At 35.3% G+C, this 54,218-nt stretch overlaps 3 protein-coding genes and 1 long non-coding RNA gene across 5 annotated transcripts; 2 read left to right on the top strand and 2 right to left on the bottom strand.

The window, feature by feature from the left end:
• Positions 1–10,324: 10,324 nt before the first annotated feature.
• Positions 10,325–12,795, top strand: LOC115987001 (polyubiquitin). Of its 2 annotated transcripts, none has more exons than XM_031110439.1 (2): positions 10,325–10,399; positions 11,387–12,795. In XM_031110439.1, exon 2 carries the CDS (start codon positions 11,387–11,389, stop codon positions 12,530–12,532), a length of 1,146 nt encoding a protein of 381 aa, XP_030966299.1. In that variant the 5' UTR covers positions 10,325–10,399; the 3' UTR covers positions 12,533–12,795. The 2 variants fall into 2 exon arrangements, with proteins under 2 accessions (XP_030966299.1, XP_030966300.1); XM_031110440.1 differs by lacking the exon at positions 10,325–10,399 and adding an exon at positions 10,513–10,533.
• Positions 12,796–14,641: 1,846 nt separating this feature from the next.
• Positions 14,642–17,233, bottom strand: LOC115984270 (peptide-N4-(N-acetyl-beta-glucosaminyl)asparagine amidase A-like). The gene has a single exon (XM_031107233.1). The coding sequence runs from the start codon at positions 16,739–16,741 to the stop codon at positions 14,963–14,965; it is 1,779 nt and encodes a 592-aa protein (XP_030963093.1). The 5' UTR covers positions 16,742–17,233; the 3' UTR covers positions 14,642–14,962.
• A 605-nt stretch (positions 17,234–17,838) lies between these two features.
• On the bottom strand, positions 17,839–19,795 carry LOC115983667 (peptide-N4-(N-acetyl-beta-glucosaminyl)asparagine amidase A-like). The gene has a single exon (XM_031106400.1). It carries the CDS (start codon positions 19,694–19,696, stop codon positions 17,891–17,893), a length of 1,806 nt encoding a protein of 601 aa, XP_030962260.1. The 5' UTR covers positions 19,697–19,795; the 3' UTR covers positions 17,839–17,890.
• A 28,069-nt stretch (positions 19,796–47,864) lies between these two features.
• Positions 47,865–48,511, top strand: LOC115984285. Its single transcript, XR_004090467.1, has 2 exons — positions 47,865–47,916; positions 48,465–48,511. It is a non-coding gene; the product is annotated as an uncharacterized LOC115984285 (long non-coding RNA).
• The last annotated feature ends 5,707 nt before the right edge of the window (positions 48,512–54,218 follow it).

Here is a 54,218-nt window from a genome sequence, read left to right as displayed (position 1 = left end):
GGCTTGAGTCCGAGGACCATGCAATGTCTTGGTTCTGTCCAAAACTCAGTTTTCTCATCCAAGTAGTTGGTTTCCCCATAGGCTTGAGTCCGAGGACCATGCAATGCCTTGGTTCTGTCCAAAACTTAGTTTTTTCATCCAAGTAGTTGGTTTCCCCATAGGCTTGAGTTCGAGGACCATGCAATGCCTTGGTTCTGTCTAAAACTTAGTTTTCCACATCCAGGTAGTTGTTTCCCTTGAAGGCTTGGGTGTGGACATGCAATGCCTTGGTTCTGTCAAAACTAGTTTTCCACATCCAGGTAGTTGGTTTTCCCTGAGGCTTGGGTCCGAGACATGCAATGCTTGGTTTGTCAAAACTAGTTTTCCACATCAGGTAGTTGGTTTCACTGAGGCTTGGTCCGAGGACATGCAATGCTTGGTTCTGTCATAACCTAAGTTTTTCCACATCCAGGTAGTTGTTCCCTGAGGTTGGTCCGGTGGACTATGCAATGCCTTGGTTCTGTCCAAAACCAAGTTTTCCTCATCCAGGTAGTTGGTTTCCCCAGAGGCTTGAGTCCGAGGACTATGCAATGCCTTGGTTCTGTCAAAACCTAGTTTTCCACATCCAGATAGTTGGTTTCCCCAGAGGCTTGAGTCCGTGGACTATGCAATGCCTTGGTTCTGTCCAAAACCCAGTTTTCCTCATCCAGGTATTTGGTTTCCCCAGAGGCTTGAGTCCGTGGACTATGCAATGCCTTGGTTCTGTCCAAAAACCTAGTTTTCCTCGTCCAGGTAGTTGGTTTCCCCAGAGGCTTGAGTCCGAGGACTATGCAATGCCTTGGTTCTGTCCAAAAACCTAGTTTTCCTCATCCAGGTAGTTGGTTTCCCCAGAGGCTTGAGTCCGAGGACCATGCAAAGCCTTGGTTACTGTCCAAAACCTTTCCACATCCAGGTAGTTGGTTTCCCCTGAGGCTTGGGTCCGTGGACCATGCAATGCCTTGGTTCTGTCCAAAACCTAGTTTTCCACATCCAGGTAGTTGGTTTCCCCTGAGGCTTGGGTCCGAGAACCATGCAATGCCTTGGTTCTATCCAAAACCTAGTTTTCCACATCCAGGTAGTTGGTTTCCCCTGAGGCTTGGGTCCGTGGACCATGCGATGCCTTGGTTCTGTCCAAAACCTAGTTTTCTCTTTGTGTGGGATCTTGGCTTTAGGGGAGTTAGCTCCTCGGCCAAGCCCCTAGAGTTTATCCATACGGTTAACGTTACCAGGTGCCTAGTTTACTCTTTACAGGGGACCTTGGCTTTAAGGGAGTTAGTTCCTCAACCCAGCCCCTAGTCAAGAAACATAGTCCCTAACAGAACTTTATACTAGAACTCTATAATCGACGGTTAGATATAACGAAGAAACTCTATCGACCCACTTCCTATACCAACACACAAGCCTTCCCCACAGACGGCGCCAATTGTAAGGACGCGATTCGTGACGGACCGTAACAGTGTCGGGTTCGCACGTGAAAAGGCCCCTAACAATATCATTTGTAGAGCGTGGGTTTGAAAGGCTAGGCCTTGTTCGATAGGCGGTGGGTTTTTCGCGGTGTTCGTATGAACTTAAGCTTTCCTACACCCCTGGAGTCTTTCTCCTGGAGGTGGGCTGGGAGGCTCTGGTTTCTGGCCATTTTTCCCAACCCCCTCTATAGATTACTTACTCTTCCTTTTCTACTAGCTCGCGTCCACTGTCCTTCGTCCACGCGTAGGGTTAAACTTTCCAAGATTGATACTTGTCCCATCAGTCCATACTCAAAGTCATTAGGGATGGTTGTAAAAGCCAAAGAATGCGGCTCTGTCGGGTTCAGAACATTAAATGGCAATAACAGCAGCTTTCCCTGGATATTTTAGATCTTTCTTCCATGTTCCAGTCCTATACTGTTTTTACCCTTCCCTTTGGAGGTACTGTGGGTCTGCCGAGGACTGAACTACCCTCGGCGGTACCCAAAGGCTATTTCGTTGAACTTGGGCCATAATCCTCCTCGGCCTGGGCCTTTGGACTCTCCCTGGGTAGAGGGGCCTGGCCCATAAATCATTTGCGCCCCACAAAATCCATTATAAAATATTGATGTCAACAACCAATAATCATGTAATAAGAAATTAAAAAATACAAATATATTGCTTGCTATATTGACTTCTAAAAAAAACACTAAAAGGTGTGATCAAACATAGAATTTCAGCCTATCTATAAAACTTGTTGGTAAAAATCATATAATATATAATATAAAGGCAACAAATACATAAAATCTATTCAATTTGATGAAAGAACAAAAAAAAATTACCTGCAAGGTTGTAGGTAGGGTAGAGAGAAGAAAGGAAGAATATAGCAAATAATTGTAAAGTACGTAGTAGAAATAATGAAACACCAAAAAACTGTATGTATATATAGTGAGAATTTTAGGTTGTGAAGAAGATAATATGAACAAAAAGAAGTAGTTTAGGTGAAACTCAAATACTTTTTTTTTTTTTTTAACTTAATTATCAGGAAAAATATGGCATAAGATGCAAATTTATCCACCCAAAAAAAAAAAAAAAAAACGTAGGAAAAAAAAATGCAAGTTCTATCTTCTTCTTCTTTTTTTTTCTTTTCTATTTTTTTTTTTTAAAGAAACATATGCAAAATTGTATGTATGATTTCTGTGGGGCCAGGGAACTTATGATCCGACCCACGCCCTATTAGGGCTCGGGGCCCGTGCCGAGGAGGGTATGTGCCGAGGACGAATGGGGAAAGTCCGAAGTGTCGAGGGGAATAGCCGAGGACGACCCTGTCCTCAGCACTCCAGGACCTTAAGGGGAAGAGAAACGTCTTGATGAAGGATACCCCCCAAAAAAAAGCCCCCTGAAAGAGATGCGAGTAGAATGGGACCCACATGGGGGTACGGTGCAAAACTGGTTCAGGGTAAACACGTCCCCTTCGCATTAAATGCACTAGCTAGCATCCTGACCATGTTAATGAGAAAAGACGCCTGAGCAGGGCGACTTCGATCATCGTAACTAACAGAAAGTAAGAAGGGACAGCTGATGGGACGGGTACAGAAGTAGGCACCTGCCTGACCAACAAGTGGAGGGTTAAAATCAACCAAGAAGGGCTATGTAATGTAAAGGTTAATGCACCAAGAGGGGGCTAGGAAAAATGGCCAAAAACCAGAGCCTCCCAACCCGCCTCCAGGAGAAAGACTCCTAGGGCGAACACGATTTTAATTACGTATGACCACCACGAAAAACCAGCGTCTGGTGACCAAGGCCTAACCTTTTAAACCCACGCTCTATAAATGATATTGTTTGGGCCTTTTTACGTGCGAACCCAACACTATTACGGGTCGTTACAAATCGTGTCCTCACAATTTCAATATACAACAGAAGCTCACAACGGAAGCTCTTTTTCCAATTGTGGGAGTTTCAATTTCTAAGTGGATATATTAGACCTCTTTTATGCAAATTTGTATATATGTTTCAATATACAATGGAAGCTCTTTTTCCAATAGTGGAATTTTCAATTTCTAAGTGGACGTACCTCTTTTTTTTTTTTTTTAGGTAGTTTTATCTCTCTTTTTTATTTAAATTCTATCCTTAGATAATTCTATTCTATTGATTTTAGGTTTTGTTGATAAAATTTTAGATAGACACAACTGTTATAGTTGTAAATTAAATACTACTTTCTTTCATTATTTGATTTATCATATTTATCCAAAAAATATGTATATATCTATTCTTAAAATCTAAAAATTTATTAAAATTTCTGTAATTTGGTGAAGCCACGTGATGCAATTATGGCGTCTAAGCCCAACTTTTATTTTATATAATATGATTTATTAAAATTTCTGCAATTTGGTGAAGCCACGTGGCGCAATTACGGCGTCTAAGCCCAACTTTTATTATATATAATATGATATAATATGATTTATGGGTTCCACTGCACTTTTTGATACTATTCATGGGTCCTACTGTACTATTCAGCTTATTTTTTTAACATTTTTTCTACACTTTCAGCAAAAAAAAAAAAAAATTAGTTTCAGCTAAATAAGTTGTTCCAAATGGATCCTAAGTTTTGAAATTTAAATTCTACTCCAACTAATAGTTTATTATCAAAATTTTCAGAACATATATATATATATATATATATATATGTATGTATGTATGTATGTATTAATTCATGAATTTTTGATATAATCACTCATAACCAATAAAGTCATCCATAAAATTAAATTCCACATATTACACCCCATGTTTTTGTATTTTTTTCACTTGTTTTTCCCAAGTTGCAACTTACGCTTATTGTTCATAATGCTTATTGTTTTAATTTAATAAATCCATCTTACTTATTGTTCTTTATTTCTAAATTTGCATGAAGAATATTATACCAAAGGAAGTTTACTATAAAGAAGCAAAACAATAAACACCCATTTAAGTTCATGATTCTCTAATATAAATTTTTAATTTTTTTATATTCTCAATTTTTGAACTCTTTTGTGTATGTTTTCATTTTGGGTTTTGATTATTATATTAAATTTTTGAGTGTGTTGGTTTTTTTTTTTTTTGTTAGACTATCAGTAGGAAAAAAAAAAAGTATTTAGGAACTATTTTGTATATTATTATTTGTGTTGGCTATGGCATAACCCAAATAGGAATGATTAAACTCATTCCATATCTCATATTAATAAATTAACACAAAGCACAAAGAGAATTATAAAATATAAAAATAGATAAACACTGATAATGTCCAAATATTGAAACTTAAAGTAATTTTATTTATTAAAATTACTTACTTATTTTAGGATTTATTATTACCTTTATTTAATATATATTTTTTTTAAAAGTAGCTTACATATGAATCTTCATCAAATTGTACATCGCACAGGAATAATATTAGTAAACAAATAAAAATTCATATTATGGTATGTATATTTATAATTTTGTCAATATTATATTCACTTATAGTTTATTTATTTATTTTTATGAGAGAATTTCAACCTATGATGTTTGCTTCTAATGATAGCTATCAGACTAAGACATTAATAAGTTTTTCGTGTGTAGGCGAGGATTGGGGATTGAACCCCAGATCTCTTATTCAACTATTAGAGATTTTACTTGTCAAGCTAACTGGAAGTCACATATTCACTTGTAGTCTTGTACACACGAATTCACTATGATTGCATTTTTTCAATATTTGTATATAATGTGACTTTGGTTTAAGCGTTATTCATTATTTTGGTCCTTAACATTTACCCTATATGTTAAAATGATTTGTAAGGTTTCAAATGTGTCAGTTTAGTTTTTATTTTAGAGTTTTATTGTGGTTTTTTATTTGAATTTACAAAAATTTGTTTCTCAAGTTTTGATTAATTTTTACAACTATTTCATAATTCAAGAGAATTAAGATACTAACTGTGGGGCCGGGGAACTTATGATCCGGCCCACGCTCTATTAGGGCTCGGGGCCCGTGCCGAGGAGGGTATTTGCCGAGAATGAATGGGGAAAGGCCGAAGTGTTGGGGGGAACAGCCGAGGATGACCCTGTTCTCAACACTCCAAGATTTTAAAGGGAAGAGCAACATCCCGTTAAAGGTTGCCCCCAAAAACCGAAGAGGCGAGTAGAATGCGACCCACGTGGGGGTACAGTACGAAACTGGTTCAAGGCAAATATATCCTCTCCGCATTAAATGCACCCGCCAACGTCCTAATCATATTAATGAGAAATGACGACTAGACAGGGTGACTTCGATCATCGCAACTAACAAAAAGTAAGGGGGGGACAGCTGATAGGACGGGTACTGAAGTAGGCACCTGCCTGATCAACAAGTGGAGGGCTAAGATCAACCAAGAAGGGCTATATAATGTGATGGTTGATGCGCCAAAAAAGAGGCTGGGAGAAAAGGCCAAAAAACCAGAGCCTCCCAGCCCGCCTCCAGGAGAAAGACTCCTAGAGAGAATACGATTTATTTATGTATGAACACCACGGAAAACCACTGTTTGGTGACCAAGGCCTAGCCTTTCAAACCCACGCTCTATAAATGATATTGTTTGGACCTTTTTACGTGCGAACCCAACATTATTATGGGTCGTTACAAATTGTGTCCTTACAATTGGTGCCGTCTGTGGGAAAGGCTTGTGTGTTGGCACAGGCGGTAGGTCGAGACAGTCCCCTTATCATTTCTAGCAGCCGGTTGTAGTGTTCTAGCATAAAGTTCCATTAGGGGCTACATTTCTTCGCTAGGGGCTGCGCTTCGTAGCGTCAGCGGCATGGATGGTTCTAGGGGCTTGGCCGAGGAGGTAATCCCTCTAAACCAAGGTCCCACACCATAACCGAGGGGTTAGGTCCCCCAACTACTTCAAAATCAAGTTTTGGATAGAACCAAGGTATTGCATGGTCCTCGGACTCAAACCTATGGGGAAACCAACTACTTAAAAAATCAAGTTTTGGACAGAACCAAGATATTGCATGGTCCTCGGACTCAAACCTATGGGGAAACCAACTACTTGAAAATCAAGTTTTGGACAGAACCAAGGTATTGCATGGTCCTCGAACTCAAACCTATGAGGAAACCAACTACTTCAAAATCAAGTTTTGGACAAAACCAAGGTATTGCATGGTTCTCGGACTCAAACCTATGGGGAAACCAACTACTTCAAAATCAAGTTTTGGACAGAACCAAGGTATTGCATGGTCCTCGGACTCAAACCTATGGGGAAACTAACTACTTAAAAAATCAAGTTTTGGACAGAACCAAGGTATTGCATGGTCCTCGGACTCAAACCTATGAGGAAACCAACTACTTGAAAATCAAGTTTTGGACAGAACCAAGGTATTGCATGGTCTTCGGACTCAAATCTATGGGGAAACCAATTACTTAAAAAATCAAGTTTTGGACAGAACCAAGGTATTGCATGGTCCTTGGACTCAAACCTATGGGGAAACCAACTACTTCAAGGAAATCAGGATACTAAATGGGACCTAACAGTACACGTGACATCTCGGATGATGCCTGTATCTCCATTGAATGAGGTTCAGACATGAGTTCAAGGCTCTATAAGGGCGGGTGAGCTAACGTTCCGAAACATGATTCTAAATATATTGCATGCTCAACCATTCATACATGATGAGATAATCCATTCCAAAAAATCATTTATGCTTCCTAGAGTAACTGCATGAATTTTCCCGCCCATAAAGGCCAAGGAATCACCACCGTTTGATCTTCATCATGCCGTAGAACATAGGAAACACAGAGCTGCCCGCATTTAATGAGGCCACGTTTCACCTTCCAAGGGCTCTAGGGATGTGTCTCGGGCAGACGAAAAGTCTCGGGAACCGATAGGTAACAAGGATTGACAGGCATTGACAGATATCCGATGTCATCAAAACCCTCCTATCTGTTAAGGAGTCGGATAGCAGGATTTTGAGGGGCTATTGTGGGGCCGGGGAACTTATGATCCAGCCCACGCTCTATTAGGGCCCGGGGCCCGTGCTGAGGAGGGTATTTGCCGAGGACGAATGGGGAAAGGCCAAAGTGTCGGGGGGAACAGCCGAGGATGACCCTGTCCTCGGCACTCCAAGACTTCAAAGGGAAGAGCAACATCCCGTTAAAGGTTGCCCCTAAAAAGCGAAGATGCGAGTAGAATGCGACCCACGTGGGGGTACGGTGTGAAACTGGTTCAAGGCAAATACGTCCCCTCCGCATTAAATGCACCCGCCAATGTCCTAATCATATTAATAAGAAAAGACGCTTGGATAGGGTGACTTTGATTATCGCAACTAACAAAAAGTAAGGGGGGGACAGCTGATAGGACGGGTACTGAAGTAGGCACCTGCCTGATCAACAAGTGGAGGGCTAAGATCAACTAAGAAGGGTTATATAATGTGAAGGTTGATGCGCCAAAAAAGAGGTTGGGAAAAAAGGCCAAAAAACTAGAGCCTCCCAGCCCGCCTCCAGGAGAAAGACTCCTAGAGTGAATACGATTTATTTATGTATGAACACCACGGAAAACCACTGTCTGGTGACCAAGGCCTAGCTTTTCAAACCCACGCTCTATAAATGATATTGTTTGGGTCTTTTTACGTGCGAACCCAACATTATTATGGGTCGTTACAAATTGTGTCCTTACACTAACTAAAACTCACAACTTCGACATAGGTTGAATAAAAGCAATACTGTAAATATGATTGAGTCATTAAATTAAAATACATTTATTTTTTAAAAATTTTGGACAGTTGGTAAGTCATGTGGCAAAAAAATAATATTTTAGTATTACCATTAGTCGCATTGACATTAAAAAAAAAAAAAAAAAAAAGAGTTTAAGTTTCAACCTATAATATCCGCTCTCGATGATAATTCTTTATGATCAGACCAAAACATCAATCAGTTTTTGGTATAGGTAGAGATTGAACTACAAATCTTTTATTCAATTATCAGAGACTTTACCCATTGAGCTAACTGAAAACCCACATATCAACATTCTCATTTACCATGGAATTAGATATTTATTGCAATTTCCAAAAACACATGTTTTTATTAATAAAAAAAGGCAATAGCAAATTGGTCAGGCTAGTTTGTACTGAAATCAATCTATTTGGTAGGACATAATCGATTAAATGTAATAAAATCATATTAGAGTCCTTAATTATGTAAATATTTATTATTAATATCATTTGAAACAATATTACTAATTATTAGCAAACCACTTCAAGGATTTTAGTAAATTTTAACTGAAAAAGAAAAAAAAGAAAAGAAAGAAAGCAAGAAAGAAAAATTGATACCAACAATTAAGCTAAGAATATTAAAATGGTTGTTTGTATCTAAAAGATTATTTCAATTTGATGCAACCACAAAAATATGCAAATGAAATAATGAATATAAACTTATACTTATTATATATATTAATTATTTATTTTTTAAAATTCTTTTGATAATATTTATCTTTTTTGATAATTTGATAACTACAACTAGAGACGAGTGATTTGAACTGTGCATATTATAATCACATAAGCTGCTCCTATTAAAATTACAAAACTCTTGGCATATATATATATATATATATATATATTTTTTTAATGAAAAATTTAAAGATGCCCTAAAGCATTTGTTAGTGAACAATCTTTTAATTATTTAGGGTTGTTTAATTTGGGTTTGGCTTAGATAAGAGTAATTCATGATTAAACCCACAATTCATGTAAGAGAGAGTACTCATTTATGGTATTCATAGAGTATTCAATAATTTTCTTTAAGATAGAATGATATGATAATGAGTTTTAATTTATACATTTTATTTAATTAGCAAGTGATGCAATAGATTTCATTAAAATAAAATGAGATTTCAATTAAAAAAATATCGAAGGTAAGCCAAACCCGTTTTTGATTGCTACTTACCCATGTAAAGTAGGGTTATCCAATCCAACCACCTTAATGCCCTACTTATTGGATTGTTTTCTGCAGCTACAAGAGGATTTCAGGAAGGAGATATTCATCATGGTGGGCTGGTGGCCTGGGCTGTTTGAAATCGTCGCAACACTTTAAAGTTTGGCCACCCGACTCTGCCAATGGACAGCATCAACCCAAGAGCCGGTTCGCTGCTTTAGGAGTTCTTGTCGTTAGAAGAAATTGGTCTCAGAGAGATGGTTTTCAAAGGAGATTCTACTGTGGTCATCCAAGCCATGAGCCATCGCTCAAGGAAGTTCGAACCCTCTGGAGTATGGCAACATTATCGATAACATCAGGATATTAGTTGTTGATGTTAATTTTATTCCGTTTTGTCATGTGAAACGCAACTGTAATGTAGTTGCTGATGCACTAACTAAAAAAAGTTAAAGAGAGTTTGAGTTTAGCTGTTTGATTAGAAGATGTGCAAAAGGATATTTCTAATCTTCTTTTGTTTGATGTTCCTTAAGTAATGTTAGCCTCTGTTTGGATATCACTTAAAAATGAAAATTATTTTATTATTCAGTTTATTTTTGTCATTGTTTATGGGCCTTACTAAATTTTTTGATACTATTTATAGGTTCCATTGTACTATTTTAATTAACTTTTACCTTTATCTACAATACTTTTAGTAATAAGTTTTTAGTTTTAACAAAATAAGCGATATCCAAACAGATTCAGTTGAGCCATTTTGGTTTGGATTCTCAAAAAAAAAAGAAAAAAAGAAAGAAAGAAAGAAAGCCAAACCAATTTAATTTAACTAAACTCTATTATCTAAGTTTGAAAAATTAAAAATTATACGCTAACTAAAATTTTATTACTAATTAAAACGTGTCACAATCCCATTGGTGACTAAAGTCGGCAAAATCCCCAGTTATAATTCTATAATTACTGCCACTCCCAATCCTTTGGCCCTACATTTTCTCACTTTCAGAAAATTCTCATCCCAATTTCTCTCTCTCTCAAGGTAAAATCCTTTCTCTTATATTCTTTAATTTATTAAATAAAAAATTTAAAGAAAAATTTATGATATTGATATTTGTAAAACCTGTATCGATGTGTAAATTACTTGATGATTCATATCCCAAATTTTAAATTTGGGTAAAATTTCGATTAGAGTTATGCTCCTTTTGGCTGATTGAATTTTGTTAGATCTTTCCGATTTTCCAGTTGATTGCAATACGATTTGTTCTTCTTGATCTTGTGTTTCTGTACTTGATTGATGAATACCAATTTTTTGTTGTAAGATCCAAAGAATTCGATTAGGGTTTGCAGTATATATATATATATATATATATAATTTTCTTAATTTTTTTTCTTTTTAAATTTTGTTTCTTTATTCTTTTTGTGTATTATATGGGATATAGACGTGGGTATTTTTGATGGGTTAGGTTTGTTTGTTTGTTTTTCCTGAGGGCGTCAATCTTACAATCATTAGGGAGTGTAGTGGTTAAACAAACAGTTGTTTATAAATTCCAAATCGATTTAAATTGAGACGTTGATTTTGATTTAATTATGGTCTAGTTGTATTATAGATTCAGCTGGTGTATGAGTAAAACTTAGATACTGTACCTTTGGTGCAATACAATTTTGGGTATTCAAACACTTGTTTGCATTTACCAATTAGATAAGAAGAGTCTTATCTTTGCCAAGAAAAATTAAATTCAAAACAAACAAGTGTTTGAATTCAATTGGAGAACCTGATGTATTGGACTTAAGGTCATGTTCTTAAGTTTTATCCATTACATATATGTTTGACTATGTTTATTTTATTTGTATAATTTACTCAGAATTTGAAAATATATTAACTAACAATAACATCTGATGGATGATTTTTATTTTTTTTGAAAATATAAGCATGTGGAAGATTGTGGCATTTCAATTTGAAATATGGTTTCGATGATTTTCTAATTTATTTTATTTAAAAATTTTGTGGGATCATTCAATCCAACAGATGCAGATCTTTGTGAAAACTCTCACTGGAAAGACCATCACCCTTGAGGTTGAAAGCTCCGATACTATTGACAATGTGAAAGCAAAAATCCAGGACAAGGAAGGAATCCCACCAGATCAGCAAAGGCTCATTTTCGCTGGTAAACAATTGGAAGATGGTCGAACTCTTGCCGACTACAATATCCAGAAAGAGTCCACCCTCCACTTGGTGCTTCGTCTCCGTGGTGGGATGCAGATATTTGTCAAGACCCTGACTGGAAAAACCATCACCTTGGAGGTGGAAAGCTCAGATACCATTGATAATGTCAAGGCAAAAATACAAGACAAAGAAGGTATCCCACCAGACCAGCAGAGGTTGATTTTTGCCGGCAAGCAGCTTGAAGATGGTCGTACCCTTGCAGACTATAACATCCAAAAGGAGTCCACCCTCCACTTGGTGCTTCGTCTCCGTGGGGGTATGCAAATTTTTGTTAAGACTTTGACAGGGAAAACAATAACATTGGAGGTGGAAAGCTCGGATACCATTGACAATGTCAAGGCAAAAATCCAGGACAAGGAGGGTATCCCACCAGACCAACAGAGGTTGATCTTTGCAGGCAAGCAACTCGAAGATGGTCGTACTCTTGCTGACTATAACATCCAGAAGGAGTCCACCCTCCATTTGGTGCTCCGTCTTCGTGGTGGAATGCAAATTTTTGTGAAGACCTTGACTGGAAAAACTATAACATTGGAAGTTGAAAGTTCTGATACTATTGATAATGTCAAGGCAAAGATACAAGACAAAGAGGGGATCCCTCCAGACCAGCAGAGGCTGATATTTGCTGGCAAACAGCTGGAAGATGGGCGCACTCTTGCTGATTATAATATCCAAAAGGAATCGACCCTTCACTTGGTGCTTCGTTTGCGTGGTGGGATGCAGATTTTTGTGAAGACATTGACTGGTAAAACCATAACTCTGGAGGTTGAAAGTTCTGATACCATTGACAATGTGAAAGCTAAGATTCAGGACAAAGAGGGTATTCCACCTGACCAGCAGAGGCTGATTTTTGCCGGTAAGCAGTTGGAGGATGGCAGGACTCTTGCAGATTATAATATCCAAAAGGAGTCAACTCTTCACCTTGTCCTTCGCCTCCGTGGTGGTTTCTGAGGTAGTTTGTCGTGTAGTTATTTCGATTTCTGTGGTTATGAGTCATTCTGTGAAGTTTCGTGGTCATGATTTGTTTTTCTTGGCTATTGTTCGATGGCTTCTTATAAGATTCAAACTTGCTATGTTCTATATGATTTGTTTAATATTTTCATGCTGTTTTTAAGATGGTGGTTAAATTGGCCCCATGAGGTCATGTTGTTATTGCTGTTTAGTATAAAATAAAGTAATTTTTATGCACACGTGTTGTGCTGCTGTGTGTGTTTGTTCATCTTGTTCATACATATTTGTGTTGCACTCTGCTCTATGTTGGTTCATCCTGTATATACATATGTCATAATATGTGTTGTACTCGCTGGATTTAAATTTGCGTTGCACTCTGCTCTGTGTTGGTTAATATTTCCTTTGTTTTTTTAATTTTATAAAGATACTAATAGAGAGTGCGGATACTGGTGGGGGTTAGCATATATTAATTACTGTGTAATGTCTAATGTGGCTCTGTTGCACTATGTAAAAGATGTGATAAAAAATGACCTTTCTTTCCTGGTGTTGTTAATTGACGTGGTCATAGGGTGACAACCTTATCAGTCATCATGCTCTGCTGTAGATTCAAGATGTAAATTGCTTGCCAATTTTTAAATTTTTTGGAAAATTTTTTTTACTGAAAAGATGGAAATCTAATTAAACAAAAAAAGTATACATGTATGACGTCAAAGGCTCAAGCCTTTTGGCTAGATGGGGAAACCGCACATATAGATTCAAGACAACACCTCAATCCATGACTTGCAAAAGGCAAATAGGCCCCTACACAAATAGGGGTGGCAATCGGGCAAGTTGTGTTTATTTTGGGTCGGGTCATAATAAGTTGGGTACATTATTATTATCCAAATACGCATTTATAACCTGTATAAATATAAATTAAATACCTATTATCCACCCAACTCATTTAATTAATCTATTAACCGGTCCAAAAAAAGTCAATTGTTTTATTTTTTATTTTTTATATTAAAAGATAAAGAGGAGCAAATTATTTTAAGAGTTTGAAAACTCCTACTTGTCTTATATTTTCCTCCACTTTCTCTTGAACCAAATTAAGCAGAATGAGAATGAAAATGGCTAGAGTTTGAGGCCTACCCTCTCTTCTCTTTGATCTGAACCTCTTAGAATAGCTTACAGCTTATTAATGGTTGAAAAAGGCTCTACAATTGAACAACCTCTTGGCCACCAAGATAATACGAATTACAAATTATAGGCATTCTAAATGGGCCATGCAATGACGGCTCATAGCTCCAACTGCTGCATTGCCATTTTCTCAAACATTTCTCGTGCCAAAGCAGGATGATATTGCGCTCATGATGCACATTTCAGTAGTTTAGCTTTGACAAGAGCCCATACATTTCATGGGAAAGTGGAATCCCATAGGATATTTAACTCCATTTTTTTTTCCTGCGGGGACAAAACTTTGAACGTTTTTGGGGGACACAAAATTTTTGCACTTTTTGGGGGACATTAGAGACCAATATCTTTTCCAAATTTCCCTCATTACTCTTGATTGTGAGTTTTCAACTGTACATATGTTCCCTAAGATCAGGGTTTTATATGGAGCCCCACTTTTTTTTTTTTTTTTTTTTTTTTTTTTAACTTGGAAAAATAAGAAAGTCATAAAGAAAATTGCCTCATTTTAAAGATAAAAAGTTTACAATAAATAGAAAATAACTTTATAAGGTCTTGGTCCTAGGTACAATCTAAGAATTACATGACTTTAACCCTATTTACATTCTATAAAATATAAATTATATTGGATAAAAGGCTCATTTATGAATCTTTAATCTAAGTTTGGAGACTAAGTTGCAAGATAAGAGTTTATTAAGCACTTATTTGGCATGCTTGACCGGTCTTATAGACTATTGTAGTTAACATCATGTCGTATCACTCAAACGAACAATATGTCAAATTTAAGATTTTGAGGAGCAAATATGAACAAGATTATCATATGATTCAAAACATGATTCATTTCATTTCTGTATCATTTGATCTAGCATGTGAGCATCTCAAGAACATTGTATGAATAACATGACATTGCATACGAATTGCCTCATAAAAATCATGTAATCATCTGAATCAAGGATTTTCATTTTACATGTTATGCAAACCTGATTATTTCAAGATGGATTAACGAAGAATTTCATTTTGAAAGTCTTTTTTACAAAACACAAAAAGATCAGCACTTTCATCATCACCTCCCAATATAATGAGGGACACTGGATATGCAAATTTCCACCTAAAACATTTCTGATTAATTGAAGATGGATAAATGAAGAGAGTCTTCACCATCTATTGGATAAATAAAATGAACAATTTAAACTTTTCACTGTTATGAAGTAAACTGGGTGCTAGAAAAGCATTTCGAGCTGGGATAACGATGCATTCTGCTTAACCCAATGCAGAATGAGACTTTCTTCCTTTATGGCATGTGTTTCCCACATCATCGAAAAGGATGGTATAATTCAAGCTGCTTACATTTCTAAAGTAATAAAAATCGCTGCCGTCATATTTGTATACTTGTTGTGTACTGCCCAATCCACTGACCAACGAGTTGTTGCTTGCAACCAAATAACCCTGTCCATTCTGCACATTACTGAGAGAGCCCTTTGAGAATCCAAAACCAACATCCTTAGACCTATTCTCAAAAAATCCCAAAGTGAAATTTTCACTACTTACGGAAGTTCCATTTCCATAATCCAATTCGTTATAGTATAAATAAAGGTCGAATGTTTTGTGGGATTCTGTTGAGAAAACAGAAGATGATGGCCTTGCGTGAACAGTGTCATTGAAATGGATGATTTGATTCACAATCTGCAAATCCCCATTTCTTCCCATCAGCATTGAATTTTCGTATCTAAAGTTTTGAATCGAATTTGTTGTGATAATCCCATGGGAGGACTTCACCCATCCAGTTGAGGATATGGACCTGCTTACAGTATTAAAAAACGTTCCATTTAAGCCCTTAAAATCAGATACCAATGAAACAGCAAGACGCGAGCTAAAGTGCTCCACAAGCTTCCCTTGGATTTTTGTGCTCTTGCTGTCCAACCAAAGATGCAAATTTGCATCAATGTACCAAACATTCAAGGCATTCGTCACACTAAAACCAAACTTATGGCTCTTTCCATCAAGTATCTTCCCTAAAAATTGAGTGATCTCAATATTATAAGAAGGGAGATCATAAGATCCGATAGCAGTAATGGGCCTCCATAAGAGGGGATTAATCCCTCCAGTGTAAATGACAGTAAATGGCCAAACCGCACCAACCTCCTCACCATCAAGACTAACCAAAACCTCCCTAAAAGGTCCATTTCCGGCTGCACCCGTAAGATTATTTGCCTCAATGTACTCATTATACAAATTCGAATACCAAAATTCATCATTTTCATGAAAAGAAACATACACCTCTAACACGGCTCTATAAGCATTTTGTGGTATCTTGAATTCACTCAATGCAATATCAGTGGAATTCTCAATTTTAAACCACAAACCATCATTCAATGGCAAGTTCCGCGAAATGGGCATGATCAAATCAGCCGGGGAATGATGTGTAGACACCAAAGCACCCAAATTGGACACGTCATTTTCTTTAGCAGGATAAAACTGAATGGTTATATTCACATGATACACACCAGTATAAGTACTAGTAATAAGGTTACCAAGATAAACAGCAAGTGTTTGATTCTTCATGAGCAATGAATAATACCTTGTAATGTCCTTCTCGACACTCCAAACAATGCCAGTAGCCCTTGGCTCAGCTGTGCAGCTACGAAATAGCTCAACCCCACCAAGCCAAACCCCAAAAATCCGGTCAAATTGCCTGCCTTTACAAGTTGCATACCATTGGAAAACAATCTTGGAAAACTTTTGAGATGGGCAATGTGAGGGAGGTGTGTAGTTTGCAAGAACTGGAGGGCTGCCATAAGTGTAGCCAAAGTCATGTTGAAGTATGTGATAAGAGCAAGGCTTTGTCTTGGGGAGTTTGATGGGTTTTGTTACTTCAAAGAAGAGAGTTGGTGGGGTGTCATTGAGAGGTTTTTTTTGGGACTCAGAGAGATCTAGCTGATGTCTAAAGGGGCTTTTTTTGTGGAAGATATTGGCTGTGGAGAAGAGGGGATTGTGAAGGAAGAGGAGGAGAAGGAGAGGGTAGAGCATAGAGGAGGCCATGAGTGGTGGTTGGAATTGGATTGAAACTGTTGGGTTTTCTTTTCTTTCTTAACTCTTTCTTCTTGATGGAAACTTTTTACTTTCTTTGAGTATAAAAAAAGTTAGTTTTGGAGTTTCTTGAGAAATAATTGATCAGGAAAGAAGAAATATTAGACAGAAAAAGATAACGAGAATTTTGAATTGAAAAGTGAAAATAGAGTGCAAAATGCCAACAATATGGGAAGGCTTGGGTGGCTTTACCAAATTGGTCGTTTTGTTTTGTTAACCTCGGTATGGACAGCTGTCAAGTCCTAGTCTTAGGGGAAAATGAAGTACCTAGAAATAAAGATTACAAGACAAATCTCTTTTGCTAAAACAAGACACATGGTGAACAAGGCAAGTCTTACAAGGTACATTCATTGTCATCTATCTTTAAGCTCGTAATATTTTGTCACATAAGTTTTTTAGAAGAGTTTGTTCTATATATACACAGACACATAGACACTAGTATTATGCTTGTGTGATGCATTACTTATTCAAGTAATTTCACTGCATATTTAAATGAAAAAACCTTGAATTTATTAATTCAAAACAATAATTGAAAGCATATTTAAGTGGTAACCTCAATTCAATAGTTATGAAAAATCCAAATTACTAAACATTAAAAGGTAAAAATGAGAATTGATTTTTTTTTCTTTGAAAGCAAGGAAGGAGACACCAAAACTTAGGAGAATTTCAACCTACAAATTAAAAAAAAGAAAAAAAAAGGAAAAAAGAAAAAAAAATGATTTATATATATATATATATATATATATAACTTCAATAACTTTTTTCTCCGTCCTTGACAATAAGTTTGTATTTATAATTGAAAATAACTTCATTAGCATTAAGATACAAAGAATTTCAAGAGGTATCAACAAAGAATTTCATTTTGCAACTTCGTTTTACAAAACACAAAAAGATCACCACTTTCATCAGAACCTCCCATTATAATGAGGGATACTGCTTATGCAAACCTGATTCATTTTCGACGACCCTGTTTCCGCCTACAAATTTTTTAATTATTTGAATGGATTAATTAAGAGAGTGTTCATCATCTATTGGAAAAACAAAACAAAAAATCTAAACTTCTTTACTGTTATGAAGTAAACTGGGTGCTAGAAAAGCCCTTCAAGCAGGGAAAGTCTGCATATTGCCTAACCTAAAACCAGAATTAGACCTTGTTCCTTTATGACATATGTTTCCCAGTTCATCATAAAGGATGGTATAATTCGAGCTGCTTACATTTCTGAAGTAACAAAAATCGCTGCCATCATATTTGTACACTTGTTGTGTACTGCCTAATCCACTTACCACCAAGTTGTTCTTTACAGCCATATTGCCCTGTCCATTCTGCACATTTTCAAGAGAGCTCTTTGAGAATCCAAAACCAACATCCTTAGACTTCTTTTCAAAAAATCCCAAAGTGACATTTTCACTCGATACAGAAGTTCCATTTCCTTCATCTAATTCGTTGTAGTATGAATAAAGGTCGAATTTTTTGTGGGATTCTGTTGAGAAAACAGAAGATGATGGCAACTTTGCATGAACACTGTCATTAAAATGGATGGTTTGATTCACAATCTGCAAATCTCCATTGCTTTCTATCAGCATTGAATTATTGTAACTAAAGTTTTGAATCCAATTAGTAGTGATATTCCCATGGGAGGACATCACCCATCCAGTGGAGGATACAGACCTGCTTACACTACTAAAAAACGTTCCATTTAAGCCCTTGAAATCAGATACCAAAGAAACAACTAGAGGCGAGCTAACGTGCTCCAAAATCTTCCCATCAATTTTTGTGGTCTTGCTGTCCAACCAAAGATGCAAATTTGCATCAATGTACCAAACATTTAATGCATTCGTCACACTAAACCCAAACTTATGGCTCTTTCCATCTATTATCTTGCCCAAAAATGGTGTGATTTCAATATTATAAGAAGGAAGATCGAATGATCCAATACCAGTAATTGGCCTCCATAAGAGGGGATTAACCCCTCCAGTAAAAATGACAGTAAAAGGCCAAATGGCACCAACCACCTGACCATCAAGACAAACCACAACCTCCCTAAAAGGTCCATTTCCTGCTACACCTGTAATATTATTCGCCTCAATGTACTCATTGTATAAATTCGAATACCAAGATTCATCATTCTCATGAAATGAAACATAGACCTCCAACACAGCTCTATAAGCATTTTGTGGAATCTTGAATTCCCTCAGTGCAATATCTGTGGAGTTCTCAATTTCAAACCACAACCCATTATTCAATGGTAAGTTTTGCGAAAAGGGTATGATCAAATTAGCCGGGGAATGGTATTTAGACACCAAATCACCCAATTTGGACACACCATTTTTTTCAGCAGGATAAAACTGGATAGTTATATTCACATGGTACACACCAGTATAAGTACCAGTAATAAGGTTACCAAGATAAACAGCAAGTGTTTGATTTTTCATAAGCAATGAATAATACCTTGTAATATCCTTCTCAACATTCCAAACAATCCCAGTAGCCCTTGGCTCAGCTGTGCAGCTACGAAATAGCTCAGCCCCACCAAGCCAAACCCCAAAAATCCTGTCAAATTGCCTGCCTTTGCAAGTTGCATTCCATTGCAAGACAATCTTGGAGAACTTCTGAGATGGGCAGTGGGAGGGAGGGGTGTAGTTTGCAAGAACTGGTGGCTTGTCATAAGTGTAGCCAAAGTCATGTTGGAGGATGTTATAAGAACAAGGCTTTGTGTTGGGGAGTTTGATGGGCTTTGTTACTTCAAAGAAGAGAGTTGGTGTTGTGTCATTGAGAGGTTTGTGTTGAGACTCAGAGAAATCTAGCTCTTGTCTAAAGAGGCCTTTTTTGTGGAAGAGATTGGCTGTGGAGAAGAGGGATTGGTGAAGGAGGAGGAAAAGGACAGAGTAGAGCATAGAGGAGGCCATGAATGGTGGTTGGAATTGGATTGGACTCTTGGGTTTCTTATCTTCTTGGTGGATACTTTTTACTTTGTTTTCAGAGTACAAGTTTTGGACTTTCTTGAAGTAATTGATAGGGAAAGAACGAATTGACGGAAAAATATAACGAGAATTTTGAATTAAAATGGTAGATCAGCGTGAACCAGGAAGATTTGAGTGGCATTGTAAGAGCATCTCCGGCAGAATCATCAAATTTTTGTATGTTTGGAGAATGAACAGTGACTTTTACCTTTATTTACTAATTTTTTCAAATATACTTTCCAACAGATTCTCTATCTCATTTAAATATTATTTATTTATTCATTATTTATTCTTTTTTTAACAACTATACATATTCAAACATTTTTTTTATTCAACACCTAATTATTATAATAGTAAAAAAGGATTTGAAGGATGAACAGTAGCTCATCAAACTTGATGAGCTACTGTTCATTAGCAAAAAAAAATTTCATGTAGAGGGAGGCCATTGGAGTAGCATTTTGTGGTTATACTCTCTAAAATAGAGAGTATTTTGTGTTTGCTGATGCTATTGGAGATGCTCTAACATCCCAGCCAATTAAAAAAGAAAAAAGAAAAAAAAGAAAAAAGAAAAAGAAAAAAGAAAAAAAAGGTCAGATATTTTTGGGACCACACGTGTCCCACCTACAACACTAACCCTCACCACACATCTCACACGCTATTATTTTATCTCTTTGACTGGCCATTCCTATTTTTACTCATTTGTAGGGGTGTGCAGCCAACTCACTAATCTGTCAAAACCAACTGGACCCAACCTAACCCATCGGGTTAGGTCGGTTTTTAGGGCTTGGTGAGTTGAATTGGGTTACAAAATTTTTTTTGATAACGGGTCAGGTTTAGGTTCAGGTCATAAAATTTCAAACCTGCCAAACCTGACCCGACCCACCTATATATTTAATATATATTTAAAATATATAATATAATTATTATTTTTTTAAATATCCAGCTCTTCCTCCTATCCTATATAAAAGTCAATATTAATGTATATTAGTTCATATATTAATGTGTAACTGAGTTGGAATATTAGTTCGTATATTAATGTATATTTTGTTTATCAACTCAGGTGGTAAGTGTGATGTATTTTTTTTTACTCAATTTAATAATAATAGTAATAAAAAAATTGTTCAACCTGACCCAACCCAACCCATGTGGGTTGGATTGGACTTATGTGATAGGTTGGGTTGGGTTGGGTTGAAATTTTTTTTAACCCACCATAGTAGGTTGAGTAAAAAAATCCCCTTAACCTGACTCATGCACACCCCTACTCATTTGTTTTTTTTTTTTTCCCCTTTTTCACATAAACATTGACTCACACTCTCCCGCTGTTACCATTTCATACCACCAGTTCTACCATCATTTTTTCAGCAAGATTACCGGAAAATCTTTAGAAACCGTTAAGCATCTTCATCCATTTTATTTGAGGTAAAGATTTCTAATCTTTTTGATGATTTTTATGCTTTTACTTGAGGTTCTTTTAATATAAGCTTTGATAATGATATTTATGTGATTTACGAGCTTTGAAAGTGAATTCATGTGTTTATATGTATGGGTTTTGTCTTGATGGATTTATTTGATAAGTGGGTTTATAGTTTTTACAATGGTGGCTATCTAAGTGGTGAAGATTTGGAAGTTTTGGCTTTTTAATGTGAAATAAATGGTGAATATAATTTTTATTTATTATTTGAAACTAGTTAAATATTCAAATTATTTGTCTTGGAGGATATTATGATTTTTGGTATCATGGGTCTCTTGTTGATGTGGTGTAAACCTTGTGGGAAGTGCTTAGAGGGTGTTGAGGTTTTGATGTTAGAGATAATACCTTGAATGAGTTAATTTTATAAATTGGAGCCTATGCCTTATGAATTAATCTGTTGAGAAACTATGGGAGTGGAATACATTATAAATGAGATTAAATAATAGGCTTGCCTATTCAAAGTACTTATTTGGCAATTCCTAATTTGTAGCTAGATACAATTTCAAGCTTTTATGCTTATTGTGAAATTGTTTAGGTTCTAATTAATCTCCTTTGGAGCTTTTAGAGTTAAACTTGGTTGCAAGGTAAGTAGCTTTTAATGGGATTTTTTTTTTTTGGAAAATAATCATGTTGATTAAACGTCATTTTTAGGTTAAACACATTTTTGAAAATTATTTGTGGAACTATGTTTTTCATTTATTTATTTTATTACAAGATAGAAATTCTACTTTAGTTTTATCTAAGTGTATATGTGTGAAGCTCTTTCTTGGAGACTTAAACCTCGTTCCTTACCCCTTACACCCCACACTCCACAAGTACTTATACTTGTGAAGTGACCATTGCACCAAGGGTGTGCGGTGATGGAACTATGTTTTCTTAAAAGTATTGTGTTGTGACCTTATTATATATGACTATTTATGATAGTGCATCATATTTGGTAATGTATATAGAGAAATGTATGATGTGTTAGCATGGAAAAGATAAGCATCTTTTATAAAACTCTTGGGAATGGATTTTACGGATTTATTGCATTATTTGCAAATTCTAAAGATATTTTATCTTAACTTATGATATTTGGGAAATTTATAGAAAATTTTATTGACAAGAAACGATTTTGGAAAATTTGAGAACTTTGTGAATATATTGGGTATTCCAAAGGTTCTTGTGAAACTACTTGAAACTGAATCGTGTTTTGATTTCATGTACACTGTGAGCTCTTTATGTTTTTACCCTTGGGGTGTGACATGTGATAACTCGATGATTATCTAGTTGGATGCTGTAATTTTTATGACATTGGTATCTTGGCACCCTGTTTTTGTGGCGGTTGACATCTTTATGGCATAATTGATGTCTTTGTGGCATAACTGATGTCTTCGTGACGTAATTGATGTCTTCGTGGCATACCTGACATCTTTATGGCAACTTGTCACGTGGCCCTAGGTTGGATTTTCAGGTTGTAAAAGGATTTTTTGATAGCTCACAGTAAATAGTATGTAGTTTCATATTGAAATATTTTGAGAAAGCTTTGTGTTATATTGTTTAAATCATTCTTGTCATTTTACCAATGAAAAATGGATTTGCTGGATTTTCATGGAAATTCCTAAATTATAACATGTTTTGTAAATTGTTAATCATCATGAAGCTTGTATTTTCCCCACCCCCATTAATTATTCTACTTACTGGGCTTTGTCTTATCCCATTCTTTCACAAACTTTTTCAGAGTAGGCAACGATAATTTTGAGATAGGTTTTGTGGCTAGCAGTAGTTAGACTAACAACTGATGGAGGTTGGACTTTTGTGATGGAGATATTTAGATGATGTATATTTTAGACTAGCCTTGACTTATTCTTTTGTATATTATAGTGATTATGACTTTTATTCCCATTGATGGGACAAGCTAATGGTATATAATTATATTTATTTAGATTTATTTTCTTTTGTGACCAATAGTCCTTGAAATTATTGTATAGAGTTTTAGGAGTATATTTAATGAAATTATTATCAATATCCTTGATGTTGGTACTTGGTATGGATTATTTGGATTGATTTGTCAAAAAGGAAAAATACACAGTTACCTTTGAGTTTCTTTTCTCATGCTTTGGACCCTTTTGGGTGGCATTGCCAAATTGGTTTATTTTTTGGATAACTACCAAATTGTTCAGTTTGTTTATTTTTTGTGAACCTTATTATGGCCAACTGACAAGTCGTAGTCCTAGTCTTAGGGGAAAATGAAATAAATACCAAGAAAACAAAGATTAACGGATAGATCTCTTATGTTTTAAAAATAAAAAATAGGGTTAAAATTGTAATTCAATAAAATTAAAAAAAAAAATACTAGTGAAACATTTTTCCTAAAAATTAGCATACTCTTTATTTAAATATATCTCATGTACGTTTGATACATTTTTTTCTTAAAAATTAGCACACACTAAACCCAGCTATTTACTCCATTTCAAATTCTAAATTTTAGATTTTTAAAAATCTCTTCCTGTGTAATCTCACTAACAATAGATAAATTCAAATTGAAAAAAAATACATTAAAATTAGAATAAAAAAAAGCCTCATCGAATGTGAGAAGCACGTGTGATGAGGCTAGTATGAAGCGCGTGCAATAATGCTCTTTTTTATTCATTTGTTTTTTTGGTTTAGTGTTAAAATCTTTAAAAGTGATATATAAATATCTGTGTGTATTTTGTTATTTTTAACGAAAGAGATAAGGTAATGTGGAATAATTTTTAAAAATAAGATAAAGATAGTATATTAAGTTTTAGGCCGAATGGAAAAGATAAAGAAAAACACCTAAAACTTAGGAACGATAAATTACTTTTTTGTTATATAAAAAAGAAAATAAATTACTCTTTTAACCAGTTTGTGTTTTTTTAATTTAAAATTATTTAACTAAAAGATAAGGGTATTTTAGAAAGTTTTAGAATTTGTGTGAGGGTATTTTAGTACGTAAAAAGTTTAAATCTAAATAGTGAATCCTGTTATTAATAGTGTTGTGTTCACCAAACCGCATAAACCACACAAATCGCAAAAACCGCATCAAAACCGCTCGCCAAATTGCATAACCGCACTGCACTGCAAGTAACAATACACCGCACCGCACTGCACCATATGGTATAGTGCGGTTTGCAGTTTTATAATAAGAAAACTGCACAAACCGCACTGCACCGCACCCTCTCTATACATTAATATATTTATTTATTTTTAATATTAAATATATTATTAATAGTTTAATAACCCTAGTTTTCCCCCAAAAAATAAAATAAAATTGATAACCCTAGCAAGTGTTGACCAGAAAAGCTAACCCAAAATAAAGAAAAACTAGCTAAATAGTTTAAAACTTGGCAAAAAAAAGGGAAAAATTAGTTATGGGATGGGTAGGAAATGCCCAAAATTTGAAAAATATGCCAACTTCAAACCTTATCTTATATATAGCATCACACATGTGACTGCAAAAATGTGGTGCGGTGCAGTTATGATTTTGGTTAGACTCTAAACTGCACCACACCGTACCGCACCACACATGTGACAGCAAAAATAAAGTGCAGTGCAGTTATGATTTTAGCTAAACCACACCGCAAAGTACGGTGCTAAAAATGACCCAAAACCGCTCCACACCGCACCACGAACACCCCTAAGTGTGTATATACACACATACATCATTATTTATTAGAGAACATACATATTAATAACCAATCAAAGAATAATAAATAATCAATTCTAAGTTTGGACTACACATTTTTCTAAAGAAAAAAGAAATTTTATGAACAATTCATTGATTTGTAGATACAAATTCATTATGGTTATATGTGCTTTATATATATATATATATATATAAACTTCAATAACTTTTTATGTTTTATTAAATTAGGGAGAGGGGTAAAAGAGTAACTAACAAAAGAAAATAATATATAATTAAGAAATATATTAAACATATGTGATGGGGTCAGTTTAGGCAGATTTGTGAAACTACTGACCAGAACCCCCAACCCAACCTAGCCTACAACCCAAAAAAGGGGCAATTCAACCTAACCCAACCCATCAACCCCTAAAAACCAACCAGGTTGGGTTGGGTTGGGTTGTGTCAATTTTTGCATATCAATAGGTTGGCTACACACTCCTAATCTATCAATACTATATATAATAATGAAAGCATTGCATAATTTGCATTTAATTTGTAGAGCTCCTGTTGCACCACATCATCGGTTACAACATCATCCTTTATTCTACCTATTTTTCCTCCATTTTTGTTGGATATTGAATTTAGAAAATATTTAACTCCTCAATTTGATCAATCACATTGAGTTCCTTTAACTCTACATATCCAAACTACTATTTGATTTCTTTTGATGATCTTAATTAACTAAAAAGAAAAGGGTCAAATTCTGGCATTAGCCACAATATTAACATTGAAATGAGTTTAAAATTTCTTTGGATAATTCGATAAAAGTCCTTTGCACTACCAATCTATCACCATAAAGAATGAGGTATGAATATTGTAAAAATGTTATGGATGTAGCATTAATACTCTAATGTTTTATAATGACCACTTTCCATATAGCCGTTACATTTTTCAAGATAGTCTCCTCAAATCCCTCCTACAATTAACTGTTGCCATAACTTCTCTATCAAAAAAAAAAAAAAAAAAAAAAAATCTTTAAACTGTTTCATCATTTGACATCCATTTATAGTTAAAATTTCGTTATTGTAAAAAATATATTAAAAAGAAACCTAGTTTTTCACTAAAGTTTTCATCTGAGTCGATGATTTAATTTAAAAGTGAAACCACCAATTAATTGATAGGATTAAACCATCTTTAGAAAAATAAAAACTTATTTTTTGAAAAGAAAAAGAAAGTTTAGGTCTAAAAAAAAAAATTTAACTTTCATTACAAACAAGGTTTTTATCTTAATTTTTTAATTAAATTCCTAAAGAAGTTGTATTTAAAAAAAAAAAAAAATTGAATTTAACCATAGCACCATGTCTTCAGTATGATAATCAAGGGTCAAGCTATATTAGTAATTGGTTTTGGAATACCATCTATTTCATGTCTAGTATATGTATATATATATATATATATGTAAGGTTGAATTTATTCAACCATCTAATTGGCTTTATTCCGTGCCAAATTTGCTTGTAATTCAGCATTTAGTAACCCTGTATTTAGGTGGGTTTGATGTAAGGGTAGTGAGTGAGATAGAGTGAAGTTTGCTCAAGAGTGTGCAAGAAAATAGAGACTCGCGGTTGCAAGCCGCCAGACGCAGCACACGTGCCAAGCATGCTGGAAGGTGAACAGTTATGCAAGCTGGAGCACTACAGGACAAAACAGGACAACTGGCCATACGGTTATCTCGCGACTGGATCTCGCGACTTAGTCAAGCCGCGAGGTCAAGTCGCGAGTCACCCCTGTTTTTGTAAAACCTGACGTTTCACATTCCTCTCACACTCCAGTATAAATACCCCTTTTACCCACAATTATAAAAGAGCTTCCAGAGAGAATTTTGAGAGAGAAACCCTAAAGAAAAACAAGATTGATTCACCAATAATCTATACATTAGAGTCTCTTCAAATTCCTCAACTCTCTTCCTCTCCATTGTCAAATCCTTCAGAGGCATCTTACCAAACCTGGTTCTCATCATTATCATTACTGTGAGAGAGCTGTTTGAATTTCTGGGAAGCAGTTAGGAAGGAACCAATCTTCATTGGTTGATACTACGATCTAGTAGCGGAATCCGGGAAGCTAGAAAAGAAAAAGGTTCGGCGTAACCTCGTTGGAGCAAGAAGCTTGGAGGGCTTAGGTGCACTGGGTAGATTAGGCTTGGAGGGTCTATTGCTGTCCATGTATCCCAACTGTATTTTTTAGTGGATTATTTACCGCTTGGAGGGCGGCGGAGAGGTTTTACGTCGAGAGCTTCGGTTTCCTCTTCGATAACACATCGCGTGTTGTCTTTGTGTTTGCATCTTCCTTTCTCTCTATCTTTGCCTTTTTATTGTCTGCTGTGGATTGTGTTTTAATTTGGCTTAGATAGTTTTTACCAATTCCATATTATAGCTTATGTTAAGTTTCCGTACACTAGTTGTTTGACATAATGCTTGAATTGGTTAAGTTGTAATTTGGGGGTCTAAACGTTCAAGAGTGTTTTTACACATATTTGAACTTTCAATTGGTATTAGAGCAGGTACACTGTTATTGGTTTCATTACCATTGTGTGATCCTTGACTCCCTTTTGAGATGGATCGGTCTCAATCCCTAAATGCACCTCCATATTTTGATGGTAGTAATTATGCTTTTTGGAAGGTTTGCATAAGAGCTTTTCTGTGTTCTATTGATGAATCCGTTTGGGATGCTGTTGAGATTGGTTGGACCAGACCTGAGGTAGCCAAATCCACTTGGGATAAGGCAGCACTTGCTACATCTAATGCTAACAGTAAAACACTCAATGCTATTTTCTGTGGTGTGTCTCCAGATGAATTTCACAGGATTTCTCACATTACCGTTGCCAAAGAAGCATGAGAGATTTTGGAAACCACCTATGAAGGCACGAAGAAAGTGAAAGACACCAAGTTGCAAATGCTGACCACTCGGTTTGAGGAGCTCAAAATGAGTGAGGATGAGTCTTTTGACTCTTTCTATGGGAAGCTAAATGAGGTGGTTGTCAGCAAGTTCAACTTGGGGGAGAAAACGGAGGATTCAAAAATTGTAAGGAAGATCCTTCGATCATTGTCGGAAAGTTTTCGTGCTAAAGTGACAGCGATTGAAGAGAGCAAGGACCTTGATGACATCAAAGTACAGGAGCTGGTTGGTTCTCTGCAGACTTATGAGATGTCGCTGCCCAATCAACGGAAGAGTAAATCTCTTGCTCTTAAGACCATTAATGAGAAGGTGGAAGATCAAGACTCATCGGGAGAAGATGTAGTTGACAAAGATGTTGCATACCTTGTCAAAAATTTCAGAAAGTTCTTGAAATTCAAAAATAATGGCAAATTTGATGATAAAAGAAAATTCCAAAGTTTTGGAAGGGAGAAAAGGGAATTCAAAAAGAAAGATGGAAAAGAATCCCAACCCACACAAGGTGTCACTTGTTTCGAATGTAACGGGCATGGACACTTTAAGAAGGAATGTCCGAATTATTTGAAATCGAAAGGTAAAGTGTATGCCACGACCTTGAGTGACTCGGATTCGTCTGACTCAGAATCTGAAGAGAGCTGTGATGGAGAGGGGAACTATTCGGCTTTTATGACTATTGCTCATGTTGAGTCTTCAGATGAGTTGAATCTGCTTGTACGAGACCTTGGAGAACATAGTGATGATGAATCACTAGGAATTGTTGAAGAATCAGATGCTGAAGAAGATGAAAGCACAGCAAATCTTCAAGAGAATTATAACTTACTCTTGGAGAAGTCGGGTGAGTACACAAGGGTGGTCAAGACTGCTGTGAGAAAAATGAAGAAGGCAGAGGAGGACTACAAAAGTCTCCTAATCCGATATAGGGAGGCCAAATGTGAGATAGAAATATTGAATGGTGAGCTGTCCGAAACTTACACAAAAGTGAGATTTCTTGAGCATGAGGTTGTGCAAGCAAATGCTAAAATAGAGAGGGTCACCACCAAGAAGCTAGATGATGTTATTTCATCTCAAAAGAGCTTTTCAGACAAATCCAGATTGGAATATACCAGAGGAAGTAGCTCATCTGGAAATGTCACTAAAGAAGTGAAGTTTGTAAAGGCCAAAGATCCAGTTGTAGTTGACCTTAATGAAGAGAAGCTCAAGATGGAGGAGAAGAAGAATGTGGTGAACCAACAGTTGTTGAATCCCCGTAATCAATCTGTGGGCAGGTCTGAATCTCGTGCCAAGTCACGCCCACGACCACAAAGAGGTCCTAGAGCAACTTATGTGTGTCATTATTGCGGACTTTAAGGGCATACTCGACCAAATTGCCAAAAGCTGAGAGTAAAGAATAGTGCAACTCCTCAAAGGTCAGGAGGACCTAGAAATGATAGAAGAAATTGGGCAGGTAAACAATCTAGAGATCAGAATGGTGATCCCGGAATGATGAACGTGATGAAGATGATTGGTGCATTCACCAACTGCTTGGAAAGCTTCTCACGAAAGTTTGAAAGCCCTAACTCCCGTACCCAATCCTATAAGGAAATCACCCCAAACGCAAGTGACGTGTGGGTGAAAAAGGGTACTCATGCATAAGCATTACAACATGTCCATGCATTAATACTTCTTATGCTTTGCGACGATGTTTGTTTGTTTGTTTGCTTGGTATTTTTGTTGTTGGGTGTTTGCTTGTTTACTTGTGCATACTTTTAGTTTATTTCGTTTTTGATCAATCTTTTTCTTCTAGTGTCAAAAATCCAAAAATCATATAAAAATTAGAAAATCAAAAAGTTTGATTGACATTGTTGAGTTTTTGTCTCAAAACTTGTTTTGCCTTGTACCTTTGTGCTAATGGCTTTGTGCATTTTCGAGCATTGCTTGTTTCTTTGCACTCATATCACTGTGGGAAAAATCTTGAAATCTATGTGATTGTTGTAAATAGATCTTCAAACTTGTCATGGATGATTAGTGAATGGTTATGTTGATCTTGAAACATCTATATATCTTCCCACTCTTTATTTTTGTTTTTGCTAAAAAGAGCTCACCAAATGTAAATTTTCAAATAAAAAGAGATATTGAGCTGCAAAAGCCTGTCGCACATTTTAGTATTCGACTAGGAAAAAGGGTAAGCGACCTTATATTAAAGAAAATGTTTATTCAAAAAGCCAAAGGCTTGTTCATTAAAGTGAAATATCAAATATCACTCTCACAATGAAAGGTGATTGTCTCAAAAGATCAAAAAGATCAAATGTTATGATTAAAAAGTGGAGTCAAATGTAAAGCTCCAAGTTATGTTATCAAGTTTTGTGGGAGGTCATATATACATATTTCTATAATTGAGATGAGTCACATGATCTAGTGCTAATTGTGTATGTCTTGGTTGAATTGATCATTGAAACTTCACATTAGACTAAGGACTATCTCATTGTTGATATCCACACACAACACACAAGTTTATGTTCAATAAATGCCATATTCATTTGTGTGATTGTACTTGATGAAATGTGTTTTCACATGCTCAATCTTTGTTAATTCAAGCATAAAAAGATTTTTGAGTATTTTAGGTGTTTTTGGAAAGTATTTTGTTTGAAAAATCTGAAAATTTCAAAAATCCTGTTTTGCCCTGTTTTGGCGGCTCAGTCGCGGGTGTGTCAAGTCGCGAGCCTCAGTCGCGTCTTCGCGGGTCATTTTTGGCGACTTGTTCGCGAGTGGAAAGTCCAGTCACGAGGTTTACTCAGAGATTTTCGCGGATCAGCTCGCGACTCACTCGCGGGTAGACCTTCCAGTCGCAAAAAATACTTAGAAAAATTTTTCAAACTTTTGTCTTTGAGTGTTTTGGCGGCTTGAACTGGCGACTCTATTCAGTCGCGAAAAACGCGTGTTTGGCAAAATATAGGGGCAGTTTTTAAATCTTTTTCAGTTTTCCCTCGAACTTTTGTGACTGTTCATCTTCTCTCTAAACTATCTCCTTGCCAAACACTCCGGGTATCCATTTTCAAATCTCATTGGTGCTTCATTTCTTATCCAAATCATCAAGAAAAGGTATGGGTCTTGTTTTCTTAATCTCATTTTACCTATTTCATGGATGTTTCTACTACCATTTGTGATTGTTATTGTGTTCGAAATATTCCTTTTTTTGTGTAATGGTTATGGCTTGTTTTGATTGTTGTTGTTTTCATCTGTTTTCATGTTGAGTGGTCACAATGTGCTTTTTCATTGTTCTGATATTTGCCTGTTGTTGATTCTGAAAATCTTTTGTTAAATGGGTTTGGTATTTATATGACTTGCTCATTTCACTTGCTTGAGTGTTGATGTTGGTTTTCGGCATTGGTTTACTGTGTTTTTATGTTAACATAATGTGTGTCTCTCAACCATGTGCTCTAGTTTGGGTGCTTTGTTACTTCATTTTGTAATTTTTTTCCCATGTTCATATCTTTTGTGGCATGTTTTATGATATTTGTTCTTGATGTTCGAATGCTGTATCTGTTTGCATATCATGGTCATGGTAACCTGTCTCATTGACAGTTCTGTTAGTTTTTGTCTCTCTATGCCTTTGTGCGCTATCACCATTTTGCTGCACCTATCATTTTGTGCTCCTTAGTATTGTTGGAAGTTTGGTTGGGTCTACACTATCTTTAGTTTGTATTTATGTATTGAATTTTTTTTTTTACTTCTATTAGCACTGAATCATGTTGACATTTATCTTGTGTGGTACTGTTGTTGGTTCTTTGCTGTGGGCCTGTTCTCTTGCAGATGTCTCGTCGATCTTTCAGGGGTAAAGACATTGTTGCTGACGATCTAGCAACACCAGTTGCTAAAAGGACTCGACTATCATCATAGACATCTCAAGACCCCAATGAGGATAGGTTCAGAACTCCGCTTACCTCACACGTTTACTCAAACATTTTTGACAAGTCAACTCCTATAGTGGAACGGGTGGTGGAGTTTAACACCTTAGGGACCACTTTTATCCTTCGAATCTTTGAGAAACGAGATTGGGCAAACTTGTTCGGGAACTTTGATGATCCAATGGATGAGCTGGTCAAAGAATGCTTCTCCAATGCAACTAATCTTGGAGTTGAACTCATTTTCTGGGTCAGAGGAAAAGAGTTTGGCATTTCCCCAAACTCCATCGCAGATCTTCTCGGCATCACCAGACCTCAGAATGTGGATCTAACTCCTTACGATGATCGAACTCCAGAGGTTGAAGAAATTCTACAAATCCTAGGATCCGATCATGAAGTATCCAATACAGGAACATCCATCAGCACCGCAAAATTTGCACCAGAGCTGACCACACTGAAGTTGATCATGTTCACCAATCTCTACCCACTGTCCAACACTACATTCATCAATCTTGGGAGAGCTCTATTCCTTTGTGATCTTATTACAGGAGCCCCCATTGATATATGTGCTCACATCTATTACACCTTGAGGAAGACCGCGGTTCGAACTGCTGCTCGAGGAATTATTCCATTTTACAGTCTCATCATGAAGCTCATTCTTCGTGAAGGCATAGTTCCTCCTACAGATGGAAAAATGTTGACTCGTCAGCATCCTATTTCCATGTTCACTCTTCAAGCTAGCAGAAGTCACTCCTCTAAAACACCAAGGAGTGCTCACATCTCTCCGGTTACTCCATCTACCCCTGAGTCAGAGACACCTGCACATACCACATCTACTTCGCGTGCTGTTCCTGAAGCTTCACAAGCTAGTATTTTGCAAGCACAGACTGCTCCTTATACTGATAGAGTGGGCAGTTTACTTGAGCATATTTAGAAACGCATTGATGAGATTGTGGCACTTCTCTACTCCACAAACAACCATCTCCAAATGCGTCTCGAGACTATGGAGAATCAGCTAGATGCTATTCAACAAAAGTTGGACGAGAGCCTTTAGCTATTCGTGCCAAAAGGGGGAGAGCATTCAGTAAGGGGGAGAAAGTTCAAAGGGAAGTGTGCATAGTGATAGGGGGAGTACACACATACTTTTGTCATACTTTTGTTTTAAGTCTTATCCTCTAAACTTATAGGTTTATGTTTGTTGGACTTTTAGTGTTTATATGGGTTTGATACACTGTGTTTTTGGTGTATAGTTGTTTCTAACTCATAACCTATACTCTTGGTTTAAACTTTTATATATTTTGATGATGTTATTCAGGATGTTTTGTGTTTTGTACCTATGTGCTTTTATAAGCTTTTAGGGTTAATGTTTTATGCATATTTTGTAGGCTTTATGGTATGTACCTTACTTAATGTAGCCTTTATGCTATGTTGAAATCAGTACTTTAATCTAAATGTCTTGCATTTTGATTTATGTACTGTCACTCTTGTGCCCTTGTAGGATTGTTCCTAGATGCATATACCTTGTGTATTATGCATTGGTTAAGTGTTGATCATACAAGTATCTTGCCTTGTGCTTGTTAACTTGTATGTCCTTGTGTTCATTCCAAGTGTGAATGAGCACTGTGATTACTACCTTGTAGTGTTCACTTGGTTGATCTAGCCATGGTTTGTTTCTTGACTCCATTTTTTGCTTGATCACATATTGCCTGTTTCATATGCATTTTATGATTTTCTGCTTACAATGATCATGGTGTATTGTTGTGTTTCAGGAGTATTATGTTCATATGATTCAAGTGCTTCACAGCTTCTAGAGTTAGGTGTGAGTGAGTTTTGTTCAACTGTTCCCAACTCACATGTTAAGTCTAGAGTCTGTTTTAGGGTTTTGTCACGGAATAGCCAAAGGGGGAGATCGTAAGGTTGAATTTATTCAACTATCTAATTGGCTTTATTCCGTACCAAATTTGCTTGTAATTCAGCATTTAGTAACCCTGTATTTAGGTGGGTTTGATGTAAGGGTAGTGAGTGAGATAGAGTGAAGTTTGCTCAAGAGTGTGCAAGAAAACAGAGACTTGCGGCTTGGCCTCGCGGGTGACTCGCGGCTGCAAGCCGCCAGACGCAGCACACGTGCCAAGCATGCTGGAAGGTGAACAGTCATGCAAGCTGGAGCACTACAGGACAAAACAGGACAACTAGCCATACGGTTATCTCGCGACTGGATCTCGCGACTTAGTCAGGCCGCGAGGTCAAGCCGCGAGCTACCTCTGTTTTTGTAAAACCTGACGTTTCACATTCCTCTCACACTCCAGTATAAATACCCCTTTTACCCACGATTGTAAGAGAGCTTCTAGAGAGAATTTTGAGAGAGAAACCCTAAAGAAAAACAAGATTGATTCACTAACAATCTATACATTAGAGTCTCTTCAAATTCCTCAACTCTCTTCCTCTCCATTGTCAAATCCTTCAGAGGCATCTTACCAAACCTGGTTCTCACCATTATCATTACTGTAAGAGAGCTGTTTGAATTTCTGGAAAGCAGTTAGGAAGGAACCAATCTTCATTAGTTGATGCTACGGTCTAGTAGCGGAATCCGGGAAGTTAGAAAAGAAAAAGGTTCGGCGTAACCTCGTTGGAGCAAGAAGTTTGGAGGGCTTAGATGCACTGGGTAGATTAGGCTCGGAGGGTCTATTGCTGTCCATGTATCCCAATTGTATTTTCTAGTGGATTGTTTACCGCTTGGAGGGCGGCGGAGAGGTTTTACGCTGAGGGCTTCGGTTTCCTCTTCGATAACACATCGCGTGTTGTCTTTGTATTTGCATCTTCCTTTCTTTCTATCTTTGCCTTTTTATTATCTGCTGTGGATTGTGTTTTAATTTGGCTTAGATAGTTTTTACCAATTCCATATTATAGCTTATGTTAAGTTTTCGCACACTAGTTGTTTGACATAATGCTTGAATTAGTTAAGTTGTAATTTGGGGGTCTAAATATTCAAAGGTGTTTTTACACATATTTGAACTTTCAATATATATATATATATATATATATATTTTGAGTAAACAATAATACTTATTAGAACACACACAAAAATAATAATAATAGTGTTTTAAACCGGGTCTAGTATAGATTGATTTGGAAGAATATCAACAGTTTTAGTTTTATATTTTTGTTTACACAGTACACTATGCATGCATTATGGTTCTTAATTCCAAAAACTTATTAAATCTGTCTATGTGTGTGTTTGGATTCTACTGAAGCTGCGTTGAGTTTCAAAGCTGCGTTTTCGTTCCTTTTTTTTTTTTGTTTTCACGCGTCTTGGAGTAATGCGGTTACTGTTCATTGAACAGTAATCGCAAATGTTGACTTTCCACAGTGAACAGTGTATATGTGCACTGTTCACGGGCTCACAAATTACACTTTTCAGCAACTTTTTCATTAAAAATGGGTCCCACGGTACTATTCACACATTTAAAAATTATTTTGCTACAATATTTTCAGTTTTCAGTTTTTAATTTCAGCAAAATAAGTTCTATCCAAACAGACCCTATTTATTATAAAAGTAAAATAATGATCTACTTTTTTTTTAAAGAAAAATTAATGTGCATATAAAATAATTTCCTTCTACATTTTGATGTTCTTATTATAGAAGCTACAACAAATGATCTTCAATTTATACTCTAAAGAATTTAAAAGATTATACCGGTAACATCAAACTAGAAAACTATCAACTTGCATTTAATTATTTCTTTATGATAATGAATCTTACAAACTTTTTTAAAACATAAACAAAAACATGTACTTATACATAAACATGTATTTTAGTCATGAAAGAAATTAAATAATTTTATACATTCATTCCTATAGCGGGCACTAAACGAATGATAAATCTGAAGAGAATTCCAAAAATTTCTTGGTTTAAGATTATCATATGTAGGGGTTGTTATTGCATATTTTGGGAGTATGCTCCCTCCTTCTCATAGAGGGGTGGGACCACCCCTCTGTGAGAGGGAGTATTCTCTTACAGTATACAATAATTTTCCCATATGTAGACATGGTGCTTCTGAATTTAGACTTGTATCATAAATTTGGAAAATTATCTAAAATTAACATTGTTAATTTTGGTCTAATTCTTTCACTAAAGAATAAACAATCTAAGGGTCTACTTGGACTTGAATTTTGTACCATGCAATACCATCTTTAATGGCAAGGAAAATGTTAAAAATATAAAAGATAAAAGTTAAATGGTTAAATTTTTTTTTTGAAATAAAGGTTGAGATTAAAAGTGCTTTTAATCTCATTCCTTGAAATTGGTAATGAGTGGTGCCGTAATCCAAATTCTCGTTCTAGCAAAATTGGTTTTTTGTACAACTTACACTGCCCCATTTATGATTATAAACTTTCTTATTGCTCTTCTTGAAAGGGGTGGTGTGAGTACGATAGATCCATAATGCAAAATGGTTTTTCCAATATCTATGTCTATATATATTGCTTAATTTGAAGAAGGGGTTATAAATTTTTAAAAATATCTAAGAATAAATATAGACATAGATATTAAAGAACCATTTTGCATTATTTAAAAATCTATAAACCCTTGTATTTTGTTTTCATATTTTTATAGATTTTCTTTTAAGATTTAAAAAAATATTTTGTGCCTCCGGTTTTGGATTGGGTTGTGATCCAGTATTTTCTGAATAGCATTTTTTGTTGAAGTTTGGGTGCAAATGGTGTCCCTTTTTGTGTAATTCAAATTTGTGTTTTGTCTTAAATGGACTCGTTATTTTTTGTATTATGTATATAGCATAGCACAAAGACATGCATATAAGGAATGAATGTGTAAAATCATTTATTTATTTAGTATGTTTAAAACTAGGTTTACGTTTACATACATGTTTATGTTTAAGTTCCTTTTAGAATAGCCACCAACCGAAATTTGGGAGAGATAAATTAGAATGATTAGAACATATTTGTATTGAGCAATTTCTCTCTTATTTCTATATTCAAGGTTTTAGTAAAGTAAACAGTTTTTGTCGGTTTAGTTTAATTCTATTAGTCATGTACATTTATTATCTTAAAAATATTTCTTTATATTAATTATAATGTTATTTAAGAACTAGCGTATTAAAATATCAAAAGAAAATTTTTTTTTTCATAATTTTTAGGCACCAATAATTTTAAAGTTTATGCTAGAAATAGTATTATATATATATATACACACACACATATACATATAACTCGTGCAATGCAGGGGAATAGCTATTAAATGAATTTCAAGGAAAAAAAAAGCCATTATTTTTGAGTTGGAGTAGCAAGCAAAAATGTATGAAATCAAAAAACAAAATGATATTGAAAGAAATAGCACAAAGTTTTATTAGTTAGGCAGAAGAAAGCAATGTTATTTTAGTTATTAGTTTTTTCTAGATATGAATAAAAGACATAATGTCGCGTCTCTAGTTTAGTTTGTGTTGTATATATAGGTATATATAAGATATGTTGTAATATATATGCCAAAAGTGCCTATTAAAAGGCCATAACCCTTCAAATTGAATATTCCAAAAAGTCTCTATTGAAAAGTCGTAACCTTTTATATTAGATATACCAAAAGATGCCTTTTGAATGAAAATGTGCCTATTGAAAAATGAAAAGTTACAACTATTCGGTGTTTTTAAATGTCTATGTGTCATTAATTTATATAGCCATGTGATGCAATAAGTAGCAGTTAATAAAAAGTCTGATAGTTTTTAGACCCCTTAAAACAATTGATTTAACCTAGGTAATTAGCCAAGTTGTTACTTAGTCCAATTAAACAAGTCTAGGTTATCACAATATCAAAGATCAAATCATGCAAAGCAGCGGAAAATAAATAACATAAGATATGATCACTCAGGAAACCAAACCGGTAAAAACTTGGGGAGGATTTGACCTAGCTATCCTCAAGATAAACTTGAATCCACTATCTTAAAAGAATCGAAGTTCATACAATAAGATTTACAAGCCTCCACGCTCTACTTCTTATTGCTACCCACCAGTAGAACTTACTGACACGACCATGTGTAAGCTCCGAATCCACGAACTCCTTCTTTCTTGGATTCACCACCAGATACATGCACACCCGCTTGTGTTTTCTTTAACCTTCAATGGCAGCAACTGAATTGATCATCAAGGTGTAGATAAATCTTCTCCTTGAAAACCCTAAGTTTGTGTAAAGAAAAACTCCTCTAGATCTCACAAAAGATTTACACAAACTGCAATTATGAGCAGCCCTAAAATGTGGCTAGGGTTTGCCTTTCATACTAGGACAAATAAGAAACCCTAAAAACGTTTTAAAACACTTAGGGCTAAGTTGGAAAAATCTGTAGAAAATCATTCTGCCCGAGTTTCGATCGATCGATCCTGTCTTTCGATCGATCGAGCCAGGCCAAAAGGCACAATGCTTTCCTGCTTTAACTCAATTCCAACTTTACATAAATGCACAACTTTGAGCTAGACTAAAACACTTCTAAACACATTATTTTGATCATGGTTTGTCAACAATACAAATTAAAGTTCTAAATACATAAAATCCTAAGACTTTAGAACCTAACAAATTCCCCCTTTGGCAATCCGTGACAAAACACAACTAGAAACTCAAAGTTTACAAAATAAAAAGCCCTTTACAAAATAATGCTCATAAAACAAATTCAATCCTAACTACTATCCATCAGTTGCAAGTGTAGATAGCAGCTCAATTGAATCTACCTGTATATTTCCTAAAATACTAAACAAAATGCATAACTGCATGTGTGGAAACAATACAAGTAAACAAATTAAATTCTTGATTTCAAACAACACACAAATAAAGACATATATCAATGAATAACTCATAAATATAAATCAATAAGCAGTTTGAAACAAGAAACATATAAAGTACCAACAAAACATAAAACTCCCCCTAACATGAATATCCCATCAAAAAACATGACAAGAGCTAAAAATGTAAAGTACAAAGTGAAGCACCTAGATACAATCTAAACTCCACAAGCTCCAACCAAAATAAATAAACTCCCCCTGAAAGCAAAAACACTACAAAGTACTCCCCCTTTTTGTGACGGAATGCCAAAGGGCAAACAAAATCTCCATCATCAAAAGGGAGGTGGTCTAAACTGTGCCAACTCCGCACGCAAGGCACGGATCTTATCGAGCATGTCCACCAAAATCTGTCCATGAGCCGCCTGAACGGTCAAGACATGATCCAATGTGCGAAGAATGTCTAAATCATCCGAAGTAGTCGGTGGAGGAAAATCATTATCAGCAGCAGCACCTGATGTCTCAGCAGCATCAACACCTGTAGAAGAGGGAGGAGGGAGACCAGCACTAGATGACGCACCTCTAGGACGTGAAGGAGCAACTCTCAAGTGAGCAGCCCTCTGTCTAAGAAAGGTGGCACCTATGGGAGCAACAACATGCACAGGCTCACCAGATGGGAAACCATCTAGACCTAAAAAGAGCAAAATCCTATGAATGAAAATAGGATGAATAAGCACATGCCCTACGGCAGAACTCCTATGAACCTCGTTCAAAGAACGAAGGAAAAAGTGAGGAAAATTGATAGACGCTCCAGAAACAAAGACATACAAAAACACACATCGCTCTAGAGGGATGGTATGGAAGTGAGAAATAGGCCACAACAAATGACACGCTATCCTAAAGAAAAGATAGGCAGTCTCAGTAAGCTCAGCGGACGTGATCCGAGGATCAGAACCTCACTGGATAGATGACCCAGTGATGTATGACATAACTACATCTAATGAGGGTGACTCATCATAGGGATAGTCAGGCTCCCGAACAACCGGAACCCCAAGAGCCTTAGCCACTACCCGAGGGGTAATGGTGAACTCAACACCTCGTATCCAACTCCTAACAAGGGTGTTGGAATCATAGACGTGGCAAGAGAGGTTCGAGAAGAACTCTCTAATCAGGGCGGTCGGGGGTGGATGATGTATCTCTAAGAGAGGCAACCAACCTCTAGACTCAAAATTGGCCCTAATGGCCGGATCAAGCTCATTTAAGACTATAGCTCGCTCAGCCCAAATCTTACGCTTACGGTTTAAAGTCTCAAAGGCCTCTCTGTACTTATCATTCCTAAACTCCTCAACCTTAGAGGGAGACACAGAGGAAGTGGAAGGGGTCCTATTGGCTCTAGTTTTCCTAGGCATGGTGCTAGGATAAGGACCAAAACACAGAGCAAAAGAACAAAACACAAAACCAAGGGCAGACTGCAAGTTAGCACAAAAAAAATTAAAATCTATATGATGCATGACAAATTTAAATGGTATGATGCATGTTCTAATGCAGTGAATTAAACCCAAAAAGTTCAAATTCACAAAATTGGCTTGAACATTGAGGTATTAACACAAAAACCCCAAAATTTGGAAAACCACTTGATCAATTTGAAAAATATTGACGAATTGATCATCACACATGATAGAATTCAAAAAATAATGACCAAATACATCAATTTGACAAGCCAATTTCATCAATTTAACCCAATTAGACAAAAACCCCAATTCGGAACAATTTCAAACCTTAGAATTTTAAATTTTTCAAAAACCACAAAATTGATCAAATTAAACTACAAGAATCATAATTATAGCATCCTAGAACAAAAACCCATTGATCAATTTCACTAAAACAGGTTTGAATCATCAAAAACCACAATATATAGAAAGTGCCGAAAATACCCACAACAATGCATGAAAAATGCATGAAAACAAGAAATAAAATGCAAAAGGAAGGGCAAAAGAGACTTACCGCCCTTCAAGGACAAAAACCTTGCAAAAATCTGGGAGGAAAACGACAAAAAATCGTTGGTGGAGCCTTAGCCAAGTCGGAGAGAGAGGAAAGTTTTTGAAAAACTTTTTGAAAAAGTGCCTTTGAAAAGTCCAATCTGACTTTTTAAAAAACATGTTTCACGAGTTTCGATCGATCGAAAAACAACCTCGATCGATCGAAACAGACAGAAACTCTATCTAAACAATTTGAAACAAGTTCGATCGATCGAAAATCAGTTTTGATCGATCGAAACTGACAGAGACTCTCTCAAACATATTTAAAAATTTTCGATCGATCGAAAAACAGAATGGATCGATCGAAATAGACAGAGGCTCACCAAATTTGAGGAAAAACACAGTTTTTTGAAAAAGACATTTAGAATCAACTCAAAGCATTGAAATTTAAGAACAATAATGCATGAGTATGAGATGATATGATTTTCAAAAACAAGAATTTTAAGCCCAAATTCCCCAAAACAAAATTTCTTGCATTCTCCACAAATTTTCAAGCAACAAATTAATTTTGCACAAAATTCAAAGTATTTGCAAAACTTGGTTGGTCAGACCATAAACACACACAATAACATGTACAAAGTTTAGCAAAAAGTAACTCGTGTAGTGTGCGCAACTAGCAAAAGCTTGAGATACATGTGAGGTGATATGTGAATAGCAATCAATCACAAAATCTAAAAAATTAATCACAAAGAATTTAAAAGAGACTATCACTTAAAGAGTTACATCATATAACTCCCACATCTCCTAGATCATAAGCTTGCAATCATGTAAGTTTCTTGTATTTATGCCTCATAATATACATACCAATTTTAAGTCATGTGAGTTTGGCATCAAGTCTAATAGTACACACCAATTTTAAGTATTAAGCAATTTAAATCGAAGCTTCACCTTATGTTCTTTTTGTGCATGTGCTACACTTTCTTGAGCACAAAATCTTATGATATGCACTAAGTTGTTCATGATTGGTTAGTGAACAATGGTGAGATGGTTATTTATGTCTTTCTCTAAAAGTTCAAGTCAAACATTCAAAAACATGTGACTTCAAGATTAAGACAAAATAATCAAGAACCATAAACATCTTTCCCACACAACATGCACTATAAAGTTTCAACTAGTAAAGTGCAATAAGTAAGCTCATCAAAGCTAAACAAGGTACAAAAGACATGTTATGTGAAAATAAATTAACCAACCTTGTTCTCAAAAACTAAGAAGAATAGTACAAAACAAAATTTGCTTCTTTTATTTTTTTTTATTTTTTTTATTTTTTATTATTAAAAAAAACACCTAGAATGAAATGCATGAATGTTATGCAATACAAATTCTAGAAAACAAAAAACAAAAACAAAACTAAAGAACAATAGTCACAAAGGGTAGAGTAATGAAGCACAAGGACCAAGAAGACCAAGACAGATCAGGGACACAGAATCACACCAATCACTTGACGAAGAGTCTCAAACTTACTTCTATCAAGAGGTTTGGTGAAAATGTCGGCATTTTGACATTCGGTAGGAATATACTCAAGACACACAATCTTTCTTTCAACAAGATCCCTAATGAAGTGATACCTAATCTCTATGTGCTTAGTCTTAGAATGTTGAACATGGTTCGTAGATATGTCAATAGCACTAGAGTTATCACAGTAAATCACTATGGTATCTTGGGATATTCCATAATCAGTTAAAACCTTTTTCATCCAAAGAAGTTGTGAGCAACAACTTCCAGCAGCAATATATTCTGCCTCGGCAGTAGACAAGGACACAGAATTTTGCTTTTTACTCATCCAAGCAACAAGATTAGCACTAACATAAAAACACCCACCAGTGGTACTTTTTTTATCATCAGCATTACCAGCCTAATCAGAATTAGAAAAACCAGCAAGAGACAGATTAGACTCTTTACTATAAAATAATCCATAATCACAAGTTCCAGCAACATATTTAATTATTCTTTTGACAGCATTTAAGTGTGAAACTTTAGGATTATATTGAAATCTAGAACAAACACCAACACTAAATGCAATATCAGGCCGACTAGCAGTCAAATATAAAAGACATCTAATCATACTTCTATATAATGTAACATCAACAGACTCACCTGATGGATCATTTGTTAATTTTGCATTGGCGGCCATTGGTGTTCTAGCATGGGCAGCATTGCCTAGTCCAAAATCTCTTGACTAGATTCTTTGCATATTTTGTTTGGTTGATATAGATCCCTGAATCTGTTTGCTTCACCTGTAATCCCAAGAAATAAGTTAGTTCACCAACCATACTCATTTCAAACATCGCCTTTATTTCATCTGCAAAAGAATGAGCAAGAGAGTCATTAGTAGCACCAAAACAATATCATCTACATAAATTTGAGCTACAACAAAACTGTTCTTATCCTTTCTTATGAAGAGAGTAGTGTCTGCAAATCCCCTTTTGAAGCCATGCTCAGTGAGATATGTAGTCAATCTATCATACCAAGCCCGTGGAGCTTGTTTCAAACCATATAGTGCTCTCTTCAACTTATACACATCATCCGGTCTGTGAGGGTCAACAAATCCTTTAGGTTGTTCAACATATACTTCTTCTTGCAGCATTCCATTCAAGAAAGCACTTTTGACATCCATTTGATATAGCTTGAAGTTCAGATGACTAGCTATAGCCAACAATATCCTAATGGATTCCAATCTTGCTACCGGAGCAAAGGTCTCATCAAAGTCAATCCCTTCCACTTGTGTGTAGTCTTGAGCAACAAGTCTATTTATTTCTGATAACAGTGCCATGTTCATCTGACTTGTTCTTAAAGATCCATTTAGTTCCAATTACATTTACACCCTTTAGTCTAGGAACTAATTCCCACACATCATTCCGAACAAATTGATGAAGTTCTTCATGCATAGAGTTTACCTAATCAGCATCTTGAAGTGCCTCATCTACCTTTTTCGGTTCGAATTGGGACAGATAGCATGAGTGTGTAATTACACCTAAGGCTCTTGACTTTAATCTCATGTTGTCATTCAGACTTCCCAATATATTTGAGGAGGGATGATTAAGCCTTACTCTAGAGGAAGGACCTTTAACTAGAGATGTAGATGTACCTTTTTGTTCTGATGAAGGACTAAACTCATGTTGAACCTGTTGAGTTTCATGAACTGGAGTGGATGGTTCAGGACTTGATGGCACAGAAATTGCATCATTCAACACCATTAGCTCCTCATCACTATGTTTCCTAACATAATCAATAGGAAGAGAGTCATTAACCTCCATAGGCTTATCTTGAACCTGAGTAGTACTTTTCTAAATGTGCTTCTGGACATACTTCATCATTGATCACAACATTTGACGATTCCATGACAGTTTTGGTTTTCAGATTATACACTCTATATGCTCTACAAGTAGAGGAGTATTCTAGAAAATATCCCTTGCCACTCTTTGCATCAAATTTCTCTAGGTGCTCTCTATCACGTAGAATGTAACAATCACTACCAAATATCCTGAAATACTTAACGACCGGTTTCATTCCTCTCCAGAGTTCATAAGGAGTCTTCTTGGAATCAGGTCTGAAATACACCCGGTTGAGTGTATGGCAAGCAGTGTTAACTGCTTCTCCCTAGAAAGATTTTGGCAATTTTTTATTGTGCAACATGACCCATGCCATCTCTTGAATGATCCTATTTTTCCGTTCAACTATTCCATTTTGTTGCCGTGTCTTGGGTGATGAGAATTCTTGATGTGTGCCCTGTTCATTGCAGAAAGTAGCTAGCTTGGTATTCTCAAATTCTCTTCCATGGTCACTTCTGATTCTAGCTACCACAATATCTTTTTCAACCTGCAATTTCTTACACAGATGTATCATCTTTTCAGGAGTCTCAGTTTTATCTTTCAAAAGCACAACCCAAGTATATTTGGTAAAGTCATCCACAACCACTAGAATATACTTCTTTCCTCCTAAACTCTGAACTCGAGTAGGACCCATAAGATTAATGTGCAGTAACTCCAGAGGTCTTGAAGTTTGAACACTAGCCACAGACGGATGTTCAAATTTTATCTGTTTACCTATCTGACATGGTCCACATATGCGTTTATCTATCTTTTCAAACTTAGGTAAACCAACAACAGCATCACATTTGGAAATCTTTTCTAACTGCTTATGACTTGCATGCCTCAACCGTTGATGCCACAAATCAACTTGATCAATCTTTGCACTAAAACACTTGTTGCTTATGCTTGGTGTCAATCTATAACAGTTGTCCGCTGTCCTTAGACCAACACACATACAGTCACCTCCTCCATCAAGTATCTCACATTCATACTTAGTGAAGAGAACATTTAGTCCATTGCCGCAAATCTGACTAATGCTGAGTAAATTTACCTTCAGTCCATCAACATACCAAACATCTTCAAAGACCGGTAACCCTGGGATGTCCACAGTTCCAATGCCTCTGATGACAGATTTGCTTCCATCTCCAAAAGTGACTGTCCCAATCTTTCCTTCAAAGAGGGTCTTGAATAATCCTTTGTTTCCTGTCATATGCCTGGAACAATCACTATCCAAATACCAAAGATAAGAATCACATGCCTTTAAGGCGGTTAAGGTAGTATAACACAAATAATATTTACCACATATGATAAGACTAAGACGTTCAAGGAAAGATTTAACAAACTCAACAAGAGACAAATACACAAAGTAAACAAGTTGATGAATAAGCAAAAAGAATTTCCAAGAGTCCATAACAAAGGGGTCAAGGATCAGTTCAGTGATCAAAAGATCAACAACAAAAGAGCTACTCGCTCTGATACCACTTGATAGTTTTTAGATCCCTTAAAACAATTGATTTAACCTAGGTAATTAGCCAAGTTGTTACTTAGTCCAATTAAACAAGTCTAGGTTATCACAATATCAAAGATCAAATCATGCAAAGCAACGGAAAATAAATAACACAAGATATGATCACCCAGGAAACCAAATCAGTAAAAACCTGGGGAGGATTTAACCTAACTATCCTCAAGGTAAACTTGAATCCACAATCTTGAAAGAATCTAAGTTCATACAATAAGACTTACAAGCCCCCACGCTCGACTTCTTATTACTACCCACCAGTAGAACTTACTGACATGACCACGTGCAAACTCTGAATCCACGGACTCCTTCTTTCTTAGATTCATAACCAGATACAAGCACACTCGCTTGTGTTTTCTTTAAGCTTCAATGGCAGCAACTGAATTGATCATCAAGGTGTAGATAAATCTTCTCCTTGAAAACCCTAAGTTTGTGTAAAGGAAAGCTCCTCTAGATCTCACAAGAGATTAACACAAACCGCAATTATGAGCAGTCCTAAAACGTGGCTAGGGTTTGCCTTTTATACTTAGGACAAATAAGAAACCCTGAAAACGTTTTAAAACACTTAGGGCTGAGTTGGAAAAATCTGCAGAAAATCAATCTGCCCGAGTTTCGATCGATCGAGCCTGTCTTTCGATTGATCGAGCCAGGCTGAAAGGCACAATGCTTTCCTGCTTTAACTCGATTCCAATTTTACGTAAATGCACAACTTTGAACTAGACTAAAACACTTCTAAACACATTGTTTTGATCATGGTTTGCCAACAATACAAATTAGAGTTCTAAATACATAAAATCCTAAGACTTTAGAACCTAACAAAGTCAAAAGGTACTTATTGACCGAAAAAGTGCCTATTGGCCGAAAAGGTGCCTATTGAATGAAAATATGTCTATTAACTGAAAAGGTACTTATTAAAAAATGAAAAGTGTTCAGTGTTTTTAAATATATATGTGGCATTAATTTATGTAGTCACGTGGCGCAATGAGGAGTGGTGAACAAAAAGTCAAATGTTTCGGTTTTTAGTTATTACTAGTTGTAAACCCGTGCGATGCACGGGAAAACTATTGATAACTTCCCAAATATGGAAAAAAAATATCAATATCATGGTATAATTTATATACCAAACCAATAAAATCTATCACTTACAAAGTAATAAAATCTATCACATGTATTGAGATATTGTGATAGCCAAGAGCTTGAGATTTGATAATAGTTACAATTTAAGAGGGAAAAAAAAATACTAATACCAATAATGATAAGTCCAAATCCAATATAATTTGATGTTTTTTTTCTATCACTAATAATTTGTTATACCTAAAATTTATGCTAAAGATGACATTAATAATTATTCTCAATACCTAAAAATCATATGTAATATGAACAATGTATATAAAAAATAAAGAAATGGTTAACAAACTTGGAGCAGTAGTAATTAAATTTGTAGTTGTTTATCTAAAAATAAGAGTAGGACTTGCAAAATAAGTATTTTTAAGTTATTAATATATAAGGGAAATAATGTAGACAATCCAATATGAGTCAACCTATTTTATAATTTAAAAAAAATCTAAACAATTGAAGAGACGTGAAGGTGGGAAAGTAGTTGGTAAAAAAAGTTTTAAATTCCTTCTGCATTTCAATTTGTGAACCTAATTTCACTTTCCTCTCTTTTTTTCTTATATTTTTTTTCCTTCTCCATGGTTTTTAAATTCTCTCATCTCTATTTTTTTTACTCCTATTTGGAATTGTTCTTATACACACTTTTAAATTTTTTTTTTCCAGTGCCTTATCTTTTATTTTCCCAATCCTACATGGCTACATCAATACAGCTTCTCCCTTCTCTCTCTTCCTCACTCTCTCTTCTTAGTTTCACTCACAAAAACAATAAAAATGTTATGTTTTTTTACCAAAAAAAAAAAAAAAAAATCTTGCACTCCTTTTTTTTTTTTTTTGATTTCATAGAAGTAGAAGTATTCATCTTATTGTTATTTTCAGACCCGAACAGCTAAATAAACTGTAAAAAGGAAGGATTAAGATTTTTGAAATCAGACCAAGGTCAAATCAAAGTTGAACCATGATGACATCATAATTAATTGAAAATATAAATAAATATATTAAATTAGTACAAATAGAAAAATTAATTAAAATAGTCCAATTAAATATAAAGAGATATATTTCTTTATATAATATTGGTCAAAATCCATATAATTTTTAAGATATTTGAACTAATATGTCAATATCAAACCCAAATCTGTACCTAATAATAATAATAATAATAATAACAATAACAACTACATTTTTTTAGAATATTATAATCATAACGTGAACCTAAAAATAATCAAAAAGAAAAGAAAAAGAAAAAGAACACGTTGACAAAAAAAGAATAAGAGAGAGAACATGATAGATGATACATACATATCATTATCACGTGGGGGAGGGACTGAAAATTGAAATGAAATATAGTCTGACACTTTCAACTCCCACCATTCAATTTTCCACAAGTTAGTCATGTAGAGGTAAGGACGAAACAAAAAGGGGTAAGAAGAAGAAAGCACAAATCAAATTTGAATAAACGAAGAATTCAATCCTTACAGCAGGTAGCCTTCTTCTTCTTCTTCTTCTTCTTTGTTTTCTTCTTCCTCATCTTTGAAACAAAACCATCAACGTTTGACAGATTTCATGGTGGTTGAAGTTTCAACAATGGTGATAAGGTGTTATGAGCCTGTAAAATACCTTTTTTATATAAAATAAAGATCGTCCCCTTTTTTTTCGTAGAACAGATCCTTTGTCATCCTTCTCTTATAGAACTACTCTTTTCTAAAATGATCTAAGTAAGAACATAGTGGGCATTTCAAGGGCAGAAATAATCTTTCAGGTCTTGTAAAAAAAAATTCAATGTATTTATTGTTTGGGGTTTAAGATGGGTGCAATTTGGCAATTTCTTTTAGTGGAGTTTTTCCCATACTTCAGAAAATAGAATCAATTAATTTTTTTTAAGTGATTTTCACTTATTCCTTTGAGTTTATAATACAAATACTGTTGTACTACGTTAATCTGTACCCAATTTTTATTTACCATACATTTGAGGAAAAGGCATCTGACCTTTAAACTTGTTTTGGCTTCGTTGGCTGGTGTTACAAAAAAGAGAAGTCTGCTGCAAATGGTAAATTTCGGAGAGGAGCAGAGAGTGAGGAAAAAAGAGCGTACAATGAGAAAGACATAAAAAAGAAGGTGAAGTTTTATTTATAATTACTGCTCCAAGACGAGTCAGAACGTTGTGTCTCTTTGTAGCAATAGGCAGTTTTTGTTTTTATTTTTATTTTTATTTTTATGGTGAACGTTTCAGTTTTATAACTACCAACTGGTACGGTGCAACTAAACAACAACGGTAGTAGAAAATAATATCGAAACAGTTTGTTTAAGTGTCAAACGAAAAGGTATATTTTTTTGTGTTTTTAATCGTAAACTTGGCATAAATTTAGGTAGTCACGTGGCGTAATGAGGCATGGTCAACAAAAAGTCAAACGTTTTGGCTATTAGTTATTATATAGATTATATAGATAGATTATTATATATATATATATATATATAGAGAGAGAGAGAGAGAGAGAGAGAGAGAGAGAGAGAGAGAGAGAGAGAGAGAGTTATAGCTGGTGTAACTCTAAGTAATATTACACCACCCAATAAGTTGTTAATGAATTTATACTTTGAAAATTCCACAGTTGGATTACATGTTCTATATATTCTAAACATGCATGCCAAATTTCATACCAATCGTATGTTATTTACCATAAGGGACGGACCCAGGAGGGGGGCAAAAGGGGCCTGAGCCCCCCTGGGCCCAAAAGAAAAAAAAATTTAGCAGTTAAAATTTTCCCCAAAAAAAAAGGAGAGAAAAGATCTTGGCCCCCCCTTAGTTTTAGCTCGGGCCCCACTCCCAAAAATATGAACCCCTGCCCATCATCCGGCCAGCCCATGGCCCATGTAAATCTTAAAAAAAAAACAAACCTCAACTCTTAGTCGTCCAAAACCAAACCAAACGGAGAAAGTAACAAAACGAAGGAAAAAAAAAAGAAAAAAGAAAAGAAAAGAAAGGAAAGTGAGACTTGAGAACTGAGAGGCGAGACAGAGAGATCAGAGATCGGGAGGCGAGACAGAGAGACCCACCCTGTGACGCTACCACCCACGCCCACGCCGTGTCGCCATGACGCTTGCGAGAGCGAGACCCAACTTGATCAGTTGATCTTGCTACCAGAGACCCATGCCGGCGAGACCCACTTGTCGGTGCCCACTTCAAACCCACTTGCCGTCGCCGTCGGTTGCTTGAGACCCACTTGTCACCACTGCTCACAAGTATTTACTCTTATCTTTTCCTTCAAAACTTAATAAATATAAAATGTTTGTGATCTGATCTGAGAATCTGAGATTCATAGAAACTGTGCTTGTGCCTTGTGGACTGGTGTTGTTTCATGTTTGTGTTTTTACTGATGAATTGAACTAATGTTGGTGATTGACTGATTGTGAATTGAATCTGTGTTGCTTGTGGTGTTTTTTTTTTTTTTTTTTTTTTTGGCTTTTGGCTTTGTGACTCTGTGTCTCTCTCTCTCTCTCTTCTCTATATATATATATTATATATATATAGAGAGAGAGAGAGAGAGAGAGAGAGAGAGAGAGAGAGAGAGAGAGAGAGAGAGAGAGAGAGAGTAGAGTTTGTAGTTGTAGAGATTAGTTTTTTCTTTGTTGACTGGTAGTTGGACAAAAAGAAAAAAACAAATCATATAATATAGAAAATTGTCACACAAATTTAAGAAAATAATGGTGATTCTTATATGATTCTTATTTTATTTGTAGATCATGAAAAAATCAACTACAATGCTTGATTTTTTCAAAAGAAGAGGTTCAACTTCAAATTCTTCCGAAGTCAACGTGGAATTGCCAACAACTAATGTTGCTATTCCAATTTTTGACGGACTATTTGATGTTATACATTGAAAAGGATATAGCTTCGACATTTAGTTTGGATTTAATTGTAGATGATTTTGAAGATTTGAAAGAGCGTCGAGTTTCCTTTTCATAGATAATTGTATAAAGAAACAATAGTGTTTTGTGTATTTTATTTTTGTTAGTAGATGATTGTATCTTAATATATTAAGAAACAATGATTTTTGGGTATTTGTCTTGGTTGATAGTTTATTAATACTATATGGATGCGAATTTGAATTTTTTGTTTTGCTTATCTCCAGCCCCCCCAACTTAAAATCTTGCGTCCGTCCCTGTTTACCATTTGATCCATAAACTCATATTTTATGCATTATTTTAAACTATAAAAACTTGAATTTATACAATTGATAGATGAAATGACTGTTGATTTTTGATCACCTTGAAATTTTACAAGTATGGAGAATATACAAACATAATGTAATCCAATAGTCGATTTGTCAAAATTCACAACCAATTAAAAAATATTGATTTATGTAATATTGCTTAGAGTTATAACAGATGTAGGTTATAACAGATGTAAGTTATACCTGGTGTAATTCTATTGAGATTACACCTTTCTTACACCATAGATCTTTAAGAGATTTAACGGTTTTAAAAAGAGAGATGCTATGTCTACAACATTTTTACAACAAATCACAAGTGGTTAGTTGTTATTGGTTCAAATTTAAAACTAACATTAAATTACTTTTTTGTCCCAATAATAACAACCAGTAACAATCTTCCACTTATGATTTGTTGTAAAAATGTTGTAGAAATATTGTAGACATATTATTTCTCTTTTAAAAAACACCATTAATTATTAATTCCTTACCAGCTCATTTACCTAATTAATAGCATTTTTTCTCACTCCTTATTTATTACTTTCCACATTTTTTTATTTTTTAATGGTTGGAGATACAATTGCTTTTCACCTCAGTAAATGTCGTTTTGCCATTTTCTCAAGAAACTTTTGAAGCCTCATAGCCAAAACCTCCAATTTCAGCATTGTAGTACCCTGATTGAAAGGTTTTCTTATTGACACTATTTCTTAACAAAAAAAATAAACATTACAAAGATGTCATCTTCAGTAACTTGTGGCTTGATAGGGCATTTAACTATATCACAGCTTTTATTTTAATAGGGTACCAATGACATTTTCCTAGCAAGGAGATACCAATGGTTGTTCACTCACTCACAATTACATTATGAACCAATTTTTTTATTTAGCATTTTGGCAACAATATCTACAAGTATTTATTCATGAACTTGATTATTTGTAGTGGCGTCAACTATATATAAATTGATCTTTCCATTTTTTTTTCCTTGGATAGTTTCGGCTATTTGCTTGTTCAAAATATTACTAGGCTGTGTCTCTGTTTTTTATAATGTAAGGTGGGAACTTGCTTCTAATTTAATAGAGTAGTTCTACCAAAAGAAGAAGAAATGGAAGCTGGGAGGGTAGGAATAATTAAGGAGTGAGAAAAAAATGTCTTTTGATTAGGTAAATGAGTTGGAAAACAATAAATAGTCAACTATATTTTTTAAACCATTAGATCTCTTAGAGATCTACAGTGTAAAAATAGTGTAACTTGAACTCAACTCATATATATATATATATATATATAATTTTTTTTCCAAATTTACAAAACCAAATACTAGTTTTAGTTGCACCATGGCTACAGATAATAAGCGTATGTTGATCCATATTTGGAATTGGCTTTTGATTGTCATACATTTTGTGCATAGTTATTAAACCCATTCTAGACATTAAACCGACTTAGAATTAAAGTCATTGAGTGACTGGTTCAACTAATGGGCTGGATCAAATAAAAATTATAATAATATAGCATAAGTTTGACAAATCATGAAAAAAAGAAGTTATACAGGTCTAAATTATTATTTAAAATTATGTATAAAAATAAGTTTTGCAAGTTTATTCCATTGTATTAGGTTTTCACATGTTCGTAGAGAAGGATTGTTGTATTCTCACATTAAGAGAAACGACAATGCGGTTGTTCATAGTCTGGCTAAAAATGCATTATGCATACTAGATTTTCAAGTATGGATGGAAGATGCCCCATCTTATATTGGTTCGATTTTACAATTGGATGTAATTGTTTTTTATTAATAAAATCCATCAGTTTCTTTCTCAAAAAAAAAAAAAAAAAAAGTATAAAAAACTAGCTACTTAGTATATTTAAAATAAGAGTCAAGCTCACTTTCCAAATATTTTTTACTCTAGTATCCAGTTGTACCTTTGAAAAATATAAACTAACTTGTAAATTGCATTATCTTAGTTTGTTCCCATATTATACTACTACATGTAATGGCGATATAGTACTATCCTAAAGGTACATTAAAAACTTTCAAACGGACATCATTTTTATCAGGTTAACAACCCATATTTAGCGAGAATAAGCTTAAAAAATGGCACCAGTAGCAGTTCAACTAATGAGATTGTATTAAAACTACTTTCACCACCGCGTATCCTTGGTGCAATGGTCATTCTACAAATGTAAGTGCTTATGGGGTGTGGGGGGTAAGGGTCGAGGTTCAAGTTTCCAAAAGAGTGCTTCACACACATATACGCTTAAATTAGGATAGAGTATAATTTTTATCTTGTAAAAAAAAAAAATTTCATTACAAAATATTTATAAATGTATATGTATTTATATATAAAGAGATATTAAAGAATTTGTAGACAAGAGTAACATAATTAAATTTGAAAGCACAATTCAAAAGAAAGAACAGTGGGTTAATCCCATATTGGAAAATGAGTGTCAGTTAAAGTGATTTAAAACCTGTGCTGTGTATCCAAGAGTTAAGCCCTTTTGGATATACACCATTATAAGTTTCTTTAAAAAAATCTTCTCTCATCCCCCCCCGTGTGTCTTAAAAATATTTGGTATTCTCAAAAAAAAAAAAAAATTGAAAGCACAATTAGTGTGAAAACACTAATGCTTGTTCAGACCCCAATTTTAAAATTACGGCTAGATTGCTTTTACTCCAACTTATCAAGTGCGGAATAAAATTAAATAAGTACAATAAACCGGTAACATTACTCTGAGCCATATTCAACCACAATGAACAATAAATGAAAAGCTTAAAGAGTAGGGAAGAAATATGCAAACACAAGATAATACCAAGACATGTTATCGAAGAGAAAACTGAAGAACTCGGCATGAAAATTAAACCCCTCTGCAACCCTCCAAGTTGAAATTGATCCACTAGTGAATAAGTTGGAGTACACGAATAACAAAAGACTTTCCAAGCATAGTATACCTCATGTACTTGAGCCCTTTAAGGTCCTACTACCAACGGACTTCTCGGAGTCTTGTCTTCACTAGCTTTCCAGATCCTACAATTCAGCCTAATTGCATCCGCCAATAATGGCTCCTTCCAATGCTTCCCAAAGGCACCAAAACTTGACTCAACTCTTAGATTGGGTGAGGTAAGTGTTTGGGCTAAGAACCTCTCAAGAATGTAGAGATGGAGAGGTAGGAGTAGAGAGAAACCAAGAGAAAATGTGTAGATGATTGTAAGTATGACAATCTCTAACTTTCAAGTGTTTTTACTAGGGTTTTCTTTCTGAAAAACACTCTTTACATTTCAAGGGTAATGAGGGTATATATAGTGTGGGTAACAAATTTGGTAGAACACATTTTCTTTTTGTCAAACAGAGAGTTTCGTAGGTACCTCGTGAGATGGCCTTTCTCGCGAAGTACTCATGAATTTGATAGCTTGGCATGAATCTTCAACTTCTAGTCATGTGCTTCACATGTGGTATTTCACGGGTTACTCTTCTCGCGAGCTAGTCGCGAACTACACTGATTCTTCTTTGAAGCTTGATTTTTCACCAATCTCTCACACTCATCCCTTGCAAATAAACCCACATAAATATAGGGAAATGATTGAAAAA

Source organism: Quercus lobata, chromosome 4, assembly GCF_001633185.2.
Source record: "Quercus lobata isolate SW786 chromosome 4, ValleyOak3.0 Primary Assembly, whole genome shotgun sequence".
In the NCBI taxonomy this organism is placed as follows: Eukaryota; Viridiplantae; Streptophyta; class Magnoliopsida; order Fagales; family Fagaceae; genus Quercus; species Quercus lobata.
Note: the sequence above shows the minus strand (reverse complement) of the source record. Positions and strands in the feature narration are given on the sequence as shown.

What these genes read in the sequence shown, in the direction of transcription:
- LOC115984270 (XM_031107233.1), bottom strand. Translation starts at nt 16,741, where the DNA reads ATGGCCTCCTCTATGCTCTACCCTCTCCTTCTCCTCCTCTTCCTTCAC.
- LOC115983667 (XM_031106400.1), bottom strand. Translation starts at nt 19,696, where the DNA reads ATGGCCTCCTCTATGCTCTACTCTGTCCTTTTCCTCCTCCTTCACCAA.
- LOC115987001 (XM_031110439.1), top strand. Translation starts at nt 11,387, where the DNA reads ATGCAGATCTTTGTGAAAACTCTCACTGGAAAGACCATCACCCTTGAG.